Raw genomic sequence first — 72,089 nt, 5'->3', positions numbered from 1 at the left:
CACGTGGATCAGACAGAGACTTCTCTTAGAGGAGATTCTATTGATAGAAGCAGCAAAGAATCTTGTGGCACCTTATAGACTAACAGACGTTTTGCAGCATGAGCTTTCGTGGGTGAATACCCACTTCTTCGGATGCAAGTAGTGGAAATTTCCAGGGGCAGGTATATATATGGAAGCAAGAAGCAAGCTAGAGATAACGAGGTTAGTTCAATCAGGGAGGATGAGGCCCTGTTCTAGCAGTAGAGGTGTGAAAACCAAGGGAGGAGATTCTCTAGGTTATAGTCAGGAGCAGAGGATGGAAAAGGATAATGTAAGGGCCAGATCAGACGACAAACAGTCACATAAAGAATCAGATACATCAGAAAAGGGCAGACAAATAAACAGTGAAAAGTTTTTAAAGTGCTTCTACACAAATGCTAGAAGTCTAAATAATAAGATGGGTGAACTAGAGTGCCTTGTGATAAAGGAGGATATTGATATAATAGGCATCACAGAAACCTGGTGGACTGAGGACAATCAATGGGACACAATCATTCTGGGGTACAAAATATATCAGAAGGACAGAACAGGTCATGCGGGGAGTGGAGGGGGCGAGTGGCACTATATGTGAAAGAAAATGTAGAATCAAATGAAGTAAAAATCTTAAGTGAATCCACATGTTCCATAGAATCTCTATGCATAGTAATTTCATGCTCTAATAAGAATATAACATTAGGGATCTATTATTGACCACCTGACCAGTACAGTGATAGTGACTATGAAATGCTAAGGGAAATTAGAGAGGCTATCAAAATTAAGAACTCAATAATAGTGGGGGATTTCAATTATCCCCGTATTGACTGGGAACATGTCACCTCAGGATGAAGTGCAGAGACAAAAATTCTCGATACTTTAAATGACTGCTTCTTGGAGCAGCTGGTACGGGAACCCACAAGGGGAGAGGCAACTCTCGATTTAGTCCCGAGAGGAGCGCAGGAGCTGGTCCAAGAGGTAACTATAACAGGACTACTTGGAAATAGTGACCATAATATAATAACATTTAACATCCCTGTGGTTGGAGGAACATCTCAACAGCCCAACACTGTGGCATTTAATTTCAAAAAGGGGAACTATGCAAAAATGAGGGGGTTAGTTAAACAGAAAGTAAAAGGTACAGTAATTAAAGTGAAATCCCTGCAAGCTGCATGTATGCTTTTTAAAGACACCATAATAGAGGCCCAACTTAAATGTATACCCCAAATTAAGAAACACAGTAAAAGAACTAAAGAAGAGCCAATGTGGCTTAACAACCATGTAAAAGAAGCAATGAGAGATAAAAAGGCATCTTTTAAAAAGTGGAAGTCAAATCCTAGTGAGGTAAATAGAAAGGAGCATAAACACTGTCAAATTAAGTGTAAAAATGTAATAAGAAAAGCCAAAGCGGAGGTTGAAGCCAAAAACTCAAAAGGTAATAACAAAATGTTTTTTAAGTACATCAGAAGCAGGAAGCCTGCTAAATAACCAGTGAGGCCCCTGGATGACCGAGATACAAAAGGAGCGCTTAAAGATGATAAAGTCTTTGTGGAGAAACTAAATGGATTCTTTGCTTCAGTCTTCACGGCTGAGGATGTTAGGGAAATTCCCAAACCTGAGCCAGCTTTTGTAGGTGACAAATCTGAGGAACTGTCACAGATTGAAGTGTCACTAAGAGAAGGTTTTGGAATTAATTGATAAACTTATATTAACAAGTTACCGGGACCAGATGGCACTCACCCAAGAGTTCTGAAAGAACTCAAATGTGAAGTTGCGGAACTATTAACTATGGTTTGTAACCTGTCCTTTAAATCAGCTTCTATACCCAATGACTGAAAGATAGCTAATGTAATGCCAATATTTAAAAAGGGCTCCAGAGGTGATCCCAGGTAAGTCTAATGTCAGTACCGGGCAAATTAGTTAAAACAATAGTAAAGAATAAAATTGTCAGACACACAGAAGAACATAAATTGTTGGGCAACAGTCAACATGGTTTCTGTAAAGGGAAATCGTGTCTTACTAATCTATTAGAGTTCTTTGAAGGGATCAACAAACATGTGGACAAGGGGGATCCAGTGGACAAAGTATACTTAGATTTCCAGAAAGCCTTTGACAAGGTCCCTCACCAAAGGCTCTTATGTAAATTAAGTTGCCATGGGATAAAAGGTAAAGGTCCTTTCATGGATTGAGAACTGGTTAAAAGACAGGGAACAAAGGGTAGGAATAAATGGTAAATTCTCAGAATGGAGAGGGGTAACTAGTGGTATTCCCCAAGGGTCAGTCCTAGGACCAATCCTATTCAACTTATTCGTAAATGATCTGGAGAAAGGAGTAAACAGTGAGGTGGCAAAGTTTGCAGACGATACTAAACTGCTTAAGATAGTTAAGAACAAAGCAGACTGTGAAGAACTTCAAAAAGATCTCACAAAACTAAGTGATTGGGCAACAAAATGGCAAATGAAATGTAATGTGGATAAATGTAAAGTAATGCTCATTGGAAAAAATAACCCCAACTATTCATACAATATGATGGGGGTTAATTTAGCTACAACTAATCAGGAAAGAGATCTTGGAGTTATCATGGATAGTTCTCTGAAGATGTCCACGCAGTGTGCAGAGGCAGCCAAAAAAGCAAACAGGATGTTAGGAATCAATAAAAAGGGGATAGAGAATAAAATGGAGAATATATTATTGCCCTTATATAAATCGATGGTACACCCACATCTTGAATACTGCATACAGATGTGGTCTCCTCATCTCAAAATAGATATACTGGCACTAGAAAAGGTTCAGAGAAGGGCAACTAAAATGATTAGGGGTTTGGAAAGGGTCCCATATGAGGAGAGATTAAAGAGGCTAGGACTTTTCTGTTTGGAAAAGAGGAGATTAAGTTGGGGTATGATAGAGGTATATAAAATCATGAGTGATGTGGAGAAAGTAGATAAGGAAAAGTTATTTACTTATTCCCATAATACAAGAACTAGGAGCCATCAAATGAAATCAATGGGCAGCAGGTTTAAAACAAATAAAAGGAAGTTCTTCTTCACGCAGCGCACAGTCAACTTGTGGAACTCCTTACCCAAGGAGGTTGTGAAGGCTAGGACTATAACAGCATTTAAAAGAGAACTGGATAAATTCGTGGAGGTTCAGTCCATTAATGGCTATTAGCCAGGATGGGTAAGGAATGTTGTCCCTAGCCTCTGTTTGTCTGAGGTTGGAGATGGATGGCAGGAGAGAGATCACTTATGTTCTTATATTCTTATCATGTAATGAATTCAGCTAACCTGGCTAGTTCAGTGTATCCCAGCTCGCTGTGGTTATAAACTGTACCTAAAAGGTGTCACGTAAGATATCATTGGAAAATGAATAACTTACTGATCATTAATAGTCTTGCATGATGTATACATAGGGTGTGTACAAAACATTATGAATATGCACAAGAATTATATTCTTATAGTGTGTGAATAAGACAGTCTGTCTTAGACAAAGGAATGTGCATTTGATTCTCTGCTCAGCCCCGTCCTCAGGGCAAAGATAATGAAGGTCCATTTTTACATATTAAGTAAACAAAGCTATCAAGCCAACAAATGGGGGGGGGAGGGAGACAGCATAGCACCTATGTCCCCTCAGGAAATAGAAGCTTGGGCTGGGTTTTACTCAACAAGGATACCCTGCAAAGTTTTATAAAGACAGGAGGGTGGGGGCAAGCCTGAACCTCAAGCGATTAGCAATTGAATTCACTGATTGTATACAATATTGCTGTAGCTAAAAATAAAAGATATCAGGTATAGTTAGGATACAGAGGTGAAATACAAGTATTAATTAGTTTTGTAACACAGGGTCTACAGGCAGCAAGCCTGTAAAATAGTTAGCTTAGCAAAATTAGGCTTAGGATAAATTAGCATAAGTAAGTTAATAATAAATCTGCTGAACACGGTCTATATTTGTGATAGCCTGATATTTTGAAAATATCTGCTGAGTTTGGATAATAATGTCTATGCGGAGACACCACAAGATGACCGTTGGTAGTGAGGCTGAAATGTTAGAGACTTCCTTAAGGAAGTTACTGTTACTATGTACTGCCTGTTACTATGGTGATAAGGTGACTTAAATGTTAATGAGTATAAGGGGAACTAACAAGTTAGCTTATGAAAAATGGATCACTCTAGTGGGGTGTGGCTGTTAAAATCTTCATAAATATGTGTGAACCCCAGCAGCTGTCAGCATAGCACATTATAAAAGCTGTATCCCGGCCTGCATGCTATGATGCTGGGCAGATGCCAGAATGATGACCACTGGTGATGATGATGATGGTGAGGATGAAGATGAGGACTAACACTTTAGGCTTTTTCACCAGGCATGGGGTGAGTTATGAAAATATTCCGTATTGGTCTCTCTCTCTCTCTCCTTTACCAGATTGCAGTGTGTGTATTGTTTGATTAGTCAATACAAGTAATTATAATAGAAAGAGCACAATGATGTAGTCTCTGCTGTGCACCCTAGGGTCCTTGCTCTATTGATAACCTCTCTACTGTAGCTGATCTGGGGAGCTGAACTCTCATAGATTAAAGTAGGTGTAAACCCTCACCTTGGAGTGAATAATTGGTTAAAGTAGCCCATAACTATAGATAAAGCTACAGTATTCAGAGCGAGGTCTTTTCTGAAAGCTAATGACACACTGATGATTATTATCATTGTGAATTGCATGTATTAACACTACATAAGAAATTATGACTGTTCATTGGTAGTATGCTGTGCAGTCTGTGATCCAAAGGGAGAGGTGACGTGGAGACCATGTTGTAACTGCTGGCTACTTTACTAAACAGGACTGTTACACTGTTGCCTTATCCATCCTCCACAGTCACCTGTTGCCTCTAGTCACATATTTAAGCTCTTTGGAGCAGGGTCTTTTTTTATCATATATGGGTGCACAATGGCGAGATGTGCTACTACATTACATATGAATAATAATATATCCTTTGCATGTGGGGAGAACTAAAACTATTCTGTTATTTCTACAACCCCATTAAACCACATTTCAACAGAGACTCCTATAGCAAGCTTTAGATATAATGTTGCCTCTCTGCAACAGAGAGGAAGAAACCCCCAGAGACTACAGAAAAGATGAATTTCAAATAGTAATAGACACAAATGGACATTAATATGTATCTCCAAAGATCTTCAGACTCTCGAAAATCACAGGGGAGAAGCTGAGAGTGATAATAGGAAGTAGGAGTCATGCATGTATCTGATATGCTTTTAAACTGAATCACAAATCTAAAAAACAAAAACAAAAATATACAAAAATACTAGGGTGTTTTTTCCTATTTTTATTGTTGTTGTCTGTTAAGAAATTCCCAACTATCTAGTTTTTTTCCCCTTTGAGACCGGCGTTTTTCAACTTCATCCAGTCAACTGGAATTTACGACAAAGACTTAAAGCACGCAAGAGATCAAGATCCAGTCGGGTACAACAACTTGCCCGTAGGAAAAAATACCCACAGAGACATAATGAAAATAACAGAACAATATCAAAAATCTACACAACACACTGCCTGCGTGTGGCATGCATTACAACTCATAAAAGAGGGACCATGTGAAAACAGAGAGAGCAGATCATTCAGTGGGCACAAATCAGAACAAAGCCTAAAATTCTCTGGGGGCAAACCCTTTGGCTCAAGTAAAGGCTGTGCAAGGCCCTGCTTGAATGCAGCAATGCTGGTGTAGTACAGAGGGAAGAGGAGACCGGACATGGACAACCCAGGAGCAGCAAAGGGCTTGTGTGGATAATAAGATCCTGGAAGGGACTCTTGAGAGCTTCTGGGAAACCCTTGTTAATATGCCATCACCAAACTGGGGGGATTTCCCGGCCTCTTTAAGAGATCAGCTTCTCTCTGGAGACACCATTCCTTCTCAAAGCTAACTAATCCTAAGAATAACACAGCCCAAACTACTGAAAACATTCCTTCCTCCTTCACCCCCTCTTCTCTAAGTACACACATCCCCACTTACATGGACTTTATCACTAGCTATACTGGGAAGTTTTAATGGAAGCCTCTTATTAAAATATCAGAGGCTCGTCACTGAGTGGGGAAAGGGTTGTGAGAGATGTAGGGCCATGGTGAGGGAGCCCACTTTCTTGAGCATGCAGCAGATTTTTGTCTCTATGCTATATAGAGACCATATGGAAATGTGAGAAACCAGAAGAAATTCTGTAGCCTCTCTTTGAAACCTCAAAACACCACAGAAAATCCAGGCTCTGCTTTAAAAAAAAAAGGAACTATCACCCTTCCAAACCATAAAAGATATAACATCTAACACTTTAATAGTCTAAATGACATTGCAAAATCCACTAGTTCATACTTAACTAACTATTGTTACCATAAATAACTGTTCCAATGTTCAGTTTCAATTATTTACAGAATTAATGTCCTTTCCACTTGTGATGTGCGCTTATGTTGGTTATGAAATATAAATGTAAACTGTTAACAAAAACACTGATTATCCTACTTGTTTTTATGTACTAATTTACCATTTATTACATTTATTCTATAAGATTTTCTAGGCATTTGCTAGGAATAAAGCTCAATTTTCCAATTTTCTTAATACAGCAATCAAAAGACAAGTGAAATAAAGTAAATAATGCCTGCTTCTCAAGTGGTAACTGCATAAAATAATGACTTTAAGACATAAAAAATCACTGCACCTTTATTGTGAAATAATTACAATCTCAGTAACAAATTTTTCCCTTGGTCAGTATTTTATTATACTAAGCTTGATTATATTAAACCTGATTCTCCCCTGCCTTGCAGTTTCTTTAGTCATTGAGATCTGCTAATGAGAAGTGCTATATAAGAGTTGGTTATTGTTATTATTAACTCCTGAGCAAAGGAAGTGCAAAGTGGATGCAAAACTCTATCAAATCAGAATTCTCCTGTCATCTGGTATTTTTATATTCAGTTTACACCAGTGCAAATGATTATACAAGGTGCAAGGCAGTGGAGAACCAGTCTATCTTCTTGTATTCAATCCTGATCCCTTTGAAATCAATCAGAGTTGTGGAGCAGGAGCAGAAAAAGGCCCATTGTTCTCATACCATGACAATGGGTTTTCAGCTGATTTGGGGGCAGTTCCTGCAAACACCACTGAGCAAATGGCCTGATCCAAAACCTATTGAAATCAACTGAAAGACTCCCATTACAATAGAGAGAGAAAAAAAGAAGAAAGGGAATGGAAAAGGGAGAAGACTGTACCTTACTATGCAATAAGTCCATTGAGTTTACCCTGTGTAGAACTGGCAAATTATTTCAAATGAAAAAGTTGATCTTTTGTCAAAATTGTTGTGAAATTTTCTTGATTTTCTTTTGGAATTTTGTTTGATGAAATTGGAAGCAAACACTTTAGCCTGTTTGCTGTTTTTCAGTTTTTTTATTTTGTTGTTTTATTTTTCCTTTCAAATGTCTCTGAAATTCTAATTTCCTTTCCCTGTCACTTTCAAAAGATGAGAATTTTCAATTTTGGAAAACAGAAAAAATAGTTGAAGAAAAAAAAGTTCAGAGAAAATCTGAAAAAGCAAACCATAGTCCCTTTGGAGCCCTGTGAAACAAAACAATTTCAAAATGTTGTGTGAAATTATTTTTTCTTTTTTCAGTGGGCTATATTTCAAATTCATTTTAAAAATGTGTGTAAGCAAAGTGAAATTAACACCCAATATATTTATATCAGGAATTTATTGCTGAAAATAGAATGATTTTTTAAAAAAAATTCAGCACTTGATTTCATCTGATCATGTAGATCTATATCCTTTTCCCTGAAGCCAGTTACTGTATATGTGCGGTAGTGGGGGGAAGCATTTGTCTGTGATACAGTATACTGCTCCATGCTACTGTATTCTATCTATACATGTGTCTAGTAAAATACATAATAACATGCAGATATTATTTTTACACACAGAGATAGAAAGGTTGTATAGAATACAGTTGTATGGAGCAATATATTGTAGAGTAGATATGGTTTTGTTCCACTATCCTACACCTACAGTAAATGACAGTGGGGAGCAGGAAATGGAATACAAAGGCAGCTCTCCAGTTGAGAGATTCTGTTCCTAGACTACTTGAAGTAGGCTCCTACCCTTGTAATGTCAAGCCTAATGCATTCTGGTTTCTTTCAGCCTCCTCCTGCAATCTATTGGGAAGAACTTTATTCCAGTTTTATACAATAATGAGAGCTGCCCTTGCTACCTCTTTCTAGTATTTATAGTATACATAGGAACCTTGGGTCATTGTGAATCACTTCAAGGTTACTTTTTTTTTGGTACTTCTAAAGAAATGTGAGCTGCATCATCCTGCACAGACCATATATGAAAAGAGTTCAACAATCTTGCTAAGTGGCTACTGAACAATATGCTATATTGCATGGTGGAGGATTCAAAATAAGAGCATTTCAAAGAAGAATGGATGGAACAGCTAGCCAATATATTAAAGGCTAACTTTTCAGAATCTGAGAGGTATTTTAACTCTTTAAATTCATGTTCATCCACTGGAACTCAGTGTTTCATTTGTGGGAGCTCACCCATCACGTTTACTAAATACAGAAAATAGAACTAGTTGGATTTTTTTCTATTTTCTGTGGAACATTTTACCTTGAAAATTTCAACTTTTTGGTGAAAAACTGAAAACTGAAAAATGTTAGGTGAAAATCAAAAATTTGTATTCAGAAATGCTGCCATGGTTCCTCATGGGAATTGTAGTTCGAGTGCTGCCACAGCTTAGCATTATCTGCACCTTTGAGTCCTTTCAGTTTCTCTGAGTGCAGTCCCACCAGGTGACTGACCCTGAACCTTCAACCTTTTTGGAGCAGAACCCCACAATTTTCCTATTCTTTAGACCAGGTCCCAGGGGTGCAGCCCCCTGTTAACCAACCATGATTCCTCAGGAGGCCTGACTGGATCTGGTTGCCCTGCAAGCTTCCCTTCTGGGAGCTGTGACCAGTGAGTGAACACAGTGGTATAAAACAGCCTTTTCAAAAACATAGTATTTTATTTAATATCAACAGCAGCAACAAAACATAACAAGACAAACATTTTCAACCAAACAGTCTACAATCATCTGTCTGACCTAAAGCTTAGGTAGACCTAGCTCATCACAGAGAACTCCTACTTCTGAAACTGTGGGGACAGTCTACACCCCCTGCACTCCCTGTGATTCTCTCTCCTAAACTCTAACTAATTCAAAATTCTTTAGTTCAGTTTTCCCTCCCGGATTCTCACCTCCTCTGTACCAAGCCAAGGGTTTTGAACTCAGTGTGGTCAGAGGTAAACTTCAAAGGGATTGTCCCTTTAAGTATTGGCAAATTGTGCTATCTGAAGCGTATGGATTCCCTACATGCCAGACAGCTTCTGCTGGAAGCCAGCATCACAATCAAACTAGTAGATGGAATATATAATATTCATAAAATATTGCGGCCATTTTCCATGGTGCTTCACACCCACACTCTCCTCTATGGATTTGGCTCCCCGGCCATCTTCCATGATGCACCATTGTCTCCCCTCTTGCCATAAATCATGGCTGTCCCTGACCACAGTGCATAATGGGAGACAGTCCATCTGGCAAACCCAATCCAGAGAGGAGAATGAGGGCATCAGACGACAATTCTCAGGAGGTACTACAATGATATTTCAAATGCTGTAGAAAAATCTCTTTTGGGCAGAGACAACAGGAGTGATTGACCCTTGCTCCACATTTCTGGGTCCTGCCATCAGCATGCCCTACAACTGGACAATTTTCTCCTATGTTACTCTTTGTGAGCCCTATGCTTCTATGTCAGGGGATCACCCCTACTATTTAGACTGAGTACCTTTGTCTGTTTTGAATTCACATGAGATTTGGTGTGTGTGTGAGTAGGTGGGTTTCACAAGAAGACTGGAGGCAGCTGAGGTAGAGGTCACTCTGGGGAGGAAGCTGGGATGGATACCACATTGCACTGTATACAGGATCCCGAAAAACACAGTGTTGGCCTTGCTAATAAATTCTGCCTTCCAGAGATATAGGGATTGCTAGGCCCTCTAACCTCTTCTGAAGCTTGAACTGTAGCAATAAAAATATTAAAGTATGCTTCTATTCTGAAAAAATGATGACCTTAGTAACTTCTTATGTACCAGATTCACAGCCTCCTTGCTTACCTTACTGTAATTAATAAGTTTTTACTCCTATTAGCACAACAGAGTCCATTTGGCTACAGAAGAGAGAGATCAAATCTATTGTGGTCAGCCCATCGTCAAAGAACTGACACCCGAGATTCAGCTAAATTTTGTCCTCAGTTACTTCTGTACAACTCCATTAACAGAGGAAAAAATGTGGTAGACAATGAAGTAGCGCAGACATAACTGAGAGCAGACTATGAGCTAGATTACGTTACTGGTAACAATATCTAAGAACACAGCTTGATTTTCAGAGTAAACTGAGCACAATGAATCTGGAGTCATTGAGAGACAAATTTAGACCCCTCTAATGTCAGCTTTATACAGTCATTCTTCAGAGTGGAATTGCACTTTTGAATAATACCGGCACCACCAAGCTAAGCACTGGTAGCTACTATACGCAGGGGTTCAAAGATAGACATTAAGTTTGTCTTATCTTTAGCTGTTCCTTTTTTTGTCTGTTTGTTTGGTACAAATGTAATATTCTGTTCAGATTGTTTTCACTCTTTGGTGGGTGATTTCCCCTCCCCCGCCATTTAATAATTTGTGTGAGGGGGTCAGGTAGGTAATTTACAGAGAAACTTGTAAGACTCTCAGAACCAGATATAATGTGGATCTTGAATTCTCATAGAAGGTTGGCTCTTACATCTGCTCCAGCATCAGTGCAAAGCTATGCAAAAAGCTACATTTCCCAAGATTGTACCATACTACCAGTACACCTCTAGGAGATAACACAGCCACAGTGGAAGTCTCTGACATGCCCTGATTCACTAGGGCTTCTATTTAGACTAAACTGAGTCCCTGCACCATCAAGTGTCTTTTTGTTAAAAGGCTGCTTTACAACCCAAGATAATAAATGCCAATCCCCACCCCCTCACTCCTCCATCCCCCTTCTGTGGCTCATTACATTAAAAACAAATAATTAAGCCTTCAGACATTGTGTTTCTACAGTGTCAAATGAGTCTGTTTTTACATAGCAGCAGCCTAAAGGATTCTGTTGAGGGTTAAAGTAGGTGGATTGTCTCTTCACTGTGAAAGCCCCAAAGGAGTTAATTTAAAGCATGTTGTGACTGCAAGAAAAGTGTGAACTTTGAAGACCAACCTGCATGTAAAGTGTGCGGCCAAGTTGCATATAAAGGAATGGGGCTCAGTTACTTGTGTGTGTATGTGTGTGGGGTCGGGACGGGACTATCTGCCCTGAAGTAATGTACACAAAAGGGGAAGACGCTCAGAGAGAGTGAAAAAATGGAAACACCTCTGCAATCTAGTCCCATTAAAGGGAAACACACATTTCTTGTTAATGCAAACCTGTCCCTGATAGCAATCATTTGTAGGGCCTGGGTAATGATGATCACAACCCACTATATTGAGCTGCTTTGGTCTGACTATATCAACAGACAATCTATCTTTTATGTTCTTACCTTCAGTTCTCCCTCAAGCAGAACCAGTGTGTACAAGGTCACTTCTTTTCTTCAGAGTTTCCCTACGTAACTAGGAATAGTTCAACATGTGTTATTTTCCCTGACTAGTCCTTTCCCAGGACAAGGTCACAACTGGATTTGTCTTTTAATGGCTCAGTCAATTCCTGGTTGCCATTGCATGCCACAGACATGATTTGCAGGCACTTCATCTGCAATTTCCCACTGGTGTGCTCACTGCGTGGAAGAAGGCAATGACGCATGGTGTAGGTTTTAACCAGGTCGCAAATTTAGTAGTCAAATTAGTCCAAGCTTCCTGTCGGGGGACAGCCCAGCACAGTCACTTGCACATCACGGATCCTTTGCCAATTCTTGGGGGCTCGCACCACAGAGGGAGCCGATCATCACAGTAGGAGGGTCTCTGGGCACCGCCACTTGCTTGCTAGCATCCCTCCCCATTCTGGGAGCTAAGACAAGAAGGGACCTAAATCTCCACCCAGCACTGCTGTCAAGCACATTGGCACCATTGTAAACCCAGTACTGAGTACCCACAAGCCATAGCGTTGCTGACAGTTTCATCCAGAAAGCTACAATGAGACGTAATGTCTTTTAATTGAGACGTTAGTGAAGTCAGCTTGTAGGTGAGTGCAATGATTTTAGTATACTGTAATTCATGATAATGTAATTATGTAGTACATTACTATTTTAATAATGATAACTTTGTTAAGATACCAATGATAGATACATATCCAATAATTAAAATATGAAAGAAGCGTATAAATATGCTGAAAATAGCCTCCCCCAAAATCTGAGGACCCCCTCCCCTAAACACACACACCTCTTCAAAAGTACCCATTGGCAGAAACAAAAGTCAGCACTGAGAGTCCACCAGACCCTTCAGGCTGGTATCTCTGACTCTGACTATATTATCGCCACACCAGGAAACATGTCCACCAGCAGTCCAACTTCCTGCTCAGCCTTCCTAAGCCATTGCAACCTGGAGCATGTTCCCAGGTCAATCTCCCAGAAGTGCCTGTGAGGACACTGATGTCTGGCGTGTCCTCACAGGCCATCAGCCCATGCAGAAGAGGCATTAGCTGGTGCCAGCACATGCCCAATCTGGTGTGCCAAGTAAAAATTTGCATCCAGCCTGAGGCCCAGCTGCAAGTCCCTGGCTGAACTACATGCTCTCTGGTAAGCCCAGTGCACAGTGTTGTGCCACAAATATATCCTCAGCCATAGGCGTGCTCTGATACATTATAGATGATAGACATGGGGAAGGAAGCAAACATGGTTAAAACCTGTGGGCCTTATGGCCCACAACCTGCACTGGCTTTCTTTCAGACAGCCACACGTAGAACTTACAAGCCCAGGATCATCTACGCCCTATAGCCTGGAACACTGGTGCCCCCAGACCCAACTTGGTAGCTGCTGTTGAAATTCCTATATGGAATGAGTGGGAGCCATCCTCTCCCAGTGGAAAGCCCAAGAGTGACAGCCCCCCCAAACATGCCCACAAACTGTAATTTGGTTAGGAAGGTTCAGTCCTCTAGCCAGGAATAGGGGGATCCTCGCCAGGTGGCCACTGAGCCATATGTGCCCACAGTGCCTGTACAGGACACAGTTCCCCCTCACTAGAGGCACAGCCTCATCCACCCCAATTTGATCAGATTTTGATCTGTGGACTTTGAGCAGTAGAGAACCATCTTCCTGCTGCACATCCTGTACTACAAAAGCCTGCCCTGAACAGTCAACCTTGGCTGAAGGGAACAAGTCACCGGAAAGCCCAAAGAAAACCAGCTGAAAGGCTGCCTTGAAGAGTACAACCTCACCTCCCACAAACGATAGTCCTGAGGAAGAACCTCAACTAATTGCCTATGGTCCTGCAAGATCACTAGCTTCCTAACATTGGGTAGCCCTGGCCCAACCCTCCCACATTCTACAGATCATAAATCCCCTGTAGGGGTCCAAATGACCTGCAGACCTGCAGTAAAAGGCCACCCCAGATAACTGATTAGCTATATATTATCTTTGAAAAGTCATGAAAGACGGGAGACATTCCAGAACACTGGAAAAGGGCAAATATAGTGCCGATCTATAAAAAGGGAAATAAGGACAACCCAGGGAATTACAGACCAGTCAGCTTAACTTCTGTTCTCAGAAAGATAATGGAGCAAATAATCAAGCAATCAATTTGCAAACATCTAGATGATAATAAGGTGATAAGTAATAGTCAGCATGGATTTGTCAAGAGCAAATCATGCCAAACCAACCTGACAGCTTTCTTTGACAGGGTAACAAGCCTTGTGGATGGGGGGGAAGTGATAGATTTGGTATATCTTGACTTTCGTAATGCTTTTGATACTGTCTCTTATGACCTTCTCATAAACGAACTGGGGAAATACAACCTAGATGGAGCCTCTATAAACTGGGTGCAAAACTGGTTGGAAAACTATTCCCAGAGAGTTGTTATCAGTGGTTCATAGTCATGCTGGAAGGGCATAACAGGGATCAATTCTGGGTCCGGTTCTGTTCAATATCTTCATCAATGATTTAGATAATGGCACAGAGAGTACACTTATAAAGTCTGTGGACGATACCAAGGGAGAGGTTGCAATTTCCTTGGAGGATAGGATTAAAATTCAAAATGATCTGGAAAAACGGGATAAATGGTCTGAAGTAATGGTCTGATGAAATTCAATAAGGACAAATGCAAAGTCCTCCACTTAGGAAGGATCAATCAGTTTCACACATACATAATGGGAAATGACTGCCTAGTAATGTGGAAAGGGATCTAGGGGTCATAATGGACCATAGGCTAAATATGAGTCAACAGTGTAATGCAAAAAAAGTGAACATCATTCTGGGATGTATTAGCAGGAGTGTTGTAAGCAGGACACAAGAAGTAATTCTTCTGCTCTACTCTGCACTGATTAAGCCTCAACTGGAGTATTGTGTCCAGTTCTGGATGCCACATTTCAGGAAAGATGTGGACAAATTGGAGAAAGTCCAGAGAAGAGCAACAAAAATTATGAAAGGTCTAGAACACATGTCCTATGAGGGAAGATTGAAAAAACTGGGTTTGTTTAGTTTGGAAATGAGAAGACTGAGAGGGGACATGATAACAGTTTTCAAGTACAGAGGAGGGAGAAAAGTTGTTCTTCTTAACCTCTGAGGACAGGACAAGAAGCAACGGGCTTAAATTGCAGCAAAGGAGGTTTAGGTTGGACATTAGGAAAAACTTCCTAACTCTCAGGGTGGTTAAGCACTGGAATAAATTGCCTAGGGAGGTTGTGGAATCTCCATCATTGGAGATTTTTAAGAACAGGTTAGACAAACACCTGTCAGAAATGGTTTAGATAACACTCAAGCTACATCTACACTACAGCCAGGATCGACGCTCTGAGATTGATCCACCAGTGGTCAATTTAGCGGTTCTAGTGAAGACCTGCCAACTCAACAGCAGATCACTCTGCAGTCGACCCCTGTACTTTACCCCTGATGAGAAGAGTAAGATAAGTCAACAGGAGAGTTTCTCCTGTCGACCCCCTGCAGCATAGACCCCGCGGTAACTCGACCTAAGATACAACAACTCCAGCTCCATTATTCATGGAGCTGGAGTTGCGTAGCATAGGTCGACTGATCCTCAGTCCTGCCATGAGTGCAGGGGACTGGACTAGATGTCCTCTTGCGGTCCCTTCCAGTCCTATGATTCTATAGCAAGACCATGAATTGCCAAATTTGAGGTTCTGGTACACATCAGCCCTGGATAGATCCTTAACCTCCCTGAAATTCCTCAAATGCTGTTGTGTAAGATAAAAAGATAAGCGATGCAAGTGCTCCATAGCCACGGATGTTGTTTTTAGCAACCAAGATGCCATAAGACTGCTGGCATCTATTCTGGCTCTTACTTGGCCTCTGGTGTACTCCAAAACTGTTGTCTTGCAAGCAAGAGAGCACTGGGCATGCCTTTGTTAAACCCGGGCACACACTTGGCAGTGAAATGAATATTGCAGGCACGTTGCTGTTTGGTAGTGTTAATTTTTAAACATCTCTAGATAGAAGAGAGCACTTTGAAAGCCTTAGTCACAATAAGGATTCCTTGTGAAATGTGGAATGCACTTAGCTCCCCTCTTGCTGGAATGATTTAAGGCTAGAACACCAAGGCTTATTCTATCTCATATTTCACCCAGTGCACTGAGGAAGAGAGCTTTACCTTCCTAGTGTGCGGTGGAGTCACCCCTCTCTGTGAAGGGCTGCTGTGCTGATGTAGTGCTTCTAGTGTAGATTAGCCTTCAGTAGTCTGATGAGCTCTGAGGGGTAGAGGTACATCAGGGCTACCATGTTTATCCACAGCTTCAGCCTGGTAGAGATTCTAGAATGGAGGTGGCTCCTTACTCAACAAGCAGAGTCACTTTAGCACTATACGCAAGGGTTCACTGGAGGGAAATGTCTCTGCTGAGGCATTATACCAGCCAAAATAAGCTGACAACCAGATCAGTTCTGCACAGCCTCACATACAAGTGCCTTACTACAGCTTATACCAGTGTTTGCTCAATGCATGGATATCACAGGGCTTTTCAAGCAGCTTTCACTGGATGATTCATGCCCCCATTATCTTGGCTTCCTTTAGGAGGGGTGGGACTCAGCAAGGTGTTGGAGTATTAATTTGCCTTCCAATAGCAGATGATTGTCCTCCCTCAGCTTGTATTGTACATTAGACTTTGAAAGGTTGCATTGTCATAGACAAAGACTCCTGCACTCCAGGGGAGGAGCAGAGAGAAAGATAAAACAGCCTCACTCTTTGGTGGGAAGGTGGGGAGAAGCAGCTTTTATAACCTCTACCCTAAGTACTGTTAGGGACTATGGGATTTATGGGCACTGACAGCCAAGTCCTATAGAATCATAGGACTGGAAGGGACCTTAGAAGTCCTAACTTTCCACTGAGTTCCTGTGAACACAGTATGCTTAGGAGTGGACTGGAAACTTCCCATCTGTGGGGTGGGACAGACATGATACAGTCTCTGCAGTCAAAGGGCCTAACTACATTAAGGAAGTTTGCCCTAATGTAACTAAGCGGGTGCACAAACCCCTCACTAAAGTTCATCACTCTTCCACTCATTACCCTTCAGTAGGAAAGGACCCTGAGTCTGTATTTGGAGTGGAAATGGACACCCCTCAATACATGTCTGATTATATTAGTCTTGCTGCGCACATCTCAGAGGTACAAAGTGACCAGCAGCATCAACACTAGACGTGCTACCTATTGCCAATGATTGGATGTTGCCATTGTCACTTTCAAAAGTGCCAGTTTCTATGATATGCATGTTTACAAAGCAGGCAGGGCTATGGGGAGAACACAAGCACAGAGGAATACATTACAGTAGGAAAGGACCTTGAGTCTGTAGAAAAGGGCTCTGTGCCAGGAGCAAGGACCACACCAGGAAGCATCACACTTAGTCCCAGATCAGGATGATCAACCCAGCCACCACACTAACCTGTTGGAGCAGTAATGGGACCAGGGTAAGAATCAGCTAAACTAGCACAGCAATGCAAAGTCACCAGAAAAATTCTGCCCCACAGGTTGCGGGGGCAGACTGGGCTCACTCCTGGGGGAAAAGGTGACTGGGGAGAAGCCAGCCAGCCAGCCAGCCAGCAAGGGTAGATAAGGGAGTTATGGGGACCTGGGCCAGAGCAAGTGGGGACCCCCTCCCCACCCTTTCTGCCTGCAGTCTCCCCGCCCCAAGCTCCCACGCTCCAGCCAGGGAGTGGGGTCAGGGCGCGTTCTGCCCACCCAGTGCTCCTGCCACACCCTGGAGCACCAGATGAAGCCGGTCAGAGTGCAGGGATGCTCATTTTTCAGGGGCCCACCAATTGGCCAGGGTCCCTGGGCATGGGCCCCGTTGGCCCAGTGGCTAATCTGCCACTGTCAGCCAAGTGTATAGCCAACAGTTGCTGCCACCACCAATTCAAGTCCCACAGGGCAGTGAGCAGCCCCTCATGGGCATGGCCCACAGCCCAAGGCAGCCAGGAATCCCCACCAGGGTACTGCCTGGGCCATTGGGCCTGTCTTCCCTAGCAATTCCTACCCGCCACTGCCTCAAGCCCTTCAGGGCCCATGGGGAAGGGGAGGCAGCCCTTACTTTGGCCCAGGACCTGGACCCTGAGCAGGTCTCCATGGGGCACCATGAAAGAGAATCGCTTTGAGGTACCCACGCATTGTCCCACCGGCTCACATAGCTGCTGGCCCACCAGCAGCAGAAGGAGGCAAAGTTTTGAGTTCACAGTTTGCCTTTATTTTTCACAGGTTTTATATCCTGGAAGGGGTTGGACTCAAGTGTGCCGATCCAAAGAGGGCTTAGGCACTACTACACTAGATAGGCAGCATCAGCTGAACATCACAGACCCGCAGCTGGGTGAGTGATGCCACAAGGAGGCACTACTTAGAAAGCACAGTTACGGTCAGAATGATGAGTCTTATAAAGTGGAAAGGAGAGATTTATGCTGTAAATTCATTTCATAATTTAAATTTTACTTTCAGCAATCAGTGTATCCTGTATCTTCAAGCTCCCATCCTCAAGACTAATTGTATGTATTTTCCAAGGGAAGGGAGGTATAACGTTTTCAGAGGGAATGATGTTTGTCATTAGAAATGTACTGGGGACAGATGGATTAGTTCTGATCCAGCTGTGATCTTGATTCAGTACTTCGTTAAAGTCATATCAAATTAAAACACTTTCAGGGATAGTGTGAAAAGTGTTACCCATAAATTGACTCAGAATAAATCAAACCACAGACTGGCCTTTAGTTCTACAGAAATCTACCCAAATGCCATGTTTTTACATCACATAATTTGATACTTTTATTGACTTAAAGGATGTTGTGTTGGGGAAAACATGCTGTTTTATTGATTTCCAAAAGCATTTCTTCATAACTAAAATCACAGGGTGGCTGTGTTTCATTCAACACAATGAGGCTTAAAAATTCATTTGTTTGGCTGAATTGAAAACTAACGGCTAAGAATATTTTTTTCTTACTGCATAAGCTGGTGTTAGCAAAATTTGTGGGGGTGGAGGGAAGGGAGCTCATCTTCACATGTGAACAATATTAAAACAACCAACTGCAAATGAAATCCAGTCTTGTGCCTCCAGAGCCAGAGCTGAATCTCCCCCAGAGCTTTCTTCCACTTGCAATCTTGGAAGTATGGAACAGGACAAAAGCCACAAAGTACTTCAGTTTTCTCTGTTACTAGTAAGGTACATATACAACACCAACCAAAAGCAAACTGAAACAGAGAAATTAGTAGTTCAAAGCAAATTCTACTCATTGGATGCATGAGTAATCACATACGTCATCATTCTGGATGAAATACTCTCCCATGCAGAGAGCCCATACAAAGCCTGTGGGCTTGCTGCCTTAAAATCAAGGCTGGATGCCTTTCTTGGGGGATATGCTTTAGCCAAATACAAGTTATTGGTTTCATTTCAGTGGTAACTAGGTGAAATTTAATAGCCTGTGATATACAGGAGGTCAGACTAGATGATCTAATGGTCCCTTCTGGCCTTAAAATCTGTGAATATATGAACCACATAAGTCCCATTAAGTAGGATATCAGTGTTGCATATCCCTTGTGCTAGCTTGTTGCACAGTGGGTGAATGTCAACCTCTGATTTTATTTAAACCCCATAATGAAAAAAAAATCAAATTCTAAGGGGCCATTAAAAATCAGTTTAATCTAACTGGTACCTGATTCGCTATTATGTGCAATTCATAATTGCATTTTTATTTCATAGCATCATGACAGGACAGAGTTAAGGTCATTGGGGGTACATTTACTGTGCCTTGCCGTACCCTAACTGATTTAGATTTCTTTTAAAATTAACTATAATTCTGAATTTCCTGGGTTCAGGGGACAATTACAAGATCCTTATAATGTATTTTATCCTGAATTTTTTATACATACTGTCAAATTTAACTCTATTTTAACCTAATTGTAGTCAGGGATCAATATTGAAAAGCAGTATTTCAGTTAGAAATTCCAATATACTTAAGCATTGAGTGACTCTTAGACACAGTATAATAAATATTTGTGTGAACTTCTAATCTAAGGAAATTATCAGAAAAAAATAACCTGCTTTCAGTCATTGGTCTCCTTTAATATACCTTAGAGCTACTTTACTTTAGACTTCAGGCGGAGTAAAGTCAAGCCCTAAGTGTCTCTTGTGCTTTCTCAAAAGGCAGAGAGACTTTTTAGGGTTCAACTGTAGCCTGCATTTCAATTTCAAATATAGCCCTTTGTATATGATTGATGTTTACTGGTATAGTAAATATGATGATCTCTAACCCAGTGCTTACTAGAGTACAAAGAGACACGTTAGAATACTGTACAAGTCTTGGCTGCTATGAAATATTCATGGGGCACTTCTAGGTTGGTTGGTTTGTTTTTTACATGAAAGTGCTTTTATTTGCTTGTTGTAGCTGCTGGTATTTTCAGAGCTGGAAAAGAGGCATTTGCTAAAACTACTGTTACAAAAACAAGTAATGCTGCTCATTGAAGCTTTGCACTGAAGAAACAATTATATGCAGTGTGTTAATTGTTAACTCATGATATTTAATGTCATATTTTTCACACACAAATCCATTCCTGCATGATTAAGGCACAGTAGATTAGACACCAGCTGTCTGATAGAATCATATCTTATTACTAAGATAATATTACTGTCATTAAAAAGACCAAGAACCATTTTTTTTCATGCCCCCTAACTGTAAAATGTATGTGTCAAGTCTTTGCCACACAACAGTTCTGCTGGCAAATAATTCTGAGAATATGTTTCTTTTTCAGGATGAAAGAACAGCCAACACTCATTCTTTTACCCCCAAAATGGAAGAGTTACATATAATTAACATTATTGTCCTTCAAAATTCTCCTTAGAAGTCTACTTTTCCATGATGCATACAAAAAATTGACAACAGCGAGGCTGCTGGAATGTTGAGACTGCAGTCTATATTAACCAATATTGTCTCAGTTTCCTTGTGCTCCCCACCTGTCTATATCCATCTGTCATCTCTTGTTTTCTACTTAGATTGTAAGCCTTTTGGGGCTTCTGCTTTGGTACAGCACCTAGCATAGTGGAATCTTAGACTGGGTCTCCTATGGCAATGCAAATAAATAGCACTCGGAGTAAGGGTATCAGAATCTGGCCATTAACAATGTAAAATTGGATGGGAGCTGTTTAGATTGCAAAGGGGGATATGTTTTTTTTCATGGACCTGTGCACGGATCTGATTTGTGTATTGGTTCCTTCATGCTAAATTTATATCTGCAAAATTTAGGCTGGGATTTTCAAAAGAGCCTAAGGGTGTTAGGCACCAAACACCTTTCAATTCAGTGGAATTTGGGGGTCTTAATTCCCTTAGGCTGCTTTGAAAATCCCAACCCTAACCATAAAGAAGTCTGAATAAGATGTTGAAATGAAAGCAGTAAATATACTCTGAATTACATGTTGTTCCTGGAACAGAGGTTTACATCAGTGTTTTTGTATTGCTTCCTGTCTTGCTCTCAACAGGGTAAGTCTTAAGAAATAAAGAAACTGTAGCTTCAGGCAAACTCTGAGCCATTCACACGGACTTCTGCTGGAACCGAAGTGAGGCTACTTCAAAGATTCATTGTTTACATTGCAAAGCAGAGACATATTATCCAAATTTTCTCTTAAGCAATAGTGCATCATGATTTAGAAAGTATTCATATAAACACTTGACTGTCTCTCTGGCAACCTGAAGGGTACCTAATGGAAGAAAATACACCATGAAGCCTGGGCCACTTCATTCAACAATAAAAAAAAGGAGCTTATCAAGGTGAAAGTCTTCTTTAACAACAACCAAACATTTATTCAGTTTCCAATTACTCATTTTGGGACTCGCTATAAGCATAAGACCAGCAAGGGAAAAAATGCTGTTCTGGATGTTACTTCTTTCAGATTCTATTAAAACTGTAATAGCCTGCTTCCATTATACATTTCCCTGTGTATTTCAATCAAAATGTCACTTAGCTGCTGCACCTAAAGTGCACTTAATATTTTCATTAAAATCAATAAAGCCAAGAAATGACAAGGGTGCAGGTGGATGCAGGCAATTAAACTTCTCCTATATGTATTGTTAACTAGCAGTTGGAAAAAAGAAGCCCCATTCAACACCTGTCCCTTTCCTTTTGAATGGCAGCTAACAGAAATCCACTTAGCCAGCTTTTGTCTGCTTATTTTCCTGACAGATAATGTGAAGAAGTAGGCAGTTACAGAGCCAGTAATTCAGAATTAATTTTCCCTTTACAAGAGCGATGTGGACAACTGAGTGTGGTAATGGTACCTGCTCAGAATTCAGGGGGTAAACAAGACAATTTGAGATGATGGGATGGAAATAAAGGTTCTTTAAAGGTCTGCTCCTTCTATGGCTCTGAATAGCATTGTCACTGGCACTTCTTATCTGCCTCAAATGAAAGTCAGAGGAGTTAATCATTAAAGCATTAGCCTGGTGTATTTTTGTGTGTGCTGGGATTGAAAAGGAGGCAAATGAAAGAAGACGCTGCATGTCCCATTCCCACTATTAAAAATATGAGGGCCTGTGAAAGACAGCTGTTAAACCACACACTGGTTGTTTATCAATTCTCCTCATCCGAGATGCTCAATCCAGTAAACTATATTTTCTTTAATGACCAAGGAATGCTTTTTTTTAAAAACCCAAACTATTATCATGTGTTCAATTCTAATAGGAAGAGATCTCTCCCTTGTGCAAGCATGTGCTACTCCATTGACTTATGAGGAGTTATATGTGGTTATTGGTTCATGTGAGCTAAAAGTATGTCTATGTAATCTAGGCAGATGAGAAGTCAGTGTTCTCCATCCAGTCCACTGGATGTGGTTGAGAAGATTGTCGGCGCATTCCCAGTCCTAGAAATAAAGACTATATTCTGATTTCATAGAAGCAAACACAGCTCTCATTGATTTCAGTGAAAATTTTACACACATACACACTCGCACATGCACACACAGAGAACCAGAATGGCCTAAAATGTTTAGAATAAGTCAAGGATAATGTCTGATTTTCCTGATTTCTCTCTACACACACATACACATACTTCTTTCACATAGAGGGAAAAGTAAAGGTTTCTCTTTGACTTCTGACCTTCTGACTCTCAGTCACAGGAGAGTTGCCAAGGGATTGCCATGCTGTCAGAAGAAACCTCGTAAGCCTGCAGAGCTTTGAGGAGAGCTATGCATTCCGTGCAGAGTCTCTGGGATCTAGGGGTTTGGAAGCAGATTTACGTATGGACTCCTGGGCTCTGTGGCTCCCTGATCTTGTTACAGTGAGAGTTGACTTTAATGGGACTTCTCATATGACGGCTGTCAGATCAGGCTCTGTTTGGATGCTGTTGCCTCTTATTTTCTCCTGCTCCTTCATGGCCCCTAACCCACTCCTTAAGGGAGGCAGCATTGGACGGCAACACCACAAGGTTTCTTTGCCCTCTGTCTTGTGGATTTTTGCCCAAGAGGGTACTACGTGGCCCAACATAATTATTACATGACCATTTCTATCTTCTAACTGCTTACTAAAATCTGCCGCTAACAAACTATTTATAGAAGTCAGTATTTAATAGCTAATTTATTGCTAACTAAACTGAAGAAACATGTACTGTACATTTCCTGTAATGTAAAGTACTTAACTTGTATACTACTGTGCAAAAGCTGTTAGATTCTTGGGCTATGCTCTACGAATATGTAACATTCTCTGAGGGATATCTAGGTTACCTCAAAAATGCTTTGTTGAAGATTCCTGCAATATGTACATACCACAACTTTCAGATGACCGACTCTGGAGTTACCATGTAAAAATAAAGGCCTACCTTTGCCTTAATGCAGGTATGGGCAAACGTTTTGGCCCGAGGGCCACATCTGGGAATGAAAATTGTATGGCGGGCCATGAATGCTCACGAAATTGGGGATTAGGCTGGAGGTGCGGGCTTTGGGGTAGGGCTGGGGATGAGGGGTTGGGGGTGCAGGAGAGCTGGGACCGAGGGGTTAGGAGGGAGGGGGATTAGGGCTGGGGCAGGGGGTTGGGGTGCAGGAGGGAGTCAGGGGTGCAGGCTCCAGGCAGCGCTCACCTCAAGCAGCTTCCAGAAGCAGCAGCATGTCCTCACCCCAGCTTCTATGCAGAGGCACGGCCAGGCGGCTCTGCGCGCTGCCCTGTCCACAGACACGGCCCCTGCAGCTCTCATTGGCCACACTTTCCAGCCAATGACAGCTGCAGGGGCAGCATGCAGTGGCCCTTGGCTGCCCCAACGCATAGGAGCTGGACTGGGGACATGCCACTGCTTCTGAGAGCCGTGTGGAATGGGGCAAGCCCCTGACCCCACTCTCTGGCTGGAGCGCCAGAGTGGGGCAAGGCCCGAACCCCACTCCCCAGCAGAGCTCGAGGGCGGGATTAAAACATTTGGAGGGCCAGATGCGGCCCCTGGGACACAGTTTGCCCACCCCTGCCTTAGTGCCCTCAAGACATAGGCCAGTAAGTATTCTACTTATTAATATATCTAATTAAAATCTCTTTGCATCATCATACTGTACAGAAGCTTTCTTTGAATGACCAGGTAATCTTACAGATGTTGCCCTGTTCTTTTTTCCCCACTCCTCCTCATACTCTTGTACTCCCATTTGTGGTGTCAAGATTAGGCCTCAATCCTGCAAAGCTTTATGGACATGTTTAATGTAAAGCATGTGAGCAGTTCAAATAATGCATAATTTTGAGCATGTATGTAAATCTGTGTAGGATCAGAGCTTTAATTTGAAAGTTCCTTGGTGCACAGATCATGTCTTTTACCTAAGTGGGGAAGCACCCAGCATGCTTTGGGATCTGTTAAAATAATAAGGTTAGATTATCATGCTTTTGTGATCAACACTAATAGATTCATCTCCATTCCTTCTTACATCCTCCTGGGAAAGAATAGGCTTTAAACATCCATTTGATGAAATATGCCATTTGTAATATATAAAGCACTGTAGCTGGAAACAGTCTATGTCCGAGTGTCTATTTTTAAGGTATGTTGCATCCTAAAATAGAGTCTGATTTCATGCAAAGTTCAGATGGGAGTTACTTTAGATTTACACTGATATCAATGAGATCAGAATCTGTCCCACTGTATGTGTGAGGGTCATGTGATGTGGAGTTGCTATGGTAATGACTTATTCCTTTTGAATAGTAGGGTAACTACTGCACATAAAACCTGCATCTCCTGACAGCAAATTAAGTCTGCTCCTGTCATGTTTCATGCTGACTTGTTGAACTTAAAAGCAGAAAAGCTTATTCTGTAAAATAGACAATTTATTAAATCTGATTTTAGTGTTGTATCTTGAGTTGCACATCTTGTGGCCATTTGCAGTACTGTGTTTCCAAGTAAAAACAGAAGAAGTCTATAAGAATGGCCGTAGACCTCCATCGTCACCCCCCGCTTCCCAAAGTACATCTGGACATCACCAGTGTCAATCATTTAACAGCACTTCAAAGCTTAATAACAAATAAAGAGTAAGTCAGCGAATTGTATGTTTATAGTCTTAGCCAGGAAGCTGGCTCCTTAAAAGTGGTTATGTGAAGATAAATGATGAGCACTGGGGTGAGATCTGACATCAGACCTTAATTATACCTTGAGAGACAAGAAAAAAGGAAAATGAAAAGTAATTCAATTGAATGTTTGATCAAGCAATAATCACAACAAAAATGTGTTTTTTAACTTGTGTGTTAACTATAAGAGAGAGTGATATTTATAATCCAATTTATGTTCCTTGTTGAAAGCACTATATTGTATTTGGATATGCAGGATGTTCTTTCTTTCTTTCTTTAATCACAGATATACATGACTGGAGTTTATTTGAAATGTAAAACAGCTGATCTAAAACAGTTCCTACATCATGCCATTAGCAATGGACTCCTTAGTCGACTGGCAATATCTGCTCAAGAGTGGCTATGCAAGAAAATCTACTGCATGTACCCTTGGGGGCACAGAGAGGTCTTTCAGGGAGTACTCAACTCATCTAGATCAGTGTTTCTTACCCTGGGGTTGTGACCCCCAGGGAGGTCACAGGACAGGTTTGGGGGGGGAGAGGGTAGGTAGCAAGTGCAGGGATGTCATTGTGGGTAGCAAGCAAGGCAATTGCCCAGGGCCCCATACCACAGGGGGCCCCCGAAAGCTAAGCTACATGCTTCAGCCCTGGGTGGCAAGGCTTGGGCTTCAGACAAGGCTCACATGTATCACACTGAAATGTAAGTACCTTATTTATATTCCAATTGATTTTATAATTATATGGTAAAAATGAGAAAGTAAGCAATTTTTCAGTAATAGTGTGCTGTGACGCTTTTGTATTTTTATGTCTGATTTTGTAAGCAAGTAGTTTCTAAGTGAAGTATAACTTGGGGAACGCAAGACTATCAGACTCCTGAAAGTGTTACAGTAGTCCGGAAAGGTTGAGCACCATTGCAATAGGCTTCCTGTTCTGAACTCATTGAGGGATCAGGATCTTGAATGGAGAGTTGAGTTGGGGAAAAACCATGAGCAAGCAGCACCTGTGACACACAAAACACAGAAGACTCCCATCTTAGACTCTCACAACAAATTTTTTAGAAACAAATCTTTCTAAAAATCAATTTCTCTTTTCTGCCGGTTGGTTACATTTTACATTTCCTTCAGGTTGAACAATGAAATTAGCATGATCAGTTTCACTTTTGATTCTAGTTTAACTCACTTTCTGGCTCTCACAGAATTAATAAGCTGTTATGTTTGGCTTCACAAAAATAATTGTCACTGATATTTAAAACAAATAAAATATTGGATTTCTCTAAATCTTCCTCTCCTCTTCCCCCCTCCCCCCAACATTAATTTTTGTGACTAAAACTACCCAGTGACATTGTTCCTGTAATGTTTTCTCTTCAGACAATGGTTCCTTTAGGTTTAAGGTTCATTACTTGGCAGTGTAGAGAATTTCCTTCAGCACTGATCAGCAGATGGAAACAATTTGCTGCCAATCTGACTGATGAAATTTTCAGTTCTGTAGAAGACATTGTACAATGAAGATAATGAATATAATCAACATTAATTATCAGCAGTCTGACAAATCATATTAAGCAAAATGAACTTTCTAGATTGCTGCTGGTACAGGATGTGCTAAATATAGAGTTGGTAGAAATTTGATAACTATTTTATTTCAACCAGACATTTCATATGTATGCCAAAATACATTAGGACCTATCAACAAGTGGCATACACTTTATATCCAAACCTCATGCAAAGTCATTGGCCTAACTGGTATGTGTTGTGGCTCCAAAGACAAACACTACTCTGTCACACCATACTTGGGCTGAATCCTGCACACACGCCCATGTATAAAACTTTCCTCACATGAGGCATCCCATTAGTTACATTTGCAAGTGTTTGCACAAAGAGGGTTAAAGTGTTCAAATTAATTGGTGTGTCCATTAAATGACTAATATGATAGAGGGAAAACTGGTAGCCACCCCGGATGTAGGTTGCTAAATACTTTGCATTATAAAAGAACCCTGCAATTCAGCATCTGGATCCAGCAACCCATACCCGCTCTGGTCAAAAAGCCTTCTGAAGCAAGCTAACATTATTGGTCCTGTAGTTCCCATAGTAGCAGCCTATGCTGCAGTAGTGAAGATAAAGGGTTCAAATCTCGCTAATGATTCATGATGGGGGTGGGTGGCATGATTATTCCAGCTGCACACAATAGAAATTAAATATAGGTAGAAATTACATACACACAAGCTAGATTAAAAGGATATTACTTACGTTGCAAAGTCAAGCATGTGCAAATCTGAAAAGTCACGTATATGTATGTATATACTCACAGATACTTTTCAAAAATAGATGTTACAAGTTAGATTCTTAAACCCTAAATGGGTGGGCTGATTTTGAGAAGTGATGAGCATCCTTCAGCTCTCTCTGTGCCTTACTCAGAGCTGCTGGGTGTTTAGAAAATTGGGTCACAGATTTAGGTACCTCCATGTGGATGACCAGTGTGCTTATCACTAGTTACTTTTCTGCAGAACTTTGGCTTCTGATTTAATCATACAGGTGCAACCCAAAATATTCATTACTGCATATTATTTTAATTTGTTCCCCAGTTCTTCTAGCCAGCAGAAAGGCAACTGTTCACATGGAATCCACTTTAGTCCATATGCACACATGCTCAAATAATTAACCCTTCAATTGGTGAATTAAACACTGTGTAAACTGTATATTTTGATACTCCCAATTGGTGCACAGCAGATCAGACAGTAGTCATACATTTCTACATTTAGAAAGGCATAAAGACCATCACCATCTTCTTTATCTGCTTCCTAGTGGTGGCAGTCACTCAAAATAACTCTCACACATTATGCCTAGAGGACTTCTTCAAAACAGTTGTTACATTTGCTTTGCAAGACACTGTAATAGGATATGTATTAATTTACCTACAGTAGGCTTTTTATACTGTGCTCATCTCTTCATGGTATCTGAGAGTTTCATGGAGACAAGTAACTTACTGCCATTTAGTTAAGAAAACTATGCCCAGTGTTTAGCCTTCTCCATGAACACTAGTGGTGGATCTCAATAACCTCATGCACACTACTGTGCAATGCAGATAAGTTATGGGATTGTGTAATAAAAAAATCATAAACAAATAAAAATAATGAGTCAGTTCTAATTACTCTGGAAAATTTTGATCTTAAAATTAATTTTTTTCCTTCCTAAAATATCAATCTTGATATTGTATTAGCATAAGACGTGGCACAGAATTGTGTAAACAAAGAAGGAAGGAGACACATTTTGCAGTGACACTGGATTTTCTGTTTAACAAAACTATCACAAAGCACTTCACAAATCATTCAACAAGAAAACCACACAAGCCACTGGCTCCATAACAGCACAGAATTTGGCATAACTTGCAGAATTGAACTACGATCAGCCATTCACAAAAAAGAATGGATTAAATTTAAATATGTATTCTTTGCCACAACTGAACCAGCATACGTACATTTATGACAGCCAGCCAAGAAATGTTTGTTTTGACCCAGACCTTACAAGAACTTACACATGTACTTCACCTTATGTGTCTGAGTGGCCCCACTGATGCCCTTCTATATTTAAAGCTTGTGAACAGGTGTTTACAGGATCAGGAGTTGGTTAATAAGACTAAGCTTAAGGAAAACAACAATTAAGGAAAGAGTGGAAGAAAGTACATATAGGTCTTGGCTACAGAGGTTTACAGGTGCAGTATTTGTCAAAGAGAAATGGTAGTTTAAAGTGATTGTGGTCATAAATACTCATTTTGGAAATGAAACTCTCAAGGCACATTAACAATATAGTCTGACATAAAAAGAGGAAAAATTTGAGAACACTGATGACTTGAAGAAAATTAGAAACTAAAGGCAGGAAGAAAATTGTGACCCAAATATTTGCCCTGTCTTTTACTAATCGGATTGAACCTTAGAAAACAATTAATTTAAAAGAACAGCTTGAGCAAACATTAAAGAGGAAAGGAACCACAAATGTTACTTGTGTCTGCTGTGAGAATATCAGAGAGAGAGAAATCATTTGCTTATATATATATATATATATATAAATATAAAATGTCAACTATTGTCTGAGAGGATCATGTGACAGAGAAACCTCAGTGCAGAGTAACTGAAACTGCAGCACACACCACAAAGTTTTTAGTTTATAGAAAAAACTGTTGTTGTTTGGTTAAAATATTGATCCAATGGGCAATAATAATACTGAATGGTCCCTTTTTTCAACCTAGAAGGAAATTATTTCTTTTCTACTATAAACTTCAACACTATATAACTGTGTATATGTATATGTATGCATATTGCTATATCCATATCTCTACTTCTAAATATAGACAGATGGATATAAGTAATATACTCACACATATAATATTGCATTATCATTTCTTAAATAAGAAAACTTCAGTATGAAAAGCTTTAAGTTTATGCCTAAAATAACAGGAAAGTGCAAAACTATTCCTTGACAATTGTGTACTCAGACAGTTTTTCCTTTCTCTTCCTTTTGTAAAATTATATATTTTTTGCAGTATACTAGCACCATTACAAAATGATTTTGTCATCCAAAAGCGTGTGGAAAAGTTGACAGCAAATCTTTTTTTAAAGTGTTCTAGCATTTGTCATCTTTATTTTACAACACACACATTCCCTCATCGGCCTGTTTTCTTTTTATTGGACAGAGCAAGACTGGTCATCTGGGTGTGATTCCAGACAAAGTGAGAACCCTGCCCATTGGCCTTTTGTTTTTCTCTTCATTTTAAGGCCTTCTTTTGTTTGCAAGTTTGGGGGGATGGGGTTTAGAGATCTCATGTACAAGCTCAGGAGACTCCTAATTCTTTTATTGCTTGGCAAATTCCCAAATTAGATAGGTCATGTGTTCTGAGGGTAGTGATAGCTGTACAGTTGAAGGTGGAACTTCTGCACAATGTACTAATAGATCTAAATTTATGAGCAACGTTAATAAGTTTTGCCCATTTGCCCAACAGTGGGGCATGAAGGCCACTGATAGCACAAGGGGACTGGTGATTGAAAATGCTTACATGAGATAGCAGCCTCGTCATAACAAAAGGGTAGGGCAGCAATATCTATTCCTAAACACATTTTGATAAATGTCTTAAAAACTATCTAGTGAAAAGAAACTGTACCCCAAAAAAACACTGCCTTCTTTCTCAAACTGGCTACCGGTAAAGAGCAGGCATAATGGTTCCACCAAACCTCACCTACAGCTCCTCTGTTTCTGCAGGATCTTTTCTCCTCCATTAACTATCCTTTAGGATCCTCTACGGAAATATTGCTATAACTTTTACTTGTTTCTGGGGATCTTTGGGTATGTTAGACACCTGCAGCCTCTGGTGTCCATGAATGATGGTAAATGGAGGAGAACTGATGGACAGGTGCTTGGAAATGTTACAAGCCTCCATCCCTCTGGGCAAGTTGACCTGGGAGGCCATGGGATTGGTGTGGAGATTCAAATTGCCCCCACTGAGATTTTGAAATTGGTTAAGGGGCCCACTTTTCACACACCATCTGCCTAAAACCAGCCCTAGCCTCCATTACATATACACCCTGTGGTGCCTGGAGATATCACAGGATCTGAACACTCAGAGCAAATTTGCTTTTTGTGCATCATCTTCCCAGGACTAGCAGACACTGGTCCTGGCCTTAATGTGCACCAGGGCACCCTGGAGATACCACAGCCTTTGGATGCCTAGAACAGACTAGTCATTTATGCACCAGCCACCCAGGACCAACTGACATTAGTCCTAGCCGCCATAAACCTTATGGCACTTAGCAGATGTAATGGTTCCCAGCTGCCTGGGGCCCCTTCCTTTCTTCTTTCTTTGTGATCCACCTGGCCAGGCTGAACTGGGACACAAGGTTGACAGAATGGACTTCCAAGTGCCCTCTTTGGGACTTTGAAACTTTTCAGGTCCAAACTGCCTGGGAACTCCACCCCCTCCCCCAACCCCGCCCCACAGAACCCACTCAGTAGCTCAGCACCTGCCCAGCTGAGAAAGCAGAAGGCAGAAACCTGCGTCTTCTGATTCATCTGAAAAAACTGGAAGGCAGAAGAACAACAATTTGATTTACCTTCTTCAACTGGTTGGTTTTTATACCAATCTCACGATTTTGGGGAATCCAGCTCATGGTGTTTGAAGTCTTGGAGTTGGCAATACTGCCACATTCCAAGTCCATGCACAAAATTCATCATTGGGACAAATCTTCAGAGTCTTAAAGTGTGGCGTACTGAGGGGCCTCTGCATTTTCCATCTTGGCCATGCCCAAGGATGGTCTGTGACCTCAGCAAGATCTACATTCCTTCCCCACAAACTGCTGTGTGAAAACCTCTGCAACAAGGATTAAGCATGGAAACATTGATGAAATGGCACATGGAGTTCCCTTGCAAAGGTGGAATTCTCTCCCAACTCATTCCTCCTCAACTCAGTGCATTAAGCTGAGGTTCTTTCAGAGACAGAGAGGTAATTTTTGCCTCTATGTGATCTGGATATTACAGGGCTTAGTCTTTCAAAATACACATTGTGGCCATACCCTTTCCAATGGTTCTAAGTGACTGGGCACTGCTTTCTAGCCTCCGTAAGGGCATATATCCGCTTCTGCTGACACTTCAGCTGTTGGTACAAATTGGACACTTGCTGGAGGGTGAACTCTGCTGTCTAGATTCAACCCCCAGCAGCTAGTCCCAGTGAGAAGCCTCCGTTACTCTCCTGGGCAACATGAGGGGGAAGTTGACCCCACTCATTGGTTTATATGTAATCTCTTGCACATTGAGAGAACATGGAGGGCACAGTTCATAGTTACTGATTCCAAAAGAATTTTATTGTTGTTTTCAGCTCAGATTCATTTCACTCCCTCAGTTAAAACTTCAGTAGAGCTTTTCTGCCAGATATCTCCCGTGGGCTTGATTTCCCCCCTCATCTCCACCCCCAGAAGGGCTCTGACCGCTATGTGGGGATAGAAGATAATTCTCTTCAGGTTGGGAAATGCCCTAATTTAATTTCTGTTTCATGTCGGAAAAGAAACACTGTCAGCGTGTTTCTGAGATGCAGAGGCTTAGCATGACACAAGCAGACCCAGTCAATTCCCCCAACACAGTCTGCAACAGCCCTGCTTTCCCCCCAACTAAACTATACAGGACCCATGACCTCTGCACCAATCCCTCCCAGCATATCTTCTAGACACACTCAAAGCAGCACCCCTCTGATGAGCCAAGCTTCCTAAGGCCTGTAAAGCCCCACTTTCACCTCAGAATTAGACCAGCTGGACCGATTGTCTACTTTCCTTGTAATCTGACATTATATTGTTTTTCTGGCCTCCCAATGGAATTGGGAAAAACCCCAGAGCCACCATTCCCAGCAGCAGAAAAATCACAGGATCTGTGGAGCTTTCAGCGCCATCTCAATAATGGGTCAACGCTTCATAGCCCCACTGAATTAGGGATTCCCTTGAGCTTGCTCCCCTGTTCACTCCTGGACCCTTACACACAAGCATGCACACCCACCGACTTGCTCTTCACACCAAGAATGTACATGTTCTCAGGGACTACTCTGAGTTCCTTTGTCAGTGTTGTTTTGTGCTTAACAAGTTTAGTCAAAGGCCTCCCTACTTGAGAGCCAGATTCTTCATCATGACAGATACATCCTTTTTCGCCCATTGCATCACCAAGTTCAAACACTGAATCACTTAAAACACACCAAAATGTTTCAAATTTTGAATTTGAACAAAAAATGGGGAACTTTTATTGATTTAATTTTTCTAGCCAGCTCTACGCACATTAGATAATCCATAGACCACCATTTTAATGCTTGTAATATTTACTGGGTATTTTCAGATACATCATTGGAGCAGGGACTGTCTTTTTGTTCTGTGGTTCTGTGGCACTATTGGCTCCTGGTCCATGACTGGGGCTCCAAGGCACTACTACAATACAAATAAATAAATTAAAAACAAAATGACTCATTTGCAAATGACTTATGAAGCCAACCCCTCAGCCCACATTCACTAAAATTTCAATTCAGCCAGCACTGTGAAATATAAATATATAGAGAGACAGATACACACACTCTATTCTTTCTTTCTTCAGGGCAAAAACTTTGTATGGTAAAATCAATGAATAGCCATCAACAGAAAGGTGCTTAATACCAAAACCAGAACTACATGCAATACCTCATTAAATTAGCAAGGCTTTTGTTCCTGTTATCTTGCGTTGAACTACAAATGAATACATCAAATTTTCCAGCAAAATGCCTTCCAAGGTCTGCTTAATTCCATTAGACAGTGTGAAACCATGCATTCAAGCTGTACAGAATGGTAAACAGAATGGGAAGTGTTTTTGAGCATGCTGCAGATGGGCTAAGAAAATCAATAGTTTGTGAGGGAAAGCTTCCGGCAATATAGATTGTTTGAACTACTTACCATTATGTCAAATTCATTTTAGCATCAGCAAACAGACACACTGTAAGATGAATATTGAAAGAAGCGCTATTTCTACTGTTTGCATTTAAAGGCCTAAAGTTGTATGGATTTTTATAATCAAGTAAGTCTTTATAATTCAATAACAAGGCTTTTATTTAACCCTTAAAGAGTGGATATATTGGGTCATTTCCCCCCCCCTCCATTTGATTCACTCAATAAAAAACTCAATAAAATATTTAGATACACAAATTTCTTCCCTTGATTAGGTCCCCTGTGTATTGGTTGTGATTTTTAAAATACCCTCCCTCATGAGTGCTTTTTCTCACCATCCAGGTAAGCAAATGAAAATGCCCTCCCCCCTTCTGAAAACTGGGACTGGGCATCAAATCCCACTGTCTAGCTTCCCAAGGGAAACTATTTCCCCTTCAATTCATCATAACATTTAAGCTTGCCTTTCAAGTTAAGCATGTACTTAACTGCTGAATAGAGAAGGACTTAAGCATGTATTTTTTTGTGTGTAACTGAATCAAGGGCTTGAAGGCCAATAAGTTATAACAAAGCTAAAATACATCAGTTGATTTCACTTTAAAAGACAGATACTGTCATTTCTGATTAGGAGAACTAACTAGGTTTGCTAACTAGGTTAGCAAAATTAAGACACAGTTCATCAAATAAGGCTCATAATTGGATTACGCACTCTTAGAATCTTAGAATTCTGTATAACAAATCTCATGAAAGCAAGGGTAAATGACACTGTGGTTGCAACTTGCAGCCACCCAATCCTGGGGCCAGTCTGCTGCCAGCCAAGTCCCTGGTGTAGTTTAAAGCAGCCTCACAATTGATTGTCCATAATTGATTTAGGGTATAAAAATGGACACTTAAATTTTTGATCCATAATATGTATATAAAATTATAGGTTAAGATATTAGATTAATTTACAAATACTCTCTTGGTCCTTTATCTCAGTCTCCTTATCTTGGCGTGGGCTATGCTCACACTCAGGGAAGCAAGGGCTATAGGGCTCCTGGTCCTCTGTGTGATGGATTACCTGTATTTCAAGAAGCATTGGCCTCGCTCCCTTCAATGTATCAGCCAGCACATCTAAACCAGCATGGAAGGGGAATTAAGGAAAAGAGCTGGCTGAGGTTACTTTCCCTAAGGACCACCAGAGGGTCCCTGCTATGCTCTGGGAGCAATGCAGCTATGTACTGCTCCCTACTTGAGGTGGATTGCAAGGTGCTGATCCAATCCTTATTAGGCTGGGGCCAGTATACATGGGAGACCACCTACTACTCTAGTACCTCAGCTTCTCTCAATGGCTTGCTCCTCAGGAACAATGGTGTCTGTTTCAAAATTGTGTCAAAGTTGACAGCTATGTCAATCCAAATGAAGCTAGTTCTCAGGGCCGGCGCAACCCATTAGGCGACATAGGTGATCGCCTAGGGTGCTAACATTTGGGGGGCGGCGACTGCAGCAGCCGGATCTTCGGCTGCTGTGGTCGTCAGCGGTATTTCGGGGGCGGGACCTTCTGCCACCTAGGGCGCCAAAAAAGCTGGTGGCGCTCCTGCTAGTACCTGCCAGAGAAAGCTCTCTCTCTGTGGCTAGCCCCTGGTTATGCAACTCTCCTCTGTGTGAACTCAGAACCACCATAGAGTCAGTTTCAATATGTGGCGGGGGGTGGGGGGAGGGAGGAACACACTTGTAGCAGAGGTGTTTTTTTAAAAAAATGTCAGAGTGGTATGAAGCTGTTTGAAAGCTTAGAATGTTAGATGGTGTGAGTGGTGAATTCAGGAGAGGTGGGATAAGATGCATGATTTATCTTATGGATATGAGCACCACATGTTTATAAAATTATACACCCACATTTACATGGTTATATTATGTACGTATGTAATATCTTTATTAAATAGCAAATAAATTAGACAGCAATTCATTAGCTAACACCTTTTTATATGACAAAGCAGCCATTGTAGTCATGTGTACTGCACTCACCCATGCAAGCCAGAGCAACCCTCAGCAGAATAACCCTATAATTGGACAGCCACATACAGACCTAAAATGGGGTTGCCAATGATCATCTATTGTACTGCCTATTTTTTAAATTTCTTTTAGGAAATCTAAGTTTTGAATGGTCTGAGATTAAAATAAAACAAAACAGGTTTTTTTAAAACTTCTGGCTTTTTTGTAAGAACTGGCTTCCCCACAAGCAATGGCGGCTCCAAACAGTCTGCTGGCAGAATGTGCAGAGCTGAAGTTGAAGCAGCTAATTTGCTGCAAGCTGCTTCAGGTTTTAATAATTGATCTATACTCTTTTGAAATGAAATAAACAAGATAGGAATGGAAACATTTAAGTAACAAATACAATTAACTTTTTAAGCATTCTTAGTAGAAGCATAAATTTTGCAATAAACCCTTATTTTATTATTCAAATGAGATTTGTAAAATGTCATTTTATGAGTGCAATAATACCCCTGGATATGATAACAATCACTTCTAAATGCATACTTTATGGATGTATTTGATATAGGGCGCATATACACTTCTAGTCTATTCTATAGAGGTTCTTATTACCAGTTTCATCACCATAGTATCTGAGAACCTTCCAGAAGTATGTTTAGCAGCACAATTAATATCTGTCATGTTAAGTTCATTCTCTCGCTCTCTCTCTGTCCTCTCTCCAGTGGAAATCTGTTTTGGTAGAGTTTTGTTAGGTTTTTAAAAACCCATATACATACTGCTATTTTTTTGTGTTAGTGAAGACAAAGTTGAAGACGTGCACCTTGCACTCAGAGCAGAAGGTGGTGTGGTTTGCAATGGTCATAAGAACATAAGAACGGCCATACTGGGTCAGACCAAAGGTCCATCTAGCCCAGTATCCTGTCTTCCGAAGGGGGCCAACATCAGGTGCCCCAGAGGGAATGTACAGAACAGGTAATCATCAGGTGATCCATCCACGGTCGCCCATTCCAAGCTTCTAGCAAACAGAGGCTAGGGACACCATCCCTTAGTTCCTGTGCGATTCCACAGTTTTGAACTGGCCCCAGAAAAATCTCCATCTCCTGTACTAATGAGCTTTACCTTTGTGGGTGGACAGCTCTGTCGTATCTAAGAAGCCCAGAGTGTTAAGCCCTTAAACATAACAACCAAGTTCTTGAATTGGACTTGATATTTCATGAGACGCCAATGTAGAAAGTGGAGACAAGGTGTGATGTGCTCGCAGTAGCCTGTGTTGCTGAGGAGATGTGCTGCAGCATTCTGAACTAGCTTGAGTTGCCTAAGGGCTGATGACTTCATGGCCAAATATACTGTATTGCTGAAATCCAGTCAGAAGATGATGAAGGCATGTGTTAGTAAAGTCATCATTCCCCAATATAGGCTGGAGTCTCCTTGCCAGAGTTGTTTGTCTGCACTGCTATGTGAGAGCTTAGCATCAGCAAGGAATCTCAGTGTGCTCCTAAACTACAGACTGAATTGACCAACTGTGTGTGTTTACCTTCAGTCAAAAGGAGGCTTTGCACTGAAGCTGCAAACTCCTCAAAACACTTTCATTACCAGCCACCATAACTTCGGTCTTGCCTGTATTTCGCCTCAACCTGCTGTTCTTCAACCATGAGTTGATTTCATCCAAGCACTGAGCCATCTTGGTGATAGCAGTGTGGTCATGTGTGTCATCAGCTGCTTGGTATGTGCATAGTATACTGCTGGCACTTGAGTCCATGTCATCTTACCGGTTCTCTAAGCGGCTGCACATAGATATTGGGTAGGAATAGTCAGAGGATTGATTCTTGTGGGACCCCACAAATGAGCAGTCTGGTATGAGCTTCTCCTATTTCTGCTATATGATACCTAATAAAAGTTGAGGCTTTTACTTTAACTAAACCTCTGTGTGTCGTGTCTTATTCATTGTGGGATCTGGGAGACAAGGAAGAGCTGAAGATGGCATTATTGTGGTGAAGTGGGAAGGAAGAACACAGTAATTTGTTATAACAGTTTTGCATGAGTGTAAATATTTATTTCAGGGGAGTCACACTAGTGAAAATATTGGTACCAATGGATGGGAAATCAGCCCAATTCTATTTATAGATAATATCTAAATTTGCATGCTTTGTTTTTAGCCCACATCAAAACCCTAAATCCTCTAGAAAATTGGAATGTTGAAAATCAAAAACCTAATCTTGCACATTAAGCTCACTGCTTAAACATTTGGATGGCAAAGTCAGTTTTCCTAGCCATGATTTAAAAAAAAAAGTTATGGCATGAAATTTATTTCTCATGTAAATTTACTGAAGTTAAATTAGGGCAGGGCTGAATGGGACCGATGTTGTTTTCATATTAGCTAGTTGCCATGTTTCTAACAACCACCACTAGGAGAAAAAATGTTGCCTATAAGAAAGTAAATACATTTCTTAAATATACTACTCCCTAGATGATTTTGTATAGCTGGCTACATTAAAATTAAGAAAATCTATGGAGTGCATGCATGTTGTTCTCCCTCAACCTGTTGAAAAATAATGCACCTGAAAGAAATTTTATCCTACAGACCTCGAACAGAGCCTATTTGGAAGCATACTATATAGATCATCAACAGTAATCCAGACAGTGACTTTAGACCAGTGCAAATAGGATCACTACTGCTGTCAAACCCCAGTGCAAACATTCAGAGACTGTTCTTTCTCCTTCAAAGAGCTAGAGATGCCAGAGCAGTACTGAAAGCTCATTAACATTCACATCATCCCCAGCCTCATTATCTCACCCAGATGTTTCTGTGACTGTCCCTTTAAAGAATCCCTGTCTAAATTTTATTTACATTTGTTCAGCAATATTGATGCTTAATGAATAAATGTAGTATGCTGTCAGTACTGGAGACTAATTAAATCTATGTATGAGCCTGAGAACCTGATTGAAAATCTGCAGTAACTAAACTGGGTTTAAATAAACACTTTAGTGTAGTGCTTTAATTACACTTTAGTTTGTAATGCAATTTTTGGCTGTTTAAACTATGATTTAGGCTGAGCTAATTACAAATGATTTTCTACTCTGTAATTAATAATAACAAAATTGTAATTAGACAGCTGCTCTGGATCAGGGCGACAGTTTGTATTAGCTAACTCATGATCAGCCTGGCAGATATACAAGAACAGCACGTAGGGATGGGGACATACTGCACCTTTCTCTGGTTCATTCTCAACCAAAATGGTCATTGTTCTTGGGAATGGCCCAAAAGATTCTGTGTTTTTGTAGAGCTAAGGTTTGTATTTCTGCTGATAGTCTCCTCAGCAATTTGAGCACAGGAGTATCTCCCTTCTTAGCAAGAGTTACTCCATTGAAGGTTGGTATAGATGGGGGTCATCGGGTACCTCTCTCCTCCATTCCAGGAATACCATTTTGTTTCCTTTTATGCTCCATCTTTTGATGGCTGTGATCATGTGCCCTTCTTCATGCCGAGAAGACAGGTCAGCGGAATACCAATGGCATTAATCACTCAACATCCACCACCCATTAGAAAGACATATGCCAATATAATAAAACACTAACGTTAGGCTCCTAAATCTATGTTTTTGGCAGCTAAATACGTGACCTGATTGTCAAAAGTTCTGAGCTCCAAACTGCTCCCACTGACTTTCCTGCCTTATTCTAAATACTGGTCACCTTGTGAATGAGCCTGATCTTATGGTATTTATAGCTCAGTTTCGCGGAGCCTGTAGTTTTGTAGTGGTTGAGTGAATTTCAGAGAAGCAGCTGAACTCTTAGAGTTTTGTGAAGTTAACATTTCATTAACATTTAAAATTTTGATAGAAAAGTGAAAAAGGTCAACCAAATTTGTATGACTTTTTTTTTTTAAACTAGCTCCACTATTTACCTTTGGGGTCTTTTTTCTGTAGTCAATTGTTGCATCTTGTTCAAATTAGATTGTGAATTGTGCCCTTGTCTGACCATGGAAAAAGTTCCCAAAAATTCAAACCAGTTTAATTAAGTTTGCTTTTAAAACTGGTTTGAAATTTTCAGCAATGGAATTTCCCCAATCTTGACTGGGCTATAGCAATGAAAATAATAATTGTAATACTGTATGAAATACTGAATGACGCACATCACATTGCTTATGGCTTGATCAGCGTCTGATACATCGTATGATGGTGTCAAGACATAAGGGGACATATAATTAAAATGAGACATGGATTTAATTGCTGCTGCATATGTTTAAGCACAGGCTTAACCAGGGATGAACCAGGGATGAACCACTGATGGAGCTAAAATACCTACCATTACTAACTCATTCATTAGGATAATCTCATGTCCAGAGGTTTGCGAGTTATTAGCAAGCTTGGTGCATCTGTAATTGACAAATCCACTTAAGGACTAATGTCAAATATCAGAGGGGTAGCCGTGTTAGTCTGGATTTGTTAAAGCAGCAAAGAGTCCTGTGGCACCTTATAGACTAACAGACGTATTGGAGCATGAGCTTTTGTGGGTGAATACTCATTTTGTCAGATGCACCCACGAAAGCTTATGCTCCAATACGTCTGTTAGTCTATGAGGTGCCACAGGACTCTTTGCTGCTTTTAAGGACTAATGTAACTATAAATCAATTATATGAACAATAAATGTAGTGCAACTTTTAAACTATAATTATGTAAGTAAACTAATATACTGGGGCTGATGTTTCATTTAAAAAAGATTATGTTTGATGTTTGTTGCATTTCTCCATATCTTTTTAAGGTGTCCTGTGAACTGTCTTCACAGATTGATGGATTAACCATTCTGTTTTTATTGGCCAAGTCTAAAATATTCGCCTAGCCTGCTCTGGCTAGAGGCAGGATGAAAAACATGCCAAACTGAGTAAAATGACAAACATGAAGTATCCAAAAGAATGCAATGAATACAATGTTCACCAGGTCAGGAGTTATGCAGCGCACCTCAGCAAAAGGCACCTGAGACGAACCAAACTAAAAATGGATACATTTAATTAAAAATCATCTGTGTATCCCTTTTCTGACCACTCCTTCTTTACATCTGCCCAGTAATGGCTGTGGACCCTGCTAGGATTCTTTGACATACTCTTTACAGTAACATATTTTATTTCTTTATGTTCCGTGGTCTGTATTACCATTATATAACTTTTCTATTGGCACATAAATGTTCAGTGTTGCAAATGAAACATTATGAATACACAAAGAAGCTTTGAATTAATGTGGCTATTCTGCTTGTTTCCTAGTTTCTATGATGTCAGCAAAACTCGCAAATACATCTGCAGAGAATAATCCTAAGCCTCTATAAAAAATCATTTTTAATTTTTGGGTCAATGTAGCATATTTTAAAAAACTTTTTTAAACACAAACTACCGTATTACTTTAGGGTATTTCCTATTATAGCAATTTTAAAGTAGATCAAATATTGTGTCTAAGATATTTGGCAATGTCCCATTAAGTATTACTATACCACTCTTCTTCTATCCCCCTCACCAATTTAGACATCCTGTAGATTTACATAGACTCACTAAGATTCACACCTATGTACCCATAGTAATTACATATCACTTTTAATTTTGACCCACTGAGTCTGATTTTAAAAAAGTGTAAGTTTTTATTCATATGCCAAACCCCGAAAAAGAAGGGGTGGAAAAAGCAGCTAGAAAGAGAGTATAAAATGGTGCAAGTTAAAGTAGCTAAAAACAATTTTAACTTACATTTCCTTATGGCTCCTCATTGTGTAATCTACACATTATAAATGGTCATGGAATTGATTAGTAGTCATAAATTAGATCAATGGAGTCACTGTCTGAGGGTGTCTGAGTGTGCGAAAGTGTAAATTAAACAAACTTCACCTCTGAATTTGGCCTCCATTTTAAAATTTCACTTTCCTGAATGAAGGGAGAATTCAACTTGAATATTGTGCTTGCCTTCAGAGGGCACAGGTAGTGCACTTTCCCAAATACTTTAAGGAATCTGGATATCCTTTCTGCCCTACTCTCTCCATTTTGCTTATAAATTTTGATCTGCTTTAACAAACTCAGCATTAGGTGTCAAGTATTAGAGGGTTCAGAGTAGCAGCCGTGTTAGTCTGTATCCGCAAAAAAAACAGGAGTACTTGTGGCACCTTAAAGACTAACAAATTTATTTAAGCATGAGCTTTCGTGAGCTACAGCTCACTTCTTTGGATGCATAGAATGGAACACACAGACAGGGGATATTTATACATACAGAGAACATGAAAAGGTGGAAGTATGCATACCAACAGGCAGAGTCTAATCAATTGAGATGAGCATTAAGTATTAGAGGGGTAGCCATGTTAGTCTGGATCTGTAAAAGCAGGTCCGACGAAGTGGGTATTCACCCACGAAAGCTCATGCTCCAATACATCTGTTAGTCTATAAGGTACCACAGGACTCTTTGCTGCCTCAGCATTAGGTAACATACACAAAGCTGTAGAAGACTACCATGGGACCTCCAAATGGCTAACAATGGGACTTCCTGCAATCAGGTTACTTAAAATTGGGTTTCCAGTATTCTGAGATTGTTAAGGTACTGTATCTCACAATGTTCACACCTGCAAATCAATTTGTTGATTTTGTGTCAGTGTAGCACATCCTCCAGCAGGAATACACCTGGAAATAATCAAACTGTTTTTCTGCCCTGGGAATTTCAGAAGGATACTGATCTACAAACTGAATTCAGCCTCAAATTGTACTTGTGCCTCAGCACTTTGCTCTTTTGCGTCAATGATTTTATGGCATTACCTTGTCCTAAATGTTTTTTGTTGTTCCATCTCTCTCCGATTCTCCTCACTGTTTATTCTAGAGGACAAGATCTTACTTCTCACTGATTTTAAGGTCCTGTACTTTATAATAAAGCATACCTTATGCATTCAGCATTACTATTTGTGAATCATGATACTTTTCAGATAAAACTCAATAAAGTTAAATCCTCTCAAGAACACATAGTTGGACACAAAGGCATCACTCAGCCAGCCACCTCCAAAATTCCCTGGATCTTTAGATAGAACACTCATAAGAACATAAGAATGGCCATACTAGGTCATACCAAAGGTCCATCTAGCCCAGTAACCTCTCTTCTGACAGTAGCCAATGCCAGGTGCTTCAGAGGGAATGAACAGAGCACACAAACACTGAGTGATCTAGCCCCGTTGTCCACTCTCATCTTCTGGCAGTCAGAGGCTAGGGACACCCAGAGCATGGGGTTGCATCCTTTACCCTGTTGGCTAATATACATTAATGGACCTATCTTCCATGAACTTATCTAATTCTTTTTGGAACCCTGTTATAGTTTTGGCGTTCACAACATCCCCCGGCAAGGAGTTCCACAGGTTGATGTTGTGATGTGTGAAGTTGAAGTTCCTTTTGTTTGGTTGGTTGACTTTGTTGGGTTCGTGTGTGTCTGTCTGTCTGTGTAGAGTACTCAGATTTGGAAGGAATACTGTAGTCTCTAGTCAAGAGCAGATCTTTCTTAGTAATACTTTCTTTTACCTAATGATAGATCAATCCATGTCAGACCAAAGATTTATCCATATTGTTCCTTGTAACTCTCAGTCCATATTCAGCACCAAATTTGAATGTAGTTTAGGTAGCATTATTTTAATTCTTTTGTGAGTTTAAGATGCTACTGTTTTATTTATAAAAAATAAAATACTTCAGGCCTGATTCTCCTCTCATTTACGCTATTGTAAATCAAGAGTCATTGGAGTTACACCTATGTGAAATTGGTGCAAGAAAGATGAGAATCAGTAAAAGTGTCTTAGTGACTTTCCATTGAGTTGTGTTGCTTCTTTACCCTCTCTTCCCCCCACAACAGAGATCAAATTTCTTGCAAAATAAACCTTTATATGTATAGGTACTGTGTTCTTTGCATATTATATACCATGAATATTATTCATTGTTTACCCTTAAAATGTCAACATTTACCAACAATACCAGATGTAATATCTGAGATTTCATGGTATTTACCTATATTTAGAAGAGGAAATAACCGTGTTATAGCTCAGGTATTAATATGTGGTACATTTGGGGATATAACTTTTGAAGGCAAACATTGTATATACATTTGAGGATGCTTGATTATGAGCTAAAAAACAAAAGATGCAGCCAGTGCTTGTGAGTATGGAAGTAAATGGTCAGAGGACATAAAAAAAAATTAGTTCCTGTCAGTCCGGTTTTTTATCAGGGAATCTTGATTACATTGAAAAACATATCCCATTATTAATCCTATACAGTTACTGATCTCTTTACTTGTTTTCTCTGGATAGGATCATGATGAAAAATTCTAATGGTTAAAAGAGTTACAATCATAAAAATTGTAGGACTGGAAGGGACCTTGATAGGTCATCTAGTCCAGTCCCCTGCCCTGAGGCAGATCTAAGTATTATTTAGACCATCCTCTGACAGGTGTTTGTCTAACCTGTTCTTAAAAACCTCCAGTGAGGAAGATTCCACAACCTCTGTAGGTAATTTGTTCTAGTGATTAATTACCCTTAAGTCATGTAGTGATACAAGCTGAAATGAAACGTTAGCATTTACCAATAGTTACATACAGTAACATCTGAGAAACCACAATATTTCCCAATATTTAGAATTGAAAATAACTGTGGTACCAATGTCTTATACAACACAATAAGCACCCAATTCTCATCTCACTTGTACCAGTGTAAATCAGGAATAACACCACAAAAGCTAATCAAGCTACACTGCTATAGAACCAGTGCAAATACAGTCAAAAATCACATCACATTATATATATACACACGCACACACACACACACACACACGCATTTTAATCCAATAGCTCCTAAATATAATTCTGTTTCCTTGCTTGTAGGTTTTACCTTCCAAGATTGCTGAAACTGATGGTATGCCTAATGCCTACACCATGTAATGTCTTTCAAAGGTTTTGGACGGTTACCATCTTTTATTTTAGTGACAAGTGATATAGAACAAATTAGAGGAAAAGGAATCTCTTTGAAGTCAGATGTTAAGGTGCAGAATTACCTGGATCATTTAAACAGAAGATTGCACCCTAAATCACTGAGAATAAGGTGGGTGACCTAGAACATTTGTCACTGGGCATGGAACAAATGTTATAAAAGCTGCTGGACAGTATCAAATATCTTGAATAATTTGTGTCATGGAAACTTTTATTAGAGATGCTAAAAATGATGTGACTACATCATAACTCTTCACTCAGGCTCTGATTCAGCAAGATACTTAAATGTCGGTTCACGTGCTTAAAGTTAGGCAATCTTATTGAAGTCAATGGGGCTATGCACACCCTTAAAGTTAGGTAGATACTCAAGAACTTTGCTGAACTAGGGGCTTGGTCCTGATCCCCTTGAGCAGTCCCTCCATGTTTAATGCACCGACCCTTCTCTTTGTTCTGTTTGCATAGCGCCTACTGCATTGGGGCTCCTAGGGGCTACCACCATACAAACAAATAAATAATTCTTTATTCAGGAGCCCACAACCTTCAAAATTAAGATTGAAAGTTGACACATTCATTCACCAATTCTGATTACAGCTCTGCTTAGATGTTCTGAGACAGCAACAGGCAGATTTGAAAGCAACCTGAAGCATTATCTTGTACTATCACCCTCTTGTCGCTCAAAAACATCAGTTGTGTTCCTCCAAAATTATGTACATCTTACCACATGGAACTCTATAGCCTCATATTTCTAATGATAATTCAGATCTCCTATAAAGGTGGCAATTAGCCAGTTTTATAGTCCTAAATATAAAGGACTCACTTGCTTTCCTAGAGGAAATAAAAAGGGACAGATAAGAGTCTTTGCCAGAACCACCACAAAATTCATACCATGAATGGAATGAGGCCAGATGTTCACTAAAGTCCATTACAGCAAAGAGCACCCCTCAGAGTGAAGGAGGAGAAATTTCCAGAACAGCTACAGTCTATGAGGAATTGCATCAGGGAGAGGAATTCCTGAGAAGCTTAATATTAACTATAGCAATGATCTGACTTGATGATGTCAGGGGAGACACTATTTTACTAAGTATGCACAAGGCACATCTCCCAGTCTCCAAATTATGATACTGATTTTCTATTTGCGTTGAATATGGAGCACATATTGTGTATATTACTATTGATTTTCCTTCCCTGTTTATTCCCTGCATACAGTCTCATCACTTCGTAAGTATTGCAGCCTCATGGGACGTAGAATAGGTCTCCACACAGGCTGCACCATCCTGAGTACTACTTTTAAAGCTTTAAAACCTTATTTTTTCATTGAAATATCACATATGACTTGGAATCATCAAGTTGTGCACATCACTATAATCTTATTGTCACACTCATCCTTCCTCCCATTTCCCTCCTATTGTTTCTTACACTCACTTGTAACTTTTTTTCCAGTTAGATCAAAAGCTTTCAGGGCAAAGACATCTTCCTACTAGTCTAAAACAAGAGGGTCTCAATTCTGATTGGGGTCTTTGGGATCTACCATAGCACAAATAATAATTAGGAATCTTCCCTCATGAGTGAGGGAAATCATATTCACTTCAGACTATGACTAACAAATTAGAGGAAGGGGGGAAATTAGGACAGCTGTTTAAAAACAGGGAAACAGCTCACCTTCAACAAGGCTCTTGGTAGAGAAACACTGGAGATAAACTGCCCCCACCTGCCACTACTGGGATTAAGAGTGCTATTTTCAAATGCACCTAAGGGAGTTAGAGTGAATGTAAATTGTTACTTCTGCTCCTGTCTTTAAAGTCCCTTCTTACTGGCTCAGTAAGAAATGTGGAAGACGGTGTGGCCAAAGACACAAATTAATAACATTTAAAAATAGTTGAAGATTTATACATTATAAGACTGCATTTCTGATGTCAATGATTTAAAGGAATGAGATGAATGAATCAAGACCAGATATTTTAAATCATGACTGAATATATTTTAAAAGATATGCTGTGCCTCATAGTTATGAACTTGCTACAGAAATTATTGGGTGAGGTCCTCTGTCTTATGCTATGCAGGATTTATAATGAACCCATTTCACCTTATTATCTGTGAATCTGTGCCACAATATCAATGTTGGATAGAGGCAAGATTTGGGCCAAAATGAAGAACAGTTGAGAGGTACCTGAAGGGGGTTCTGCTGGAGTCCTGTCTACAAGGCTGGCTTTTGGGAGGCTCTCTCATCAACTCTGTACTGATGGTAGGGTTCTACCAAGGGCTAGTATGAATTGTTGTAGCTTCCTCACACCCTCTAGAGTGCAGGGCTGCTTTCAAAAGAGCCATATATATATACACACACAAAAGAAAAAAGTTTTCCCTAGATGAGAAGCAGTGAGACACACACACACATGTGTGTGTGTGTGTGTGTGTGTGTGTGTGTGTGTGTGTGTGTGTGTGTGTGTGTGTGTGTGTGTGAGAGAGAGAGAGAGAGAGAGAGAGAGAGGTTGCTCACTGCTTCTCATCTAGGGAAAACTTTTTTCTTTTATATTTTTGATCATGTCTCAGATATCTCAGGAGCACATAAGAGAGATGGATAATTACTACTTCATTTCTAAGTGTTCATAAAATTATTTAAGTGATACTGGAGTAACAAAAGTCTACCTGTCAGTTGTGACAGAAGGGTTTGGGCAGGAAATGCAGCTTTTGAAAATTATACATAAATGCTCTGACAAAGTGGAGGAAATGTGAAAGAATTTAGGTTCCTTTCCTCTCTTCTTTACAATAAATAATAATTACGGTCACCTCACAAAACTAGGGTAACCAGCTGTCCTGATTTTATAGGGACAGTCCCGATATTTGGGGCTTTTTCTTATATAGACTCCTATAACCCCCCACCCCCTGTCCTGATTTTTCACACTTGCTGTCTGGTCAGCCTACGCAAAACACATAGTTAAAATTACTTAAAATATTAAAGATTTTTTTTTCATTCCAATCTCACTGCTGTTCTAAAAAGTTAGTGAATAGAAAACTATGCCCTCTTTGAGAAACTGGATCATACTAGATGACAACTTCTTACTTCAAGAGGCAGGCAGGGGTCTTCACTGATTTGGGGTTGCAGTAGAAAAGAGATAAACTGAACTGTTGCTGCTTCTAAAGCACTTTGGACAAGATTGCAGGCCCATTCTGGCCTTTGAGGAAGATGGAATAGTGGGTGTCAGGAGCTCAAAGAAGGTACTTAGGACCAGATTTGCAAAAGTACTTAGGTGCCTAAGATGCACATAGGCACCTACAGGAAGTTTCAAAACCACCTCATCAGGTTAGGCACCTAACTCCCATAGACATCATGTGAATCCAAAAAGCCTGGAATATTTCATATTTAAAAAAAGGAGTTTTATTTATAAGGAGCCACCTTTTGCCTCACCTCCTGCCCCTCTAATCAGATATCTGTTCTCAACATTCATTCATTTATTGATGAATAATGCAATGACCTTATGACCTCCCATGATATGTCAAATTATGGATCACAGCTTCCACGATCCTTATAATTCCTCCCAAAATAAATAAGGGGCACTTGATTTTGCAAGTCAATTTGAGGAAAATTAAATTTGTGTTTTTATCGTCTTCCAAAAGGTTAGGATTTTTCAAAAGCACTTAGTGTTGGCCTAATTCTGTTCCAAATTAATACCGTGGTAATTTTCCCTTTAACTTCAGAGCGAGCAGAATTAGGTCAACACTGAGCACTTTTGAAAATCCTACTCAAAATATTTTCCCTACACATTTGGGTAAATTCATTCTTGGCACAATTACATCATCTTCGGTGACTGACTACAGAACTGATCCACTGTAGCCACATTGGCTTCACTGGAGTTACACCATAATGAATTTGACCTACCCTATATTTTGTTGAATGCAACATTATTTGATGATGTATAATGAAATACTCATTTAAATAGTAGAGGAAAACACAAAGTTTTGTTGTTGTTTTGGGGGGGAGGTAATAAATCTCTTTGCTGCTACTTGCCAGGCAGATATGTACATGAATAGAAGAATTCCAGCACATCTGTATTTTTGAGTTCCTGTTCTAGTTTATATTTTAGGAGAAAAAAAATGTACAAAATGGCTCATCTTGTTAAACACTCATTCAGATTTCTTTCTGTATGATGGGCTTTCCACAACTGTTACATAAAGTGCCGATTTGAAACCAGCCCTGTCATGTATACTTCTACAAACTATGAGCAGTACTAAATACTTTAAAATGAATCAATTTCCAGTGAAATGTTTTAACCTCCTTTTAGGTCAAGAAATAGCAATTTTCCAAGCTCACTGTAACCTGAGAATTAAACTTGAGAGGCGAGTGTGCACTACACACTTCATTTGGTCCATGAAATTTATTGAAAATACTCTTGCTCAGGACGGTACTTGAAGCTTTATGTCATAAAGTTTAGGTGTGGTTCCTTTAAGTTGTATTCTAAGTTGTACTCAGAATGAATTTCCCTCAAATCAACTACAGTATAGGGATTTGCAGTATGCAATTATTTCTTTTGTTAAGAAAATAAGAGAATAATTGATAAAACATGGCAGGATGTGCTCATACATATAAACTTAGGTACATTGTTGAAGCAATGTGCAAGTAAAAAATATTCACTGTTTGTACAGCAGAGTACGTATGAAAATGTCATTCTGTCTCTAGTCAATCAAGGGGGTTTTGTGCTGAAATTCTACTTCTAGCTGCATTGCATTCCAGACTCAGTACTCCAGGAAAGCCACCTTAACTCCTCTCTCCCCTGGGCTGTACAATCACACTTATCAAGTATATGCAGGCTGGATTTGCTGATATACCCTTTGAGCTTGATTCTGATCTCACTTACTGACAGTACGAAGGGGCAATAAGCAGTAAGTGAAGTGAATAGACTTGCAATAGTGTAAACCAAGTTTGAGTAAGATTGCAATGCATAGCACTAAGGTCTGAATGGACTGCATTAAAGGATAAGTGACTGCGCAATGCAAAAATGTAGAATTCTGGTAATGATCTCAGCACTGACCCATCTAAAATCTGGCACAGGCTAATGATATGAAAATCAAGATGAAATTGTTTATCTGCATGTCTCTAGTTTGTAATAAGAGACAAGCAAGTAATAGTTCACTCTATTATTGTAACAACAGTCTTATTCCCTTGTACCTGAGCAGATCAACATAGTGTTGTGTGTAAATTACAGTTAGTGGTGGTTCCTTGAATGTAGGCTTTACTGACAAGAAAAACAACTATATATATATATAAATATATATATATATATATGAGAATGACTCATCTCCCGCAGGAATGCCAAGTCATTTTTCCTGGTGCATATTGTACTCAACAGATGATTGAGAATTATTCACTCTCAGGTTGTGGGAGATCAGCAACGGACATATTTTTTGGGAGTGAAGATGAAAAACTTATTTATGTGGATTGATGACCTGAATCTTCTTTCAAGTTTTCATTTTTATAATGATGGCAAAGAACATAAAACATGTAATTCCATGAGACGATAATAAGGAAAAAATAGGATGCTATCTCCTTTTCACTTGTTTCTTTCCTTTGTCATAAACTCATTGAGAAATGGTCCATCCAAAATATCTAGTGTATAATAGGTAATAAAATGAGTAATATTCCATACGATCATTGAGATGGGATATGAAAAAGCGGGCTTTCTTCTTTACAAGGTACACATTCTAGCAAAAGTATGACAGTTTCTCATTTAAAAACTGCTAAGGCTGAAGCTGCCACTTCTGAAATGGAGTTATGCTCATTTTTTCCAGCAGTGAATTTGGCAGAGTGCATGCATACTAGTAAGGGAACATTTAAAATAAAAACAAACAACTCCTCTACCTTTCTTTTCCTATTAATTAGCCAAATTCTGCCTTCACGTAAATCCAGAATAACTTCACTGAATTCCACAGAATGTGTGTACTCAGAATCATATATGTTTACTTTAGTGAGAAAAAAAAATATGATTATTTTTACTCGTGCTAGCACTGCAGAAGAGGTCTGTGGATTAAGACTGACTTTTTAAAAAAAACAAACACAACATATTAAAGATTAAGATATGAAGCACTTATTTGAAAATATGAAGCTAAATATCTTGTTAAACTGTGAGATAGATGGTCCTGGACCTAGAACTGAGTCTGAAAAGCAAACACTAAGGATAGTTTTACAGTGCTTGTCATTATTTAATGAAGTACAAATCTGATAGAGGTTCCTTTATGTCATTCCAACTCCTGTAAATAATTTCTCCTTTGGAGACAATCATTCTCATTTATGATCATGCTGTGTACTTATAGTATTCTAGTAAAAGTTACTGGATAATAGTCTGGATAATGATGTTTCATACTTAACAGCTTCAAGCTTTTATTTCTTTTAAGTAAATTCAGTGCTAATGTAAAGTGGTGGATTGACAAACCAGTCCTTCAATTTATGGAAAAATTTCACACAAAATTTAAAATTTTCAAAGTTGTTTCTATTCTGAAGGTTTCAATATTGAAGATTTTTGTTTGCAGATATTTTTGAAACAATTTTTTTTGAAAAAATTCAAATTTTTGAACATTCTTTTTGGGGAAGGGGGAGAGTTCCCCCTTTCTCCCACTAGTTTCATATTGTGTAACTTTTCAAAATACTCCCAAAAGGAATGAGTGAGAAAGGAAGAGAGGAGACGAAAGTGGGGGGAAAACGCTCCCCAAAATTTCAAAATTAAAAGAAATCAAATTTCAGAATGTTCATTAAATTTGAAAAATCAGCAATTTTTAGAAAACCTAATGCTTTTGAAAAAGGCCATTTCTCATGAAAAATATGTTTGCACTGAAAAGTTTTGACCAGCTGTCTTATTTATCTACAGCATAGATGCAACATGAGCTTACTCATGCTACTCCACCAATGTGCTTTAACTGGTCTAAAGGGACCATATACTCTAGGGTTGGAAGAGTAGTTCAGTCATCATGTTCATTAAATCCCTGTCTTCTGTTAAATACTACCAGCTATGGTACTACCATATTTGTTTGAAATTTTTCCAGCGAACTTCTCTTTTTCTTTTTAACAGAAATTTGTTTTTCACTATATGACATTTTCCTTGGAAAACTATGAATTTTCATCATTAATATGAAAATTGAAAAGGCTTTGGTTTGGTTTTTTTGGAAAATTTTGACAACTTTTTTTTTATTTTCCTAAAATTTTCCAAGGAAAAAAAATCCCATTTTCTGATCGGCTCTAGTTTTTGGGAATGTGGACATATGATTTCTAAGAACTAGACTCAGACCAACAACTCACTTCACATAGAGTAAACAGCTGTTAAACAGTGGGCTTGTAATCGCTGTTGTGTTAGCTTGAGGTATAATTTGAGTGTTTCCCCTAACATGGCTCCTGACCTCACACACAAATCTTTAGGTAGAGTTAAGTGGTGGTTTAAACTCAAGCTAGCTGGCCCATCAGGGAGTAAGGGTTGAAGCTCAAGAACTGCAGACACTTCAATTACTAAGTGCAGAGGCTATGCAACTACAAGTTCCATCAAGTGCCAGGAGTCCCCCAATGCCTTTAGAGTCATTAAAGTCCATTTAGTTGACATTTAGTAAGCCATATGAGTTTCTGTGTTTATTTTTACATGGGCTGAGAGCCTGAAACATGGCCATATTTTAAAAATAGAAAAAAATCCTAAATATTTTGGCAATTAGAGTCGTCTTAATAATAACATACTGATTCCTCTCAAAGGCTTTAGAGGAATGAGGTGTGATGACCATTTTATCGTACTTATCCAACTTGAAGTAGATAGAGATGAAATTCCAAAAAAAATTTCTCTAATCTTCTCTCCAGTGTTTCAGGCAGATAACCCACTGAAGGACGCACAAATAGAAGAATAAATTGTCCTGGCAGACATCCAGGGTATTAGAGGTTAGTTACCTGAATCCTAAATAGTTACATTTAGAAAGATGAAGTTCCTGTCAAAAGCCCTACAGCTCTCTTTTTCTGCCTAGCCCTGAAGGATTTCTATAAATGCTCAGTCTCCAGTGAAGAACTCTGTCCCTTTCTGTAGAGTGGGAAAATGGATCCCAGTGATAAAACGTTCATTATTATTTATATCAAATTAAAGAAGAAAAACAACAACTATCATCTTCTGGTCATCTGGTATATTATGTGTCTGAAATGTACTGCCTGTCCATTTTAGAATGCATGTCCCCTGAGGCAGGGACCATACCTTCCTCCATGCGTTGTACAACACTGGCAGGTTTCAACAACACATACTAATAATAAAATAATAAATAATAATATAATGATAATTTTCATGATAATATCCTCACCCCAAATAGCACACAAAGTATGGCAGGTCAAAAAGAAAATATGGGACAATGGCTCAGGCATCTGAGGATGCAGAGACAACATGAGTGAGGAGATGAGAACAGGAAGGATGAATGGAAGAAATGAATCTGAAGGAGGAATTTGAAAAATAAGAAGGAAATGGAACTATCTCCTATCTTTTGACCACCAACCAAGTGTGGGAGGCAGCATCTTGAAACAAATTGGAGAAAAGAGGTGAAGATCACAATAAGGAGAGACAAATTATGAAATTATGCCAGACCTTAAAAATCAACCAGGGAGCTTAAACTTCATACTATAAATACACAGGAAGCCAGAAAAGGTATCTGAAGAGGAAAGTCACATGGGTAGAATGGCAGGACTGGAAGATGACCTTAGCATTAGTGTGTGTGTGTGGGGAGGTGTCCTGTAAAAGAGATAAGATGGTGGGAGGGCAGAAGATAACAATAATTAAGGCATGAGTGGACCAAAGCACTTACAAAGTTTTAGCAGTAGGGGTAGAGTAGGAAGGACTGATTTGGTATAATTACCAAGGAAGGGGTAACAGACCCACACACACACACACACTTTACAATGGACATGACAAATATTAGCCTAAAATGGGTGGAAAGTTATTTCCCTACTATAACATTTATTCTCAAATTTATTTTGTTGATTATTAATTCAGCTCTTGTGATTATAATGTAGCAATGAAAGATGGAATAACATGTACATGGAGAAGATGATAAATTCAGGTCTAAAAGGAGAGATGGTCTCACCTACCTTCCCAAATAATTGATTGTCATAACTAGAAATCCCTCAATGATCCACATAAGATGTATGGCACTTGCACTGAACTCTTGGATGTGTATCCCCGCACAACTAACATGTGCTATGTGCAAGAAATGAACTAGGAACATAGTAAGCAAGATCATTTATGAAATATTCTGTCTTCTTCAGTAGGGCTAAAAATGAAGGCTTATTTGAGGAGCTCAGTTACCTTCTGAGAGAAATGCCATGGGAATTTTGATGGCCATTAAGACTCCCTACTGCAATGTGAAAGTTAGTCTAATGTATTGGCACTAATACAGTGCCTCTTCCCATCAGAGCAGAATTGGCTGTTACTGTTATAGTTGGATTATGTTCATTTTCCCCCCTTACAAATTTAAGCCTGTGATGTTCTCATCAAGGGAAATGATGATAGAGTTACAGAAGGTATGTACGGTAATTAAATTTCCTCAGCAGAAATCAGTAAATAACCTACAGCAGAGCATTTCCTTTCTTTGTTTCATTCTGTAAACTGCAGTATGTGTTGACTTCCAGGTACCGTTCAGCAAAAAGGAAAAAAGTGTACAGCAGACTGATTGTTCCTAGCATTCTGCAATGAAAAATGATGAGCAGAAAGTCATCACAGGAAACCCAAGGAAAAAAACCAATTTCAAAACCAGTGCTTGTCCCCTACATTTTCACATCCGCTGAAAATAACTTCTGCTCTGTTTCTTGCCCGAGTTGTAGGTCAACAAGGACAGCTGCCTTTTATTTCAAAGAAAGCTGATTGTTGAACTCAGCTCCAGATTGTGTTCATTCTATGTGATCTCTCTGCAACAAAGAAGTGCACACACACTGCTGTCCATTCATGGGATGATTAGAGTCAATGACATTAGAGCTTTCTATTGAGGGGCTCCATCATCTTGTCACTGAACTAAACTGTGTTTTGCACTGGCCCTGGCTGGTCCTAAACCTCTGACTGAAAGAAGCTGAACTTGAATGACAGGGGATGGATCACTCACTAATTGCTCTGTTCTGTTCATTCCCCTTGAAGCACTGTCACTGGCTACTGTTGAAAGACAAGATATTGGGCCACATGGACCACTGGTCTGACCCAGTATGGCTGTTTTTATGTAGAACAAAAACCTCCGAGATTTCTTCCTTTCACTGTAGGACCCAAATTTGAAGAGCTTAGAGACCTTGTTCACCAGGTTCTCACAACTCTAATTCTGTTATCTCCATGTTTTCATAGTCCTGGAATGGGTTATTGTTGCTTAACTTCACAATGTCATTAGAATGAAGCACCACTCTTCATTTTTCTAAATAGTGCCATTTGACCAAGTATGTAGCTTAATCCAGCCTTCACTTCTGAACAGGTTTCCTCACAAGTGGCAATCTCTAACAAGGTCATGCTGAGAGGTGACCCTATTGCATAATATCTTGCACCATAATGAGGGCAATGTCTAATGACATTCAATCAAAAAAACAGAAAGTTTCATTAGTGAGGTTTGGGTCTGTAGCTCTTACCTATTTTATGGAGGTTGGAGCATTTTAAGCTAAAAATTACTGATGATAATTTTTGCAGGCTCATCATATTTCATACCATTCAACAGTGTGTAGTGCTCTTAGCAGCTACTGGCCTTACCCCAGCCTTGATGAGCAGCTCCAGTGCCATTCAGTGGATTGGGATGATGAGGATGATCCTGACTCCCTAACCCAGGCAGTCTCAAGCATTTCCCATTTATTCCAGCTATTTGATAAAAACACTACTTGGGCTTTAGGGAATTAATCTGTATGCTCCCCAGTAAATATAAAAGGGGAAAGCTGGTAAAGTCCATTAGGGTGTTGAATTAATGCTAGTCTATTTTTCAAGTGACAGGTAGGCTGTGATCTGCACCATACTTCAGAGATTAGAATTTGTCTTGACCGTATGTTTGCTAATCAATATTTCTCTGACATCAGTACTATAGATTCTTGTGTCCTTTCCCTATCTATGTCTCTCCTTTCCTTCTCTCATTTAGAGCTCACAAAAGCAACTGGATTGATAGCCTTGGAAATTGTAGTCCTCTATCATCAGAAACAGTGCATCATGGGCAGCAGCCATGAATTCTTACTGCATGGGCCACGACATCACTTCCCCATGCCCCTTCCCCCCGCCCCCCCACACACACACTGCTAAGCCTAAAGCATATAAAAATGGGAGGGCAGTTCAGTCTTCGTGCCCATTGATGTGTGGGTTCTCTGCTGACGCTGTGGAGGAGAGTGCCAATTTTAGTGAGTTTTTGTGATGCTAATATCCAGCTACGATGAGATACACAAAGGCCAGCAGCTCATTGTCTACTACTTTTGTTTTTAAATTGAAAATTATTATTATTAGTGGCACTTGATTTGGTTTTGCTGCTCATAGCCAACATCATGAAAAAAGCCCAGATTTGATCAGCTAATTGAAATAATTACATAGCTGCTCTAGATAAAAAGTTGAATGCACACTATTAAACATGCAGCAATATTGTGAAATATCTGAGTCTAGCAGTGATGTTTGTTTAATGGACCGTACTTTCATTTTGTTTCACTGTTTACGCACAAATATTTGACTTTTAATACAAAAGGATTTTGGGGGGAGAAAAATACTTTGGGAGAGAGAAATTGTTTGGAGCTGCTCAGTCTCATTCATATTTCACCCATTTGACAAGCCCATTTGACTCTCAAAAACCGCTTAGACAATGTAGGAGCCCCTACAGCTCCACACCCATGGCTCCTACTTGGAATGGAGCCCCCTTCTTCCTCCCAGTAATGACTCCCTGCTCTCAACAGGAGCCAGGACAGCAGCACCCTAACATTTACCCCAGTAGTTGGGGTATATCTGCATGGGTGAATGGGCTGGGGGCCTGTACTCTTCTCTCTCCCTGACACTCAGAATCCTGTGCTGGGATGGTGTTAGAATCATAGAATCTTAGGTTAGAAGGAACCGCAAGGATCATCTAGTCTAAACCTCTGCCAAAGTGGTGGATCTCCTCTCCCCCAAAGTGGTGGGTCTTAGTACTTACATTTCATGTAAATGAATGGAGCAGTTTTCACCTCTGGAAGTATAGCCCCAGACTGTCTGAAGACTCAGGCAGATGTCACTGCCTCTGTTACACTTTGGTCATATTTTCAAGCTTTCCTTCATGACCATTAGGGCTGAAAACTTAGCTTTCATTTAAAAAAAAAAAAGGGGGGGGAGATTTTGAGGTCACCATGTGACTGAAGGAGCTAGGGCCCTAGATATGGGCCCCTATGTCCTTTGCATTAATCTGGCCTTGGGACTACATGGAGAATAATGTAGGATTTGCAAGTGAAGTTTATCCCATAAAGCTAGAAAATATGATGGAGCTAAGCAAACAAAATGATGATCTAAAAGCTAAAATATGAGCATCTTATAAAACTTTTTAAAAGGTATCTCTTCAAATCAAGGTGCAATGAATGCGTTCTATAAAATATGCTTCTGCACATGCAAAGCAAGTTAAGTGCTCATGCATTCAGTTAGTGCAGCATGAAGTTACCCAAATGTGTACAAGCAATGGCCATATCATATTGCATACAGATACTGCATACCTTTCACCCTTTTCTTTTATGCAAATGAATACATGCTTCATTGTACTGTTATGGAGAGAGCAACAAAACAGGCACACGAAAAGACAGTTGCAGACACCTACACAAAGACGGAGAAAGAATGAAACTTGTCTAGAAAGAAAGATAAGCTTACACGTATTCATCTAGAGCTAAGTAAGTTGACATACAGTAATAACGATTAAATTCAACTATTTAAGTTGTCAATTTCAGTTGTCCGTAGCATAACCATACAGCTTACAACAACCCCCAGAAGCAAAAGAATCAGAACAGCTAAACAAAGACGTCATAACTCATTTACAAACTTTGGGTCCAACACAGCAGCAACAGAATCATTAATCATAGTTCCTCTGAGATACTAAACCCATGTAGACCTGTTTACTGGCTTGGAAGCTGAAGGATAGCACTTGGTAGAGTCAATAGCATTGCAGTCCCACTGAAAATATCTATATGCTCTTGGTGTTAAATGATTTCAGAAAGAGGCAGATGATTAATAAACATTGTCAACCAGCCAACCACAGAAAGATGCCTTGCACACAATGCCTACAATTTATTACAGTCATACTGATAAATATGCTCGCTCTTCTTGTACTTTAGTGAAAATGGAAACTAAGGGCCAAGTTATCTCTGAACATTGCATTATCCCTAAGCACTGTTTGGCTTCGCAAACTGGAAGGGGGTTCAAGGCCCACATACTCGCCGATCTCGATGAAGTGGATTGGCACAATGGCCCTGTGACGCCAAAGCCTCATCACAGGAAGTTCCTACAGGAGCTATGCCCCCAGATGTCCCTGTGTCACTCTCTGCTTTTGCTCTCCAAATCTTTGAGGGGCCACTGAGAAGTCTGCAAAGCATTAATCCCAGTGGATCTAGCTCAGCATAAATTTAAAATGTGTTTAGAGGCCATTGCTGCAGACTGAATTCTCCATAGTGCTGTATTGGCATTTGGGCAGGCACCAGGTTACCAGCACCTACAGGCATGAAGAGATTTCATAACTAAGGGATTATGGTTTTTTTTAAATTATTTCAGTCTAGACAATAACCTGTCCAACCCATTCAAAAAATGTTTATAGCCTATTTATAGTTCCTCCAGCAAGAGCTACTGGTGGCGGCAGCTTATTGCTCCCCTATATTTCCTGCCCATATACATAGTATGGTATGGAATCTACATTTGCTCCATGAATATGTAAAATGTGGAGTTCTAATAGATGTATCGGGTTCCATTGAGATTTTCCTTGAACTATATAGGGTCAGTAGCTTTCACCAAGAGGGGGGAAATCTACAGATCTGCTTGCTCTGATAAGCATCTCCCACAGTTTTAGGAATTTCCACCGCAGCAATAGTAGCCACGGGATTGCACGTGTGAACAAAGCAATTGATGCATCTACAGGGCACATCACTAATTGCCTTAACCATCTTGTCACTACTGACACTGACAAAGACACTATCACTGAAATGTCCATCTTCTAGCAACACCCACAGTTTCCTGCATTTGTGCATATGTTCAAGGATGTGTGGTCTTTGTTGAGGCAACCCACATTAAGGTTATTGTTGTGTAAGTGATAGTAGCACTGATCACAAAACTAGCAAAAGCACTGGATTGGGAAGAGACTATGTCAAAGGCACTGCAAGGACAACTGATCCAGTGGTTGTCAAAGATAGGAAGGCTTATGGAACTAATACAGATCCATATATATTAGTGGAGCAGTGAATAGAACGTCCAACAGTCTTACTGAGAAGTCTGGACATTTCAGAGTCTAAGCATGCATGTTAATGGGGCAGATAATCCCCGCAACTCTGGAAACAGCTGCAGACTCAGTATTATCTCCCAATTGAGCGTTTGACCTGCTGTGCAGCTGTAGGTGAGGAATTTTTCATGAAATCTTCTTTCATAAAATGGATCTATGATTGCTACAATTATTCTGGGTTTGCTTTCTATGTTGGATCTTGCCAGAAGTACAGCTCTTGCTACTGTTAGCTGATATGAGTGGAGGCCCAAGAATAACTAGCAATAAGTGAGTGGAACAAGGCAGGAAAGGAACAAAGTCAGGTTTTAGGCTGCCACCATCACCATCTTCTTTACCCAGGAATAAAGCAGTAAAGGTAAAGGTGGTAATTCTTCACGCTTGCTGCCAACTATCTGTGTCATTTCATGTGAGATATCTACTTTGAAGGTGTTCACTATAAACAAATTCTCAGAGCAGTTGCCAAGTAGAATATGCATCTACTCTAAGAATATTTTTATAAACTGTGCATGCACATTCTCCTCTACACTCTTCATGCACATATATTCTCGTGTGGGACTAGTATGATACAATCTCTAAAAGATACTATATTCTACTACTAATTTTTAGACCATAACTTTGTTATGGTTTTATCCAGTGCCCTGCTGCCCTTTGCCAGCACTAGCTGCAGGTGCTACTGCTGGTGGTCGTTTGTTCTCTTATCAGTGGTGGTATGGTGGTAGTGGGATTAGAGGAAGTTAGCAGGGATTGCCTGTTTTGTTTTTTAAATTGAGGAAAAACATTTTGGAGTTTGCCAGTCCTCCTTTGCTTTCCTTGCTGGCTTCCTACTCCCCTTCCTTAGCGATGATATATTTTCCCTACCATTATCACTGAGAAAACAGAAAAGCACTATTACATCACTTATCACTTTCATTGGACTGTACTTCTTCTACAGAACAGACGTGTATTTCTACTACTTCCACCCTTTTCTTACCTCTCCTCATAAGCCACAACCACCTCATCAATCCAGTAGCAGCATATGCATGATAGAGAGCAATCCTGCATTGACACACAGACTGGACGGGATGACCTGATAAGTCTTTTCAGCTCTAATTTCTAATAGAAGTTAAGAGACAATTTGTGGTAAGAAGCAGAATACTGGGAGTGGCAACAGATAAAAGAGGACTAATAGCAACAGTGAGTACTAAGCTACTTGGATTTTCAGTTTTGAAGGTACCACTGCTGCTTTCCACCACAGAGGATGAGGCACCAGAGTAAAAGTATGTCTAATAAGACTGTAGGTTTTTTTTGGCAAGGGTAACAGGACTGTTGTGGGCCCCTCAAACATCCTGAATGTCTGCTGCCTCTCTATACCTATAATAAAGGTATGGGGCACCCCTGAACCAGCGCCTTGCCTCGGATGCTATGGGAGTCATCTCCCCAGTTTAAAACTAACCAAATAATCATAATACTGTATATAAAAGGAGGATTTATTTCTCAAAACAGTGCATAGACTCCAAGCTCTGAACTAAACTACAATGTAGCTGCTGTTTGCCACTGTGTTTTTGACTGAAGTGTTATATGATTATTCATATATTTAAAAACCCTTTGTCCTCTCTGGACCTAATCCCTGATAGCTGCACCTCTACACCCAGAACACTTCAGTATGTTAATACTGAAATTCTAGCCCAGGAAGCAGTCAGCCAACAGCTGCACTTGCAATGGTTCTCTCTCCTGTACCGTGGTTGGAGCCTTAACTGGTGTCTCTAATTGCCACAGCTGCAGCTGTGACACTCAAAAGTTTGAAACTGTGAATCATGAAGGAGGAAGGGTGTCTCCAGACCAGCATGAAACCATCCCAAACCAAAAGTGATTGTGGAACTACAGAATTTGAAATAAATTCAAATCTAAGGCAGCTCATCAGTCATCTAAATTTGAACTTGACAATGAGGAGTCATCACCACACTGTCTGGTTTCTTACTTGACCTCCAACATGGTGGTTCTGAACACTTTCCAGACCAAACCACAATATATTTCTTCCTTCCCTTCCAAGAAAAAGCAGGGCTCATGGGGCTTAACCCTCAAGAACTGCCTATGTCTTTTTCTGGCAGGAAGAGGAGTTTTGTTTTCTTTATTCACTTCCCCTGCTGAACAGTATGTAAATGAGGGAACTATTGCAGGAAAGCCTGGGAGAAGAGAGGAGTTTTCCATTTACCTTTCAATGTGACAAGGTTGGTGGTCACTCTTATGACTGAAGTGCTGAGTTGTGTACCTGCCTAAACCTCTCTAATTCAACTGCATCCATACTGCAGACATATACAGAGCAGCCTGGTGCTGTTTTATTCCTCACTTCCCAAACTATAGTCTGAATAATTCAGCACGAGTCCCTGATACACCTGAAAATATACTTTAAGATTGTTTGACTGTAATTAGCAGAGCATCCCCAATCTCCCTCACCCAGCGAGAAATTATTGGTGGATCGGCTTATGTGACCTGCATCTTGCAGGAGGTCAGACTAGATGATCACAATGGTCCCTTCTGATCTTGAATTCTATGATTCTATTGCAAAATGACCTAGTCATGATTGAGACCCATTGGCTGCAATGGCCTTGCAAGACATAGCTGTCTCTCTCTTACCATTATCCCAGCTCTGGCACATATGGGAAACAACCAAATGTTCATAACTGAAAATACAGACTCAAATAGACCCAACATTCAGGTTGCACATCTCAGTTTTTAATATTGTATTTCATATAATGATTCCCCATTACTCTTCAGCTCCAAAAAGGTCTAGGACAGTGGTTGATAGCTCTTGGCAGCTTCACAAGAAAGCAATTTGGCTTTCTGGCTCTTGACAGCTATAAGGTTTAACACTGTGGCCTCAATTAACCAGCCCTAGAAATAAGATTTCTACCTTGCACTTACATATCATACACTTAAACCCTAATTTCCTGCTGGCCTGCATGTGGGCAGGTTACTCTTCCTTTTTCAGAATTTATCATCATTATATTAAGATAGCTTAATTCAGCTGCAGGTTCCTGGTAGAACTACTGCATACACTACATTCCATTCTGAGTGTTTCCTAAGGATAGCAAAGGTTAGGTGTTGAAGAAACAACCCATAGCTTTGAGATTTAAAGGAATGAGATACAAAACACACAACTAAAATTCCCCCAGAGGCTTCAAAAGGACTTTTCACTGCCACATTCTTTCCTATGCTACCCAGATCAGCCCAACAAACAACCAGAACAAAAACTCACTCTTCTTATAGTCCTTCTTAACAGGGTAATTCTCTCCAGCTGAGCCAAGCTACATTTACCTCTGGGCTAGAATGCTTGGCAAAAAGGAAAGACACCTGTGTTAATTATTTTGCTCAGGGTTTGAGTATTAACCCTCTCCCTGCCAATCCTTACAGAGGTGGGGCTATACAATCTGTCAGTTTCCTCTCTTCTTTTCCTACAATTAGGACCTGGTTTATATTTTTTTATTATTTAGTATTCACTGGGCAGAAAACACAAACTAGAAATAGTAATGGCTGCTTAGCCATATGTTAAAGGAAAAAACATATATATGTTTCAGAAAATGGTATTCACACTCAGAGGTCTTCCCTACACTTGAAATGCTGCAGCGGTACCGCAGTAGGACTTTGATGTAGACACTACACATTGGTGCCAATAAGAGGTGCAAATGTAGGTAACCACCTCCCTGACTGGCAACAGCAAGGTGGACAGAAAAATTCTTCCATTCTTCTGTCTACACTGAGTATTAGGTCAGTATAGCTACATCTCAGGGCTGTGGATTTTTCACACTCTTGAAACGTAGCTATACCAATGTAAGTTCCCAGTGTAGACCAGCCCTAAGTCTAGAAAGAGCCTTTAGCCTATTCTGATTAAGCCTTATGAACTGTAAGCATAGGTTTTTACTGGTAGTTGCTTGAACCAATATTGTAGGGTAACAATTATAGGAACATGTTGAACAGTCAAACTAAGCACGAAACTTGTGATTTCAAAGACTGTAAAAATATGCATGATTTTTGACATGTTGGGATTTATGCATTTAATAGGTGAGTGAATAAAATTATACCAGTATTTAGCTAGGCCTTGCAAGACCCACACAGAATAGATATAGCTCATTTTCGCCAGGAAACTGAGGCAGGGAGAAGTTGGATGCCTGAATTTCAAAATGGCCTTTAATTGTGGGTGATTGCACTGGGGGGACAGAGGTGGGAGTAACCAACTTGAGATTCCTGGGACAATGTTTTCACAGACACTGAGCACCCACAGCTCCAGTACAAATTAATTTCTGCTCAACACCTTTGAAATGAGGTCCTAGGCAGCCAGAATGTTTTCTTAGAGTTTCACATCAACCAAGAGACTCCACTCATCCAAAGTGATTGCTTTTCGGTGCTTACCTGCTAATCATCACTTACTTTTTCCCTTCAGATAAATCAGCTTTTTTTGTCTAACATGAACTGCAGTAGTTCTTTGCATGAACTTCAGTAATTTGTGATCCTCCATGATACAAGTGAGAGTGATCTATCTACAAAAATTGGCCCTATATCTTAGTGAAATGAGTCACAGCCCTAATCTGTAACCAGAATATTTCATTTCAACTGCGTCTTCAAACTGGAGATCTGCCCTGGTCACAAACTTCAGAGCCAGATTTCAAACATTGTAAAGTTCAGGGATGTTGGAATGCAAGCTTTTGGTTCAGCCCTTTATAAGGATGGGACCATTAAAGAAATCTTGTTAAAGATTCAGATTTGAATTTTTAACTTCCCCAAAATTCAGTGAAATTTGAATCTGGGGTTTTCACATGCTACAGATTTGATAATGGCACACTATGACACAGGCAGTTCTAGTAGCCGAGAAGAATTTTAGCCAGCATAACATTATCTTCCTCTCTAGAACAGTAGTTTTCACTCTGTGATCCATGGATCACTTGCTAGTTGTCCAAAGTTAGTTAGCTGCTCACATGATGCCAGATTTCCTTTTTGTTTCCAGCTGCTATGCCACATTACAAGACAGCTCAAAATACATGTAATACTTTTCCAGTATGACTTTTCCATGGAGCCAGTAGATATAGTTGCACCAGGAATGTTATGTCAGTGCAAATGGGAGGGGAAGAGGTGTGAGCCATATAATTATGAAGCGGAGGGGAGATTTCCATGGGGGCCCCCTCAATTAACGTGTAACCACTCAGTGAAAAAGTTTGAGACCCTTGCTCTAGAATGACTCTACAAAAAAAAGTCATCTTTTTCCTATTTTCCGACACCTACACAACTGTAACTAAAAATTTCAGAAATGTGTGTGAAAATACATAGACTTGTTGTTAGATAGTTGATACAAAGTCCTTTACTGATTTCTCACTCTGAATATATGGTGGAAACGGTGCTAATTGTGACTTTCAGAGAATGTAAGAGTCACACGACAGCAGCCATTTTACCCCTAGTGTATTTGAGGCAGAATTCTAAGCAGTTATAATGCATTAGGGACAAGTATCAGGAAATTCCTCATTCTTCTCCTTATTGATACAAAACAAAAATGACTGGAAATCATTTGTGGTTGTTTTAAAACAAAGGGAGATAACAATAAATCATTTTGTTTCTTTTCTTGTACATTTCTGGGGAAGCACATGTCCCAGTTATCTTCATCTTTCAATTCTTAGTCATGGTAGTTTTATAGCCCCAAGGAAAGTCTGAACTACTTATTTCAAATTAACATTATACTCCAAAGCTTAGCTGTAAATGTTCATAATTTGCCTGTCAGAGGCTGTGAAAGGCACCCTTATGATTCCAGTCAACGACTTCTTTTTGTTTGTGTTTAGAATGGTTTCTCCCAGTTTCAGTAATGTTTTTGCTAAATCACAAAGGGTGTGAAATAATACAATATCACTTAATTAGAAATATCATTTTGACAGGCAGTAGAATATACCATTTAAGACCCAACATATTGTAGATTGCTACCAAGTGCTAGCTCATGTGTGTATGTATACAGATATACATACACACATATATGATTATATACATGTACATAAGTTAATATACATAATGTAGCAGCAGGAGCATCCAAATGAATGAGATGAGGTTATATTGTCTTAAGATACAACCATTTTTTTTAACACCGATAAAGCCTCCCTAAAGCAGTGCCTGTCTCCCCTAGACAACTGGCAGCACCATGCAAACCTGTGGATGTCAAAACATGAGCTTCTCCTGTTTGAATTAAAGAACCAGCTCTCCTAGAATGGAAGCAGTGTTAGATTTATAAATCTCTCTCTCTCTCTATGGTCTAGCGCAGGCCTGGAAAACTTGTAAAGCAGCAAGGGCCATATTACTCCAAAGAAAACAGCTAAGGGCCAAAACCCCCTGGCCCCGCTGAAACACCCCCCCAGTGCTGCCCTGCAGACCCCCCCCCCCAAGTAAAAGGGGGACAGTTTGAAGGGATTTTCTGGGGCTGTGAACTAAGGGGATGGGAAAGGGGGGCAGTGTGAAGGGATTGGATGTGACTGTCCAACATACAAACACAGGGGCTGCAGGGACCGTGCGGGGGGGGGGGGTGCAGGGAGCTCCCTGGACCAGGGAAGGGGGCAGCAGACGGGGCAGAGCAGGTGCAACACACACACACACACACACACACACACACACACACGTGTCTCCCCTGGGGATTTCCTGGCTACCCACAGATAGTTCAACCCTCTCCTCCCCATTACTATGGAGGCCGCCCTGGGACCAACCAGTGCAGTAGCCACCCCACCCCCAACCGAAGAGGGGGGGCTTGGAGGGGGTCTCAGCCCAGTTCCTCCCCCCCCCCCCGAGCTGCAGCTTGATCCCAGGCCGGGTGCCCCTCCCCTCTCTCAGCACTTACCGGCTCTGCCTCATGCCCAGTGCTTCCCGCTTCAGCGGGCCCCAGAAGTGACGTACCTGCTGTATGCCAGGCGAGGGGAGTGGGAGACGGAGACACGTGCAGTTCCGGCCGTTAGGGCAGTTGGAGCGCGGCACGCGTGCATGGGGCTGTGAGGTGGGGCCCCTCCCTGGCAGGGGGCGAACCTAGCAGCCCCACCCCGCCGCTTGCCCGCGGGCCGCACAGTGAGCCCATGCGGGCCGCATGCAGCCTGGGGGCCGCATATTGTGCAGGCATGGTCTAGCCACTAGGGAATGACCTTGTTTAAAAGTGTATGCAGTGTTGTTGTAGCCGTATTGATCCCCGTATACGTTTAAGTGCTCAATTATCTTATTTGTAAACTGGATAAAAATAGTTACCCACTCCTGAAGACTTGGCTTATAATAAGGATTGCAAAGGGCACAAAAATCTGAATGGCAGTCAGTGGAAGAGCTTGGACTGTCACTCATAGTCTCTGAGTTTGCAGCTTAGGGCCCCATCTCCTATAGTAGATGGCATTCTGTAGAGTTGTCATTCACTCCCTTCCCACCACCTTGCAGTATAAAGTGTGTGGGGGGGGGGAAGCTTTTCAGGAGATTGCCTGCAGCAGGGGATAAAATTGCAAGAGTTGGCAACACTGAAATATACACCCACATCCCTACCCCAATTTGACTGTTGTTGCTGTGCTTCAAACTACCCTACTGACTCTCATTATCCCAAACACTGTAATGTTAAAATTGCTGATACTTTTAAAAAATACAGTAATGGCTAAAAATCTGATAAATTACAGTGGGTGTTATTTTTAATAATTTGGCATAATGGCTGCAGTCTTTTCACTAAAGTAGCAATTAAGTCATCACTGTTTCCTGGCCTATTCAAATTTATTGTGTCTGTTTTTATTGCTCATACCTTCAGAACTATTTTGCTGCACAACCTGACACCAAAGTCAGAAATCATGCAGGGAAAACTAGTAGAAAAAGAAAGGTCATTAATTGAAATGCTTATTTTTTTATTATGTTCCACTGATATTAACCCAGTTGCAAATGGCTGCACCTCTCAAACATTAGGTTTCCCTGTGTAATTATCATTGCTGTACTTATATGCCCAGTCAGACACATTGCTCATGTTGAACCAGGAAAATGCACACAGATGTATCACCAGGTTCAACTAGGTTTCAAGGTCTCCTCAGCTGTGGATACCACATTTTAATTCTTGGTTTCCTTATGAACAATATTTATATACGATCGGCTTTTTGACATGCCACATCTCTTTTTTCATGGCTGCCCCGTCCGGCTTCATAAATAACATTTTCTGCAAAACCTTGTTATTATCTTAGCAGGTCTGTTGCTGTTCTTATTCCATTGCTGCTGCTGCTCCCAATGTCAAAGCAAAATGCTTACAGCGGGTCAGCAAAGAGACATGAGCTGGGCTAGGGCTTTTAGTTTTAACATTGTTCCCATGGTGCCGCACATCCAAATGCTTCTTCAGTTTTAGTTTGCAATTTACAAAAGCCTCTCTGTTTATTTCAATATTTCCAGTGTTAACTAGAAAAATGGAAAGACCTACAAGGAGGCAGCATGGTCCAGAAAGCAGGACACCGGACTGAGTTAGGAAACCAGGATTTTCTTTCTTCACTCTATTGCTGACCCATGAGCTTGGACAAATCACTTAACCTGTCTGTACATGAGTTTCCCCATCTAAAATAAGGGAACAATAACACATGATACAACTCTGTATGTGGGTAAGTACTGAGCACTCTGGCTCTGACCTGGCAACATATTTAAGCTAAGAATAGTCCCATTGACTTCAGTAGGGCTACTTATGCGATTTACAGTTAAGCACAGATCAAGCGCTTATAAATCCCTTTGAGATTTATGGATAAAGTGCACTATGTAAGCTCTAAGTGCAGTTATTTTATTTTAATAATGATGGGGGTCAGCTAAATTTTCAAAATAAGGGCCTCTGAGTTGCACCCCCAAATTATATTCACATACAAAGAAACAGGAAATTGTGGTCACAAAGTGTAACTGCATTATGAGTGGATAGGTAGCTGTCTGAATATGCATAAATGTTGTGGGTATCCTTTTTTTAATAATTTGGCCTAATGTGTTCCCATGTGTTTCCCCTCTCCAGAAAGAAATGGCAGCTGAGCCACAGGCAAGGCTCCATAGATTCAGGATGGAATGCCCAGATGGAGTGCACCAAGGGGTCAGCCACAGTGTCTTCTTTGACCAACCTGTACATTTTTCGTAGGAAATTCCTGTCAGCATTGATGATGCTCCTTACAGCATTAACTCCACTCTGCTTTCGACCCTTTTCCCTTAGAGAAGATGTGGGACACGGGCAGGGACACAATGAGAGTGTGGCTCATAAATGAGCAGTCCTCAAGTGAGGCAGAGAACTGAGGCATAGCACAGGAGTAGGACTAGGATATGTGAATGACTTTTTATCCACTGGAATTCCCTCTAGACTATGGGAGATTCACATGATTAGAGGGCCACAACCAGGGGCGGCTCCAGGACCCAACATGCCAAGCACGTGCTTGGGGTGGCAAAATGCAGGGGGCACTCTGCCGGCGCCGTGAGGGAGGCAGGCTGCCTTCGGCGTTTTGCCTGGGGAGGGTCCACTGGTCCCGCAGCTTCAGAGGACCTCCTGCAGGCACGCCTGCGGGAGGTCCGCCGAAGCCACGGGACCAGCGGACCCTCCGCAGGCAAGCCGCTGAAGGCAGCCTGCCTGCCGTGCTTGGGGTAGCAAAATGACTAGAGCCGCCCCTGGCCACTCATCTGTGAGCTAACTAACACATCTGTGAGCTAACTAACTCCTTCCCACTTACAAGATGAGGTGCCAGGAACTATAGTCTATGTACTGTACAGAATTTCAAGTAAGTTCCCCGCTGTGAGTTTTATCACAAGATGTGGTGATTTGGCAACACAAGGAATGAAACTATGGAAACTTTAGTTTGGTGCCCCAAATACTGTTGTATTGAGGGGAACAGGGCCAACATGGCCTTGTTCTCTTCTTTCCTTCCTCTCTTCCTCCCAAAATAAGAACACTGAAAATCCAGGAAAGAAAAGTTACTTACCTGTAGCTGTTCTTCAAGTGTTTGTCCAAATATATATTCTACTCCTAGCGAGCACACACCCCAGGCACTCAGACCAGAAATCAGTCTCTTGGCCAGCAGTTTCCATTGTGGCCCAGTGTCCTCATGCTACTGGGCCAAAGGACATAAAGGGTGGCATGGGCACAATCATCACTCGGTTCCTTCACCACTGCAGAATTCAGATATGTAATAGGATTCTGCAGTAGTGGGGAAGGAAGGTGGGTCAAGGAAAATACATAGAGACAACACATCTTGAAGAACTTGAGTTATTCTACAGGCAAGTAACTTTTCTTTCCTCTTTGACCATATGTCTAGTTTACTCTTAGTGACTCCCAAGTGGTGATTTGATATAAGGAGGAAATCGGACACTATCTTTGGTAGGAACTTGGGATGTGGCCTTAGACACCTTATCAGTTTGGAAAAACCATATGTGGAGATCCTGCCATGGGTGCCTGTATCTCCCCAATTCTCCTAGTTGATGTAATTGCTACTACAAAGGGTTTTTTTCATAGATAAGTGTAATAGAGAGAACATTGCCAGGGGTTTGAATGGTGGCCTCATCAGACCTGCAAGCACTACATTAAGGTCACAGGGGTGGAGAAGTTCCTTTTTTGGTGAAGAAGCACTCATTAGGCCTCTGAGAAACCTCAGCATAGTGGAGTGGAAAAAGATTGTATGGTCTACAATAGGAGGGTGATATGCATGGATGGCTGTCAGGTGTACTTAATCAAAAGCCCAGAGTTCCTTAGACACAGTAAATAATTTAAGATAGTAGGTCTCTATGTATCAGCTGAAACTGTTCACACCGAACTGTAAATCTCTTCCATTTAGCAACACAGAATTCTCCAGACAAACCTTTCCTACTATTTATCAAAATGTTCTGAACATATGAAAAGCATGAGCTCTGCTTCTGACATCATCCAGAAGCTATGCCATGAGATGGAAGGAGGATGGGCTCAGATGAAGAAGGACCCCTTTGCTCTAGTATATCAAGTCTGGCATTACAGGTAAGGATCTTGGAGGAGTCACGAATAGCATCAATGCCCGGTACCAAAACTGCCTCTGCCAAGCGAAAGCTATCAAGAGGATTCTGGCAGCATCCCCTAAGGAGGAGTGGCATTGGAGGGTAAGCATACATCAGTGCAGGGGACCACTGAATGAGGAATGCATCTGAAAGGATCCTGGGCTCTGGAACAAAAAGTCTGACATTTCTTGTTCCACTCCATGGCAAACAGGTCTATTGACAGACAACTCCATTCCTTGAAAATTGCTTGAATTACAGAGGCCTTGATTGTCTACTTGTGATCTGATGAAAAATGTCTGCTCAAATTCTCCACCACAGAGCTCTGCACACCTGGAAGGTGAACTGCTGTGAGAGACACTTGAGGCTGAATGTACCAATTCCATAATCGAACCACCTCTGGGCACAGTGGGGATGATCTCCCCTCTAGCCTCCAACTTCTATGTTTTATATAAGCAGGTGAGTCATGTGCACTGTCATGATTTGGATAGACAGTCTTTGAATCAGAGGTAAGAATTTGATACGTGCCTTGCGAACCACTTTGAGTTCCAATATGTTTATATGTAAGTGAGTCTCCTTCTGAGTCTATCTGCATTATGCTTGATAGTAGTGTAGATGTGCTCCCCATCCCAGAAGTGATACCTTTGTTACTACAGCTTTGTTTGGGAGGAGCAGTGCACACCTTGTTGGGGTCTTTCCACCAGTTCAGGGAAGAGAGGACACCCTGTGGAACGTGTAGAGGCTCAGTGCATATGCTGATTTTAGCCAACCATGCACGCAGTATAGGTGCAGTCTGGCCATGTGTCTGAATAGATTTAGAGAAGTCCTTACTATATTCTGTGGCTTTATAGTGAAGAGGAATGATGAGAGTGGACATGGTTTCATCTCTCTCTCCTGGGGCAGAAAAGCTCTAGCTGGAGTCTAAAACCACCCCTATGAACACTATTCATTGTTTAGGAATTAAAATGAACTTTCTTTTTTTGACTATCTCTTGGGCTGACGATCATGAACAGCTGAAGAGCTTTATACCTCATGTTGAGACTTCCCCCTGATAAATCAGTCTTCCAGGTACAGATTAACTGTTATACTTTTTCTTCTCAGATGGACAGCAATTGCTGCTGAGTCCTTGGTAGACACCCTTGATACTATAGAGACACCACAGGGTAGAAAACAGTACTGAGAAAGGTTTTGTATGGAAATATGGAAGTAGGCATTGTGCCAATCAAGAGCTGCAAACCAGTCTTTTGGATCTAGAGACGGTACTGTGGAGGCTAATATGAGCATTCTGAATTTGAATTAGCGAATGGAGATATTGAGTCCCCTCAAATCCAGAATTGGATGCCATCCCCACTTCTTCTTGGATATGAGGAAATATTTAGAATAGAAGCCTTTTCCCCCTGTATTGAGGTGGGACCTCTTCTCTTGCACCTACAGACAGAAGTATTTCTCCTTCATGCTCTAATGGTCTCTCATGAGAGGTGTCCCTGAGCAACAGAGGGTTGAGGGGGAGGTGCAGAATGGAACTGTATGGAGTAACCTACTTAGACAATCTCTCTGACTCAGTCTGTTGTTATCAAGTTCCATGACTCCCAGAAGAAATGGAAGTGTTTTCCAAATGGAGGGGAAGAAGGGACCATTAATATGGTTATAGTGTGACTTCTGACAAATCTATCAAAATGATAGATATCGGGATGTTTATTGCAGAAGGTCTTTTATTTTGGTAGCTCTGCCTTTTTCTAAGGGGCTCAGATGTCCTTTAATAAAATAAAGTGTTTGATGCTGTTCTCTCTCTAGCGTAGGTATGAAGTCTACTCTGCTTTCTTTTGGTTGAAGGTGTATACACGCCAGGGGAATCAGGCCCGGGAATCTTTCAAGGTATGATGAGCATTGTCAGTTTTAGAACAGAATAGATTTGAGCTCTCAACAGGAAGATCTTCCACTAGTGATTGACCTTCCCTTCAAATGCCTGAAAGCAGAAGCCAAGATACCCACCTGTAGATGAGTGCCTCCTTGCTCGCTGTACAAATTAGCCGGAGACCTCTTATTTTGCAACCCAGTGTCCTTTTATTTCCCTGTGTTCATTCCCTCC

The 72,089-nt window shown here is 40.5% G+C and overlaps 1 long non-coding RNA gene across 1 annotated transcript; it reads right to left on the bottom strand.

Annotated features, from left to right (window-relative positions):
* Positions 1–33,012: 33,012 nt before the first annotated feature.
* Positions 33,013–65,950, bottom strand: LOC120408594. The gene is made up of 5 exons (XR_005600811.1): positions 65,865–65,950; positions 59,997–60,118; positions 57,264–57,360; positions 33,420–33,551; positions 33,013–33,173 (listed from the first exon to the last, which is right to left on the bottom strand). It is a non-coding gene; the product is annotated as an uncharacterized LOC120408594 (long non-coding RNA).
* Between the last annotated feature and the right edge of the window lie 6,139 nt (positions 65,951–72,089).

This window comes from Mauremys reevesii, linkage group 6 (genome assembly GCF_016161935.1).
Source record: "Mauremys reevesii isolate NIE-2019 linkage group 6, ASM1616193v1, whole genome shotgun sequence".
NCBI classification, from domain to species: domain Eukaryota; kingdom Metazoa; phylum Chordata; order Testudines; family Geoemydidae; genus Mauremys; species Mauremys reevesii.
Note: the sequence above shows the minus strand (reverse complement) of the source record. Positions and strands in the feature narration are given on the sequence as shown.